A 72089-nucleotide genomic window follows, 5' to 3' on the forward strand; every position below is an offset into this window, starting at 1 on the left:
ATTTCTTAATCTTCACTTTCATCGATGTGTTAGATGCTCTCTATCTAACAAATTTTCTAAAACTACAATCTAGTCGGTGAAGTTCCAAGTCAAGCTAATGAGAGAAGTCACCTCACTCTCTAAGTGTTTCAACCTGTTAGCCCATGCCTCATCCTTAAATTGCACAATCCCATCTACAACTCCCTAGACTTCTACAATGGCTTGATTAAAGGCCACCCTCATAATTTTCATACCTCATCTAAAATAGTTTGACTCCACATCATGTTGTTGCATAACATCAATCATCTATCCCACACACTCCTCAACAACAATGACCATGTCCACTAACTTGGGACCCCTTTGGTCAATACTACTACCTCCCTACTAAGAATTTACCATCTCAATCGGTCACCACATCTATTGAAAAACCTATGTTGCTATCTTTCCTTCCCATATATCAATGTACCACCTCATACCAAACTCTCACACTCTACCTGCTTTGTTAGAGATCCCACTAAACCTGATCACAAGAAGGATGGTTTACTCAAAATCTCTCTTCAATCTCAACTCCCGCTAAATGATAAAGGGCTCCTAATATCATTGCCCTGATATAACACCTATGTGATGAAGAGCATGCTATGATACCACCTGTCACGACTCTAGAGCATTCCCCATTAGGTACTTTGAGTGATCCCTAGGCACATGGCGTCAATGTATTTCTCATTGATGGCAAGGCCAACTTGATTTTACTTCACTCAGACTACACTTCACTTGAATAATGTTTTGATTAAGTTATATAGCAACACAAACTTTTCTTTGTGTTAATCCAAAACCTAAGTACACCTTCACAATTTCGTCATCAACAATTCTTCACATCATTATCATCAACACATTAACTTGCATCAATAATCAGACACGGGAATAGAGTGCAATCTTCTGTTTTCACGAGACGATTCATAACCTAATACCCCACAAATATTTCATATCTATCAAATATACAAAGTATTGTATAGCAACCCTCACCTTCTCAAGTCACACCCATACCTAGCTACAATAATGCAACACATATTTCATATCTATCAAATATACAAAGTATTGTATAGCAACCCTCACCTTCTCAAGTCACACCCATACCTAGCTACAATAATGCAACACCCCTTGGGGTTACTCAAGTCAGAAAACAACCCTCACCCGAGAACCTTAAATTCCAACATCCATTGAGTCACCTGGTCCACTTGTTGGGTTGTATCACTCCACTTCCCTCGTCAACTCTCTACATTGGTTCTGCCCTTGGATCACTCGTGCACCCGATTGGAACATGGGTGCGAGGCCCTGACACTACCACTACATATTTTTATTTTGCCACCATCACATGAAAAACTAAAAATGATAAAGATCTCGCACGGCCTCTGTGTCGTTGAAAAAAAAATAGGAGTGCACCATTGTCTTATTGAAAGGATGCATGCAAGGACATTCAAAATTAATTCAAAAAGTTTTAAGGAACGCAAAAGACGAAAGAGCCTCACAGTGGTGTCAGAATCTTTGACAGTGCTGGAAAAGATTTATCGTGGGTTGCGAGGTGAGTTGCACTTGTGGCTGGAAATAATAAATCATTATCACGACGAAATCCACCATTGATATGTAAATTAGTGTTGCTTAAAGTTAGTGGGACCTGTAAATATGTCTACATATTTAAGACACTCGTAATTTGGCTTTTGTTACTTCACAAAAAAATCATAAATTTCGCTTTCAGCGTGACTGGGATTCCATTCAAAACGACAGCGTGACAAAATTGCACACATCATTAATGTCGTAGGATATCTTTGGGCTAAGAATCAATGGAATGATGTATGTGTTGAATGTAATGATGTCTGTGTTGAATGCTCTTGTATATATATTATAAAATTACGTTGAATAATTTACCTTCAATGAGATGTTATTGGTGCGATTGTGGAAGTTTAGTTTTATTTGGACACTCTTTCCGATTAAATTTAATTCTTTCAAAAGTTCCATCTTTATGTGAAGTTTAGTTTTATTTGGACACTTTTTCCAATTAAATTTAATTGTTTTAAAAGTTCCATCTTTAATCTCTTTTTTTTCAGAGAGAAATCCTTATATATGGCCGAAGCCTTCAGATTACAATATGGCCTTCAGATTACAATATGGCCGAAGCCAGTCAGAATACGGCCGAAGCCAGACAGAGTACGGCCGAAGCCAGCTGATTTTTATGGCAAAGCCGTCACAATATCGCCGAAGCGAGGGGTCCTCCGGAGGGATCGAATCATGCACGCTCTGCACATGAGGTTTGAACTTAAAACTTGATAGAAACTGAACCCTACTCAAATGAACTGGTCTACACCTCATAGATTCATACTATTTATAATATTATACTTTTGTAGATAATTTCCTCACCTATACTCTCCTATTAAAAGGACACAGAGATTCATTAATAACTTGATTAGAGGAGTTATCTTCTTAACTACTACAAAACTCATAGTATCTTTCATAAATTGATCAATTCCAAATGCAATATATACTATATACTATTTAATTCACCTATACCGGTTTAAATCAAGTCAATTAAATGTGTCTCTATTTAACAAAAAGTAACATAATTTTTATTGGCACATTCTATATTTGACAATGTGTAATTTCCTCTATGTTCAAAATAGAGTTGCCACATGTCTTTTTAAATTAAAATTAATAAAATATTTAATCAATAAAACATTTTTATTTATGTGAAATGAAAAAATACATTTTATAATATATATAAATAATTAACTTACAATGGCTTTATTTTTATTTATATTCTAAGTTAATAAGTAAAAACACACACATTTTTATAATATATAAATACAAATAATTAAGTTGCAAATAATTATTTATACCGTCATCATTAACCTATTTAAATGCTTTATTTATATTTATATTCTTTGTTAATAAGTAAAGAAATACATATTTTTATAGTAAATAAATACAAATAATTAGCTTGCAAATAATTATTTATAGAGTCATGATTAACTTATTTAGATGCTCTATTTTTATTTGTATGTTGATAAGAATTTTTTAATCTAAATTTTTTTAATAGAAAACATTTAAGTATAAAATGATTAAAGATAATTTTAAAAAGAAGCTAACATGATATTTAATTGATTTAATTGTTTTTTATATTTCACAAATTTAGAGTTAGATGGATTTAAGTTAATTGATTTAATTGTTTTTTATACTTCACAAATTTAGAGTTAGATAAATTTAAGTTGGTAAAGTTCAGTGGTATAATAAAGATATCATTCTTACCAGCTATCTGTCCTTACACTGTACATAATCTGAAGTCATTCTAACAGTGTAGATAAATCTGAAGTCATTCTTATTAAAATGAGACTCTGTCATTACACAGAGTAGATAAATCTGAAGTTAAATGGATCTGGATTGGATCTAGGTTAGTAAAACTCAGCCTCACATATTCTTCAACAGTGTCTATCCTTAGACTTTGCTTTCTTTGTCTAGATAAATCTAGACTGGTAAAATTCATCCTCAGAATGAGAACATTTCTTCAAAACTGTGTCCTCTTTTCGAATCTGGATTATTTGAGGCCGGTGTTTTCTGGGAAACGTGTTTTTGTACGTAGACAAGCTATTTTGATAAGTACTGGTCTCCACCTGTGTTTATTTATCTATATGGCTCTGCCACTTATTTTCCTCATGATTCAAGAGGAGTATCATTAAGCATGGGCTAATCATCAGGGCCACAACTATTGTCATAAAATAAGTAGGAAACAATTTACATTGTGTGCACAGGCTCTAATATAAAATTTTGAACCTGAAACAGTTTCGGATTATTTCAAGTTCATATTCCTACGTTGGTAGAGCATATTTCATGGAAAGTGGCATGGAGAAACCTGGTTTAACTCAGGTTCATGGCAATGACACAGATGCGTTGAGGGAACCGCTTATCGAAACGCGGTTGCTTTCCGCGTCTGGGGACGAACACAAGTCTGGTATTTATGTAGTAGAGCCTTCTGATGATGTGAAAGTCACTGCAAGGGTTGTATGGCAAGAAGTCAAAAAGCTGTGCTGGATAGCAGGACCTATGATTGCGGTGAATCTGCTTCAGTATTGCTTGAGCATGATATCTGTTATAATGGTGGGGCATCTGGGAGAGCTTGCACTTTCCAGTGCTTCTATGGCCACTTCTTTTACAAATGTTACCGGGTTACATGTGTTGGTATGATTACAAACTTTTGCTATTGTTGTCTACTTTGCTAGCATTTGGTGTTCTACAGTGCACTAATCTATGAGGTTTAGTTTGTTCAAAAACCCAAAACACAGGAGGGATTGTAATGAACGGTAAAGTAAACCATTGTCTTATTTTTGTGGTTTTTGCTCTTTCATTAGTGTAACTGTAAGCACACCAAGGTATAGGAAAGATTGTAATGAACAGTAAAGCAAACCATTTTTAGATAAGGCCGGTCCGTTATCGCTGGTGGTCAGGGCAACTGTGACACTGCTGGGTTATCAAGGATTTTGGGAATTAGATAATATCGCACAAAACACTCTGTTTGGGCTACACCAGCCCTTAGCATGGCTCGATTTTTGCCCACCAAGTTTCGAACAGTGACCTTTTCACCACATGGAAATCACCAGAGGATCATACCCTGCCTGGGCCACCCTGAGCATGGCTGAATTTTAACCCACCAGAATTTCTAACCAGTGACATTTTCACTACATAACACCTTAACAAAACACCCTGTTACTGCCAGTTCACCTTATGCTCTACGCATATGGACATAAATTTACAACACCTTATCACTGTCTACTCTACGCCCCAATGAGCTTAGATTTACAGCTTATGATAACAAAAAGCTAAGCCAATTAATCCATTATCATCTTCCTCTGTAGATTTGCAGCGCATGATACCAAGGCGCTCAGCCAACAGTCTTTCTCACAGCAGCAAATGCAACAGTTGAAATCTCGAATGGTCGGTTAGATTAGTCGTTATCTAGACGTGGAAAGCTGACCCGTGGAGACATCTAGGGACTTTGTGTTAGAGTCGTTACTCAGCGTTCACTGACCCGAGAAGAGCAGAACTTGCTCTGCACCCTCGATCCCCCGGCAATCAGCAGAATTTATTAAGGAATCTCTACAATCCCTTCCCACCAGGCCTCTGGCACTAATGCAGGAAGCCAAAACAGACCAACTCCTTATCAGCATAGAGAATGGAGCGAGAATGTTAACAGGAGCATAACCTCGAAGACAGGAAGCAGCTCGTAATCATGAATTATAAAAAACAACCTGCTGTCGCTGACAGGACACAGATGAATAACTTAACTGATAAGAATTTTATATTGAAATAAGTCTCTTATATATATAATCTGTAGAAATGGTTTAGGTCCCCAAAATTAATCGATTAGGTCCAGAGAGATATACTCTCTACTTATTTAAATGATATGATTTTGAGGGGCGGTATAGTTCTGGCTTCTTTATATATGCTTTATTACAACATACATTGGGTTACCAAAACAGTAGGCCCATAGCAAAATTAGATCAAGAACTTTTTAAATCCATTAGTGGAAATAGTTATAATATTGGGACACTCTTTCTTAATTAATACCTCTAAGAATTTACAATACTCTCATTTAATGTTTATCTTCATGTCCAATCTTCTACTTGTTGATTTGTCGTCTTAATGTAAGTCATGTTCTCATTTTTAAGTTTTCCATCCTTCGGCTTGATTGCTCTTTCCTTTTGTACCTACAAAATCTAATCATTGATGTGCATATGAAAAGAAATCACTTTACCCTATATCGTGCCAAACGGTTGTACTTACTAGTGCTCTAATTCTTTAAGAAATCATTTCACCCATATTGTTGATTAACATGTTAGATTCTTCCTTAACCATAACTTGGTCCCAACCACCTCACATTCTAGAATTACTTTGTACATTCCCCTTGCTCTAGTTCTCTAAGAAATCATTTCATGCACATGGTTGATTAACATGTTAGATTCTTCCTTAACCATAACTTGGTCCCAACCATCTCACATTCTAGAATTACTTCGTACATTCCCCCCTTAATTGAAGATTCGAAATCTTTGACACCATCAATGTCACGACCCTATACTTGTGGTACTCTCTCAACCACGTATAGCGGCTGCGGCACCACTACACTTTTTTTTCACCAATACTAGAGTGCATGGACTACGCCTAACTCCAACACTTAGCCAATTTTCCAATTCTTCTAGTGTTAACAATGCAGCGTGCAATGCAGCGGAATAACATTTACTTCAATTACAATTCATCATCATTATTATACAACGAAAATCATAAACCATACAAGTATAATGCACATATACTTGGGAGGAGCAATTCTCGTAAAGTCTACCCAAATATATATACAATTGTACTGTACAATATCTTACAATTACAAGTTTACAACAGTCATATGCTACCAACTTCCTTGGCCTGCACAAATATACCAAGTATCGTGTCACAATCTTGCAACTACCCTGTTGCCTCTTGCCCACACAAGTTATGAGGAAACCCCAAGTTTCATTGCCTTAGAACAATTTCTGCAATTCAACCGTCACACCGACACTTCCGTCATTTCGCTGCCTGGTCGCACGCCCTGTTGTGCCCGAACCTCACGTCGCGTTGTCTGCATCGTTCACTGCACACGAGTTCATGTCGCCCTTGATTCGGGCCACCCACCCAACTCTGTGCCTGCACCCTCGGGTCGAGTCGCCCACGCCCTGCGATGCCCTTGGGTCGTGTCACCCATGCCCCGCGATGCCCTCGGGTTGGGTCGCCCACCAGGTCAAGTCTACACGCCTGCTCGCACCCTGCGACGCCCTCCGGTTGGGTCACCCGCCCATGCCCTGCAAATCCGCCCATAGTTTTGTCTGCGCCCTGCAACACTGTCCATTATGTGCCCATCGATCTTCCTGCAACTTGTCCAGAAATCTCAACCTCCTTATGCCTCCCTTGCTCGTCCCACATTGTGATGAAGTTCAGAGCAAGTTCATTGATTTCCTTATGCCTCCAAGTGCTCGCACACTTCTCCAATATATATGGGTTGGGTGCCACCCAATCGTTGCGTCTGTTCGACCTTCTCCATGGTTGGCCCAACCTTTTGCACGTCGACCTACACACCTCAACATGTTGACCCATCCATTCAACACGTCGGCCCACACTCTTTATTATGTTGGCCTACCCATCGTCGCATGCCTAGCCAGTCTATAAACTCGGCCTCCATTGCACTTCGGCCAACTCGTCACACATCTGAGTCGTGGGTTGCTTGCGTCACCCTCCACCGTCACACGACCTCCGCATGTCCCACCGGACACTCGTCAATCTCACTCACCACTATGGGCGTGCGCCCGCCTGTCACCTTTAACTGACGCGCTCTCGTCGCACATCTGCCCAAGTCATGTAGTACGGATGTCCGTCGCACATGAGCACGCTTGACTTAACTCGGTCGCATTTAATTGAATATCCACCCGTCGTCGCACAATGTGCCCAAGTCGGTCCGCACAAACGCTCATTGCACTTGAGCACACCCGCTTCAACTCGTGGACCTGACATCCTCCCCCACTCTATATAAGTTTTTCGTCCTCGACAAATCCATCGCATCATTACAAAGTGTTGCTAGCTCCAACATCTCCAGAATGTCCATGTTGTCCACCTCTGCTCCATCATCGCACAAACCATCAAGGCTCATGACTCCATGAACGGGATAGTCTCCTCAATCTATGATCGTCAACCACATCCATCGCAATCTTCACATGCTATCACTGCAACATATATTGTGTCGACTCATCATATATCGTCATCATGTGAACTGTTGCCATGATACTCCAACCCAACTCAAACATATCTCAGTACACTATTATAGCCCCCATGACTCGAACTAGTCGAATGACCAGTCCAACTGTAACGCTCAAACCATGAGAATGCACCTCTTCATGCCATCGTTAGTCATTTCTCCAACATCCTGTCACAACATCAACTCGATCAAGAATCCATCCCATCTCTATCCAAATGTAATGTAAGTCATGCCCAAGTCCATGAAGTAGTCTCCATCATATATGTAACATGTTGTCCATGATGTTGGTGTCGATGTGTTGTATCTTAATTAGTGGCATCTATCCAAGCATTATTATCCATATGTGAGGCTCCTCTCTTCACACCAATGAAGAGCTCCTCCATCAAACCAACTCTCAATGTGCCATATCGGGGTCCATGAAGCAAACTCCATCTCATCTGTGGTATGACATCCATCAATAATGTCAAAGGGGCAAGTCTACACCTACCTCATCATCCATATGCTACCTATGGTCATAAACCAATCAACCACCATGTCTATCAAAAGAGGTTAAGTCTCATCAACTCAACCCATGCCCATGCGCTACCACCAAGGCATCGTCACCATTGCAACTCCATCAACTCCAAAGTGTCTCGAGTCATCATGAGCTCCCATGAATCATCTCCATCCAACATCTCGGCAAGCATACATGTCTCGGTCTTAAGTGCCACTGCAAGATCCCTCTACACTCCATGTGGTATGAATACTCTCATAGGTTGCTCACAAAACCAACTAGTCCATGGCCTTGTTGTACAAATTTGCACAACATCCCCATCAGCTCATATACAAAAAGTCTCCATGTCGCATCAGCAAGTCCACCTGCACAACATCCCTACCTTGGCACTCCTCCCAGGATGCCCATAACTGACATCTCTATATAAGTGCTCCTGCATAATGTTCTTGTAAGAAGTCTGCCATGCTCCATCCATCCAACTCGATGTCCATGACTCTAGGTACCCATGTTGTCTATCTGAGTAGACTCATCACAACATCGATCATCCCATCCTAGTCCTCAATCATGTTTAGTGCCCTCAGTCATTCAAACCACATATCATATTACATCACATGTTCCTTCCATCATCGTTGCCTCCCTCACTAAAGGTCCACCAAGACTACCTCTTGGTCTCAGCCATGAAGAATTCCACCCAAGTATCATATCATCATAACTCTGATGTGCCCTTTCTCCAATCTGTCCATGAGTCATGCTGGGGCACTTAGCCGGGCTAAAGCACGACTCATCCTCCACAATGATCATCATGTTCCTCTCTTGTCACGGGCATTTGCACCTTCTGCCATAAGGTCACAAATTGCCCCAACAAGTCTTGCAACAATCCATGTTCCTTGCCTCAACGCACAAGGTCTCATCATAGCCATCGATGGCAAGGTTGTCCATCACACCGGCAAACTCCCTTTGCTCATCCCTGCATATGGCACATCCTCCAAAAGCTCTAATGAAACATAAGTAACAACAATACTTACTTCATCATGAGGCTCCTCCATGTGAGTGCCTTCATCCATCAATGTATGCAATATGTACGATCCTGGTCCAACTTGGTCAAGTGTCATCACACCAAGTTCTTCTTCCATCGTTGTCACATCTACAACATCCTCTTCTTCATATACCCCGACTTCTTCTTCTTCATCACAATCTAAAAATTGCATCCTGCTTCATTGCCCAACCAAGTCGAAGAAGCTTTTCTATAACATTCCCTTCCAAGACTTCAAGCTCATCTCGAATCTGTGGGTTCTCTTCTTTCATATGCCTCAACTTGTATAAGGTCAGCAAGAGCCTCCCATGGAATTCTTCCCAACTTGCCATGTCTTGTCGTTCAGCGTGGCCCAAGCACAATGCTTCACCCCTACTCAACTATGTCGTAACAAGCTTCAATACCAACTGCAACCTTACCATTGTATCTCTGCTTCACAATCTTCAATCTCAATTAGCTCGACTCGCCCTGAATCAGCTCTAATACCATCTGTCATGGCCCTATACCTGTGGTACTCTTTCAACCACATATAGCAGGTGCAACACCACTACACTTTTTCTTTTCACCAATACTAGAGTGTATGGACTACGCCTAACTCCAACACTTAGCCAATTTTCCAATTCTTCAAGTGTTAACAATGCAGCGGAATAATATTTACTTCAATTACAATTCATCATCAATATTATGCAGTGGAAATCATAAACCATACAAGTATAATGCACATATACTTGGGAGGGGCAACTCCCGTAAAGTCTACCCAAATATATATACAACTGTAATGTGCAAGGCAAGGAAGTTGGTAGCACATGACTGTTGTAAACTTGTAATTGTAAGATTTTGGTCGCACACCCTGTCGTGCCCAAACCTCACGTCACTCCGTTCGCACCATTCACTGCGCACGAGTTCATGTCACCCTTGGGTCTGGACGCCCTCGGGTCAGGCTGCCTGCCCAACTCTACGCCTACGCCCTCAAGTTGGGGACCCAACGGGTCCAGTCCCCCACGCCCTACGATGCACTCGTGTCGGCTCTGCACACCCGCCCGCGTCGTGCAACACCCTCGGGTCGGGTCGCCCAACCACTCCCTGCAACTCCGCCCGTAGTTCTGTTCGTGCCCTGTAACACTGTCCGTTCTGCGCCCGTTGGTCTGCCTGCAACTTGTCCAGAAATATCGACCTCCTTATGCCTCCTTTGCTCTTACCATATCCTTATGAAGTTCAAAGCAAGTTCGTTGATCTCCTTATGCCTCCAAGTGCTCGCACACTTCTCAAATATATATGGGTCGAGGGCCACCCAACCGTCATGTCTGTTCGACCTTCTCCATGGTCGGCCTAACCTTCAGCACGTTGGCCTACACACCTCAACATGTAACCCCATGCTCTTTATTACGTCGACCTACCCATCATCGCACACCCAGCCAGTCTATAAACTCAGCCTTTGTCGCACTTCGTCCAACTCATCGCATGTCTTGGTCACGGGTCACCCGTGTCGCCCTCCACCGTCGAACGACCTCTGCACGTCTCACTGGGCGCTCGCCCGTCGCCTTTAACGGACACGCTCTCATCAGACATTTGCCCGAGTCATGTAGTAAGGGCGTCCGTCGCACATTGGCACGCCCGACTTAACTTGGTCGCGTTTAACCGAATGTCCACTTGTCATCGCACAATGTGCCCAAGTCGATCTGCACAGGCGCTCATCACATGTGAGCATGCCCGCTTCAACTCGTGGGCCTGAAAATCAAGGTAGCATATAATTACACTTGCCACCCTCGTACCTATTCAAGTGGTTCATGACTCTATGGGTAATTGCTCTACAACATGTATGCCTAAATAATAGAGCTCACAACAAACTTGGGAAACTAAACTTACCTAAAAGTAAGTTTTACAACTTGGACCAAAAACTTTGAAATATAAATAGAAATGATCATAAACGCCCTACAATATTACATCATTTCAACTCAAGTACAATAAATATTTAAATGTTTTATAACAACATCAATATTTAAATGTTTTACAACAACATCAATATTAACCTTTGAATACTTTACCACAACATCAATATTAACCTTACCATGTACCCAATACACGAGCGAATAGGAAAAAAATATAATTGTTAACAAGGTTACTCCCCAATGTTGATAGATTTCATTCCTTTCAGCTTCCACACTAACTCTGAATAATAATACAATTTGATCCTGTCTATTAGATCACATTCCTTTCAGCGTCCACACTAACTCTGAATAATGATACAATTTTGGATATAATGCCTATGGTCCAGATCTTGCTTAAGACGCTTCCAATTAGATCGTACGTGTCCATTACAATATCTTCCAAAAATCCATTTATATTTCTCCAAACCCCACAAAATTGAGCTCAAGAAAAATTCAGAGAATGAACATTGAAACCGACACCGGAACCAAACCACCACTGATTTGTCTGGTGCTAATTTCCAATGTTCCACCAAGGTTCCGGGACGAGGGGGCGAGGGAGCGAGGGGGCGCTGGAGCGGCCTATGCAAAAGCTCCCTACCATTTTTTAGGAAACATGGGGGAGCGTCAGGGTCTTAAAAATTTATAAATATAAAATATAATTTATTAATTGAGTCCACTATGACAATTTAGTTTGAATTGAAAAGCTGCAAAGCATGATCATTGATATGAATATCATTTGACATTATCCAAATTTATAATATCATATAAAATAATAAATTTAAAATTCTAATTCAGCTTGGTCAAATTCTAATTTAGATTTTGGTCAGACAGAGGGAGAGCTTCAGCTTGATAAGGTAGCCACTGAATTCTGTGAAAAGGTAAATGAACAGATCAGGAACACTGCATTGGTAGTAGAAGGGGAAACTACAATGGGTTGTCCAACTGTATTGGATCCAACAGCTAGAAAGTTTGTTATATTATATATAATATAGACAGTACACCATATGCTGAAAGAAGAGTTTTAGTTCCAGGAGAGATGAGAAGATCACATGAAAGAGTTTCTGACAGTTTACTATCAAATGACATTGACTGCAAGATGACCATCTGCGAACCAACTTGGGTGACCAACGATGGCATGGATAATTTGTCTACCTTATTAGAGCAATGCCATGCAGTTCAAACTTCAAACTAGCAGTGTATTTCAGGGGTGAAAATAATTTTCAGACCTGAGAATTCAAGCTGAGCCACTGTGCTCTGTGTAAATTTTGTAACTGTATAAATTCATATATAACGACAGTTCCTGAGATTTCTTGTTGCCCATAGTATTTTGTCATGCTTGCAGTAAACGCATGTTAGTCTATAGTCCACCCAATTATTTCCCACATGACATAGGTGCTGCTTCCATAGTTTGTATGTCAAATGTCATGCAAATTAAAAACACAAACTGAATGTCTCATATTCTTTGCCTGTCACTCCAGTTATCTCCCCACTGTAATCCAGCCATCACTTGAGAAAAAAAGGAGAAGTTTTAAAAGGGAAAATTCATGTACGTGCTATATGGTCCAACAAATTTCCATGATACTGACCCTCTAAAATAACGCTTGTTGAAACCAAAAGACAGCACAAGACGTTATCCCCATACAGAACATGAGTAGCTTTGTACCACTTTAGGTCTATTAAATCATAAACTATAAGCAAGGCCATTTTTTTGGGAGCGTGGGGAAACGTCCCCTCAGGGAAGGGAAACGTTTCCCTGGCACGTCCCCCCGAGTTTCCTCCATTTTGGGAGCGTGGGGAAACGTCCCCTACTCGTCCCCAAGTCCCCGGAGCGCGGGGGAGTGAGGAAACTAGACCCCTAGGGGGGGGGCGAGTCCCCGTGGAACACTGCTAATTTCAAGCTGCTTTGATCTACCTTCAAATCCTTGCGGCGGAGGTTAACTTTTGAGGCACCTTTAGCCAATGGTGCTTCCTTTGATCTGTGGCTTCAACCTTGGATATGCGGCTACCTTTACCACACAATGAATAGCTCACTCCACGACCTCTGTGATCTCCTCTTCATTCAGAATCCCCTACTACATTTCACGGATCAATTTCTTGTGCTCTATGGATCTAAAGCCACACACTCACAAGTGAACTCTCTATTCTCGGCTAGGGTTTATGGCAATAATAAACGCAAGTCCAAATGATAATTTCTAGCTACACCACTTCTTTAATGATAATGACACGACTTATTGTCATGATCTAAGAGTCGACCCTTTAATCTCTTCTGAATTTTGAATAGCTCAGATCATGATCTTGTGAATTTGTTTCGAGCTGAGATTTCTCCAGCAAGTTTGCAAACATCTCCAGATATTTATACTGTTAGTCTCTGGACTGGATTTTAGCCAAATGGGAAACTCCAACAATTAAACAAAGCACTACATTTTGGCTGGATATTGCTTCTGTATATAAACGGTGTGTGAGCAAAAGTGGTGTCCTACTTGGGTGTACACTCCACACATCATCAGAGACAAAGAAGCCAAAAGAAAGATGTGCTAAATGTAAGGTTTAGAAAAGCTCCTTTTTGGTGCCTCTACAAATGATTTTTCACCCATATAGGGGCATCTAATTTGTGAAAAAAATATTAATTTTATTATTAGTTGTGCATGTAGAATCTAGCATCTCCACACTTGTTTCTCACAATCATAGATCTGATCTCTATTGAAGCAGACCTGAACAGAAACTTCTGCAACACCTTCATGATCTTAGCACCACCTGTAAACCACAACAATATGCAGCTTTCTTCTAAGATCTGAACTATCTGCAACTAGCAACAATATATTCCTCCTGCACAGACAACAATATATTCCTCCTGCACAGACACAACGGGAAAACAACTTCTCTATCTCAAAATTTTTGCAATCTCTCTCTCAAAACATCCTACACTCTAATACCAGTTGTTAGGATTAAAAATGATGCAAGATAGAAATATTATTATTAACCAATAACAATAAAACAACCACATGGATGAGCTACAGCTAATCACAACTTCATCGTTTTATACTCGGCCATTCAAGCTGAGCCTGGCCGTTTGAAGCCATTGAAAATAGAGTTCACAAGTCTTTATATAAGTTTCATCACAACAAATATCATGGGTTATTAAAACTATGAATCCATGAGGAAACTAGATCTAGAGCTTCTAGATTCATTAACAGAAATAATTATAATATTCCAATATTTCCTTTGTTTCTTAACTACATAGAAGAAAAATCTAAAATTTGTATTATAATTACAAAAGAAGTACAAGGCCATGTATATAAAATCCTTATTGATAAGATTCTCTTAACATTTTTTCTACTTCATAAAACTAACATGGAGGTGTTCCCTTATGCACTAGCAATCCCATCTATTCCACATCCTTGAGATAAGCTCTCAAACAAATTCTTTCGTTTTTTTACCACTAGTGGTACATACAGGAACTTGCACTTGGATTACTCATTTATTATTCCTTATCTATGAGGATAGGTTAACAATGCTTTTATATTTTACATGCGCAACTAGTAATAACGTTAATATTTCTTTCACAAATTAGATGCCCCTGCATCGTTGAAAAATCATTTATAGAGGCATAAAAAAGGAGTTTTTCTAAACATTACGTTTAGCACATAGCCGTATGCTTGACAGGCTCCTAAGGTAACCTGCATAAAAGTGTGTATGAAATCCATCTCAATTCACTTGTCAGTTAAAAGTGGTTCTTAATACAGTTTTAACTCTATGGTTGCTTTAAATACAAGCTTATCAGGTTCAATATTTTGTTTGGAGAATGATATGTAAGTTAATACACTTCATTAGGTTGGAAGTGAGAAACGGATCTTTCAAATTTCAATAGTCCTCAACGTTAGACTGATCAGTTATCCTTTTGTTACTCGTGTCTATGAACAGATGGGGATGGCAGGTGCATTGGAGACACTTTGTGGACAGGCATACGGAGCAAAGCAATATCATTTGCTTGGGATTCAACTGCAGAGAGGAATTTTTGTTCTCTTTTGCGTGAGCATACCACTTGCTGTGTTATGGGCATATATGGGACACCTTCTTGTAGCCCTTGACCAAGACCCTTTAATATCTTTTGAAGCAGGGAAATTTGCAAGATGGTTGATTCCTAGCTTGTTTGCTTCTGCGGTTTTTCAACCCCTTGTGAAATTTCTTCAATCACAAGGTGTTGTCTTACCGATGATGTTAAGCAGTTCAATAACTCTTTGTTTTCATGTCCCTGTTTGTTGGGCATTGGTATTCAAAGTTGGATTAGGTAATAAAGGAGCTGCACTGGCAAACAGCATTTCCAATTGGCTGAATGTGGCAATTCTATCACTTTATGTTATATTTTCCCCTGCATGCAAGACGACATGGACATCCTTCTCAAGGGAAGCTTTATATGATATTACACACTTTCTTAAGCTTGCTATCCCGTCTGCAGTAATGCTTTGGTATATTATGGACCTTTTCTCTTTGGCTGCAGAATTTGGTTGATTAAAAGAAATTAGACATTTTTTCAATCTCATGTACCATTTTTCTTGTTCTTCTTCTTCAGCATGTTCAAATTTTTGAAATAACCTCCATTAGGAATCAATTTATGTATTATACTACACTCGATATTGTTAATTATGATATTATATTCTGTTCCTAAATTAATATTTCTATGTTTGTCAATAGCTTGGAGTTCTGGTCTTTTGAAATACTTGTTCTCCTCTCCGGTTTGTTGCCTAAGCCTGAACTTGAGATGTCCATTCTCTCCATCTGGTATGTCATTTGACAAATTTCCTAAACATTAAGCAGATAACGACAACTGCTTTTCTAGAGCCAGTAGTTACTTTATTTTCTCACAGCTCGCTTTTAATTCTTTGCAGTCTTAGCACTGTTGCACTTGCATATATGATCCCCTTTGGCCTGGGTGCTGCTATAAGGTTGGTACAACTGATTCAAAATCCTCTTTAAAATAAAGAAATCTTCAAGGATATTAAGCTGCCAATATTGTATTCTAGTCTATTTTCCATATTAATATTTTTGCAATGCAGTACACGAGTTTCCAATGAACTAGGAGCTGGACGCTCACGCACTGCCCAGTTATCAGTGTGTGTCGGGGTTTGTATGGCAGCCATGGAGGCCCTCATGATAGGGTCTATTTTATTGGCTGTTAGAAATGTATGGGGCTATGTTTATAGCAATGAAGTAGAGGTAGTTGACTACATTTCAGGGATGATGCCGCTGCTTGCACCCTCAACACTTTTGGATGCCATCCAAGGTGTTCTATCAGGTAGATAACCTTTCTCATAGATTTCATCAGAGCTCGAAATGATGTTTGAATCGTTTAGATAGAAAAGTAATCTCTCTAAAAACAGAAACACACCTTCAGAAGTCATGTTTTCAACTTTTCTGAAACTTCAGTACTTCCCCAGGTATTGCTAGAGGATGCGGATGGCAAGAGTTGGGTGCCTATGCAAATCTTGGGGCATACTATGTGGTTGGAATTCCTGTAGCTGTCATTTTAGCCTTTGTGCTACATGTTGGTGCCAGGGTCAGTTATCTCTCTCCTTGATTTTAAGATACTGAATTTGTCCTTTAAATATGGAGTAGGGTATGGATGGCAAGTTGCAACTTTTAATCAAATTTTCAACTCTTTTCAGATGAGCAAAATCATTCTTTAGAAGAATGGGAGAATAAATGAAACATTAGTTTTATACTGTGGTTCTTGCAATGTTTATCAAATTTCCATTTTCTCATAGCCCATAGATATAATATATTACACATTTGTTGATATTTCACCTCCCGCCTAAAACCATTGCTCCTCATCATTGAGAAGGGTCTCTGAAATAGATGCTTAAGATCCCACATAGAATTGAGAACTAATATGCCTGGATGCTTTGATCTTTTCTTGTTTGAAAAGGGAAATAACAAAAAATCTAGGAGATGAGATGGATATATATCAAATGCTGACCCTCTAGTAGCAGTCAAAATATTAATATCTGACTCCACTAGTACGATCATTCAGAGCTATGAGTAATAACAGTACAAAGATAGGAGAAAAACTATTATCTGACTCCACTAGTACGATCATTCAGAGCTATGAGTAATAACAGTACAAAGATCTCAAAACAGGTTACAGAACTAGAAGTTATTTTGAGTAACAATTCTAATAGCTAGCAGAATCAACCATGTCATCAACATTAAAAGACTCATGACATCAACATTACAAAGTCCATGTACAGAAACCGAACAAAAAATCCAACCCAGGGGGCTGTTATACAACAAATGTCATTCCATTATAACAGTCTTGAAATAGAATATCTAAAGGAGAAACTCCAAGTTCAAATATTCAAATTATTTTTCTGGATAAAAAATGTGAGTCTCGTTTCCAACCCCTGGATTCTATGGTATATATCTGCTCCAATGGGTTCTTTGTCTAGGTTCTATTGACAATAAGGGGCGGATCCACAATCTGATTCAGGTTGTTTCGCTTCCAAATTGACTATTCAGAATGCACCCTGAAATTGGCCATTGTCATCTGTTAACTCATTTTAATTTTCTTCAACATCCTAATCTAGCTTCAATTGATCTTGATGCCAGAGTGTTAAAACCATCCCAAACTGGTCTTCTGAGGAGTCTTGAAATGCCAGTCCTTGAACAACCAAGGCCTAACAAAAGATTTCTAGTCCATCTTCATCCATGTCCTTACTGTCCCATGAAGGATAATCATTTCCTTTTTTCCATGATGTGCAACTTCATAGTAAACATAAACTGAAGGTTTGAAAGAAATGGAGAATGAACAATTTTTGCTTTAGTTGTCCAATACCACACCGGTAGATGCCACTTCCAATTTTAAGATGCCAATTTGAAGAAATGAACCAGATAATATCTTTCTCAAAATTTTTGCAGCAAGCAAAAGCACAATCATAAAAGACATGGTGGAGGTTCGGAGAGATTCAAAATTCTCATTAATATTACTTCCTCAGTAAGCAGATTTAATTCCCACTAAGATTCTCACTAAGCAGATTTAATTCCTCTTTACCCCAGGACTTAATGGATATGCCCTTTCTATTTCATAGTTAATTAAAAGGGGAAGCAACAGTTTTAGGCATACTTGTCTTTAGTTTTTTATGAAAATTTTTCCTTTAAACTTCATTAAAAAAACAGACATCCACAGGCACAAGCAAGCTATCAACAGGTATCCCTAGAGGAGCAAGCAACAAAACCAAAGAAATTGTTCTTTTACAAAGCACCAACCACATGCAAGGGAACAGCATGCATCTGAAGATAATCAATACCCTAATAACAATGGATAGAGGGTATGGGAATGGCATATTCCTAAAGCCATATACAAAGAGCTAGATACAAAACCTAGGATCCCATGCAAGGGCTAGGGCATAGACAAAGGACACCAAAATCTAACTAGGGCCAAAGCTGGAGGAGAACCAGCAAAACCAACCACCAATCCACACAGAAAAGCTGGATGTACAGTTAGCAACAACCGATCCTAAATGAGGCAATGCTTTTGAGTCACCACAAGAGAACAATACACTAATAGATCCAATCTTGTGAGTATGCTAGCCATTGTGGTCCACCGCTCAACCTTTAGCTTCCAGTACCCCCATCAGTGTTGGTAAACACAGGGTGCAACTAGTGTTGAAGCCTTACCATGATCAATGTCAATAAACAAGTAGATAATTATCATAATCGAAATATACAAGCAAATAATGATTGTCGTCGAAATATACAAGGAGATAATGATCATAGTCGAAATAGATATAGCACATTCTCTCTTGCAATAGTAGATCTAGCAAAAACACTCTTGCACTATAGCGATGCGATCCTAGGGAACAAAATCACCACAGAGCTGATACACCACAAATTTAGCCACCATTGACAAAAAAAACAAAAACAAGCTAAGAGTACACAATTCTCTAGAGATGCATCACCTCCACTACACCACTAAATGCTAGTGCCTTCCCCCACATTCTAGTCACCCATAGGACACTCCTGATTTCTTGAGGATTAAAACCCTAATAGGGTGGCCACTCCTAAACTCTTGAGGAAGCAAATGTTAATATTGTAGCTTGAAAGGTGATTCTGCATGGATCAGGTGCCATGACATGCAACGAGTCCCCTTAATTATCCCCCACGACAATTAATTAATGGATTTCCTAAGTCAAGACTTTAGATGACAATTTAATTTAAATGTTGGTTACCTTTTTATTAAAAAAGAAAAGTCAATGATAGATGAAGTCATAGTCGTTGATCTCAGTAAAGTGAGATCTAATCTCAACCGTTGAGATCAAGGATTTCGCTTGAGTAGGGTTTGATCTCTTTAATAGGAGGTTTGAGCCAAAGGAGAGATACAATTTTGATTGGCACAAGTTGGGATTCAATGGAGCACAATATTTGGCAGTGAGAGCAAGAAAATGCTACATCAGGCCAACTAAAGCGAGACCAGCAAAGAGGCCAAGTTATCTTGGATTGAGTAGGCCATAATATACCAAGTTATAAATTTGTTGATTACTATGGATATTGCTTCAAAAATTTACACCATAAATTTGACAAACAATTTACGCAGATTGAACCATAAGACTTAACAACCAGAATTGGAAAATATAATTTGCGACCGAAGAATAAACAAGATAAACACGTAGAGAATCTCAACCTTATTTTATTTAATATGGAAATATGTTGGTACAAGAAACAAGAATATGGCTGAGGTGATGGCCCCAAAAGGATCTACAATAATGCCGCATCGACCCTTATAACAATTGATCTGATGAATGCACCTGTGAATTTTGAATGAATTCACTAAGGGAAGAGATGGGCTCTTGCCCACTCTCACTAAATCACCCGAGGGTTTCCGTCCTAGGGCTACCTAAATCCTGAGAACCAAGTTCTCAAAATATCTCACAAATAGAGATACATAAATCCAAGATGTCCCAAATGAATTTTTCGTTCTCCTTCAAAAGGCCTGATAGATAGATCTCAATTTTCTAAAAGTATTTTATTTTATTATTTTATTATTATTCTAGAATCTCCTCTTTAACTTCATCTTAAGTGACTTTTAATTTATTTCTAATTTACTTAAGTCACTTTTGGCCCTTTCCCCTTAATTAATCTTTTCTCTTTTCTTTTATTTAATTAAGTGACTAATTAAAGTCACTTTTTAATTTGGGAAAATGATCAATTGCCCACCATACTTCCTCTGGCCGCTGGAAGTCACTTCTCAACATCCCATCCTGTATATCTTCTTGTTCCAGTTCCAACGAGTTATTATACTAAGGTGTTCCATCAAATATTCCTCTAGGAATGCCACCTTAAGCGTAATTAGTTATGCTCTATAATAAACTCATTTTACAAGAATTATCGGAATGCAACGAAACCAAAACAAGTTGTGCGGAAATGATCCTAATGATGGAATATGCCAAGTGATGTGAAAATTTAAAAACTAAAATCCTATTGCTGCAACTGGAATTTATTTTTTGAATTGTTAATTATTTTAACAACTTATCTGCTATGGCAAATATCAAATAAATCACACTGCAACCTTCACAAATAAAACTGCGGAAGAAAATAGCATTGGAAATTGAGAAAATCTAGACACACACATAATAAAAAATGACACTGTTATTTTTGGAAAAATGTCCTTGGAAAAACCCAACTTGGGAAAATCGATGCAGCAGTGAGGGTTTTTATTATTAAGCAGCAATGGAATTTTGAATACAATTTGGATGCTTGAAACTGGCAATCCACAGCAAGAAAATTTGGCCAAATTTATCTAAGGAAATTTCCCTTCTTCCACAAGCAACCCTGACACAACTTCCCTTCTGAAAATTCGTCCTCTTGGACCCTTTGCGTTAGACTCTGCGCAGACCCTTGGATGTCTAAGCCCATAAATGCCTCTAATGAAGTCGCTTTTATTGTCTCTGCTGAGGAAACTGATTCTCTAGCCCTCTGGAAGACTTTCCTAGCCTTTGGAAGCTGAATCGATTTTTTCTCCAACCAAATTGAATTGCTTTTCTGAAACAACTACACAGTCCTCTGTGCTACCTCACTAGGAATAACTCAGCCTCCTTGTTGATGCCTCTCCAAATCTAGAAAACTTCCTCAGGATCACTGTCTCTACCCCTCACTGTCTCTGCTTCCTCATTGAAAATTGAACTCTCCGACAACTAACTATTGCTACTTTGGGAAATCGAACTCTCCAAGTGACTTTGGTGTGTTCTCCATCACCACACCGATCCCTTCTTTTATCTTCATGTTGGGACTCCAACGACCAAGATTAAAATTTAATCGATGGCTCAGATCATTTCTGGATCGATCCATGTGAGTTTCTAGAGAATTCTCACCTTGACTTAATTAATTTTGATTAATTAACCAATTTTCCTAAGTTTAGACTTAGGAAACATTAAAAAAATTGGTTAATAATCTAATTAAGTCATCTTTAGGTGGAATTTCCAGAAACACTGTATGGGTTTTGGAGATCTTATGTATTCTAGACTCTCCACCAAATTCTGTGGCTAGAACACATCTGATGCTACAAAAAATAATAAGCGAACATCATCAGACCCCATAAAACTCCTAAAAACCCCCTCTGGGACCCTTGAGGATAGAATCCTGCTCCTGTGACATAGCCATCATGTACCATGGAAATCCATCTATACTATAGAGAAAACTGAAAAATGGGGACATTACAAGTCCTCCCACCCCAAGATTGCTTGCCCTCCATTGTAGCGGCATCTACACACTGATACGAGGATCCCATACAAACCACTGGGTCACCTCATGCCTGCGTGCTAGACAAAAATGAATGGTTCCTTGTGCCATTTGTTGTTTCCCTTCTGCCATCTGTTGGGCTATTTGTTGTCCTCTTCCTAGCTCCCCCAAGATGTCAATGGGGTTAATTTATGGTGGCTACTCTTCTCTATCTTCTATGACTAAATTGTGGGTGCCCTTCTTTTTCTTGACTATAACATTTTCCTATTCTCCAAGAGCATCCAAAGATCCTATGCTGACAAGCTAGCAAGATGCATAGCTCTGATACCACTGTAACGATCCTCTTTGGGAGATTGCCTTTGGGATGCAATTTTGAGCTAGGGTTTTCAATGAATACAAGAAAGAATTGTATTTCATAACAACATTACAGTACTCATTAATCTATGAAACATCGATGCTCTTAATTGGATACACAATAGTGTAAAGACTTTAAGCAATTAGTTGATTCCACAAACAATCGTTTATAAACTAGGGTTGAATCAACAAGCAATTATAAACTTACAAAGATCCACAAATAACAACATAAACATAGCTTACTAGATTGTAGTTGAACATCACAGATTAGGGTCTTGTCTCAGCCTGTTATCACAAATTACACCAGATGGCCTCGCTAGCTGCACCGCAATATTGATTTCCCTAGTTGCTTCATATCCTAGTTAGCCGACACCCCTTAAACCCTTGCAACGTCATGTTTGTAACCCCTTCTGTTACTTGTGGCCTCAAAGATAGCCTCTTGATCATCCACTACCACAAGAAATTGATCCTCAACTGTCCACTACCTTAGGTTGGTCAGTATTGGCCTCTCACTACCTCAACAAGCTAGATACAACCCCCCGCTATCTTAGAAAGAAGGGGAATAACAACCTCCGTTATCTCAGAGGATTCTCCAACCTCTCTGCCACAAAGAATTGATTTCCAACCTCCTCGTTGCCTCAGAACAATGGTTCGATGCCTTATAGGGTTGATTCTAGCCCTCACGACCATAGAGAATTGAGAGTTTAGCCTTTGCTTGCCACAAAATATGACTCGCTGCCTCATAATGATTAGTCCAAACCTTGTTTCCTCAAAAACTAAGATTTCAGCCTCTTCCTTGCCTCAGAAAGATGATCCTCCAATCATAATTCAGTCCTATAGCAAAGAATGGTGGAGAGATTGGCAAGGATGGAATATTTCACAACCGAAACCAATTAGAAAAAGGGGTCTTAAAACCCTCCAAGAGCCTCAACCCAAAATCAAAAGGTATAACAATCCATGATGATCATAACGAATCTTCTCTCTCTTTTTCATAGATTCCCTTTGGGGTTTTCCCCTCCTAATTTCAATTTTGAGTGGCTAACAAGTTTCCCTCCATTTGCCTCAAATTAGCTATTATTATCTAAAGTTACCTAAGTAACATCAAATAATGATTTCCCCCTTTCTAGATGACTATAGCCTATGGGGTTAAATTTGCTACTACGTACTTCCTTGGGAAATTTAATTTGAAGAGCACATTACACTCCCCCGTACAAGAGTAAAGACATAACCTAAAGTTGACCTCTTGTTCAAATCACCTACAAAATCTGAATCAACATAGCTATGGACATAATCATTACAACCATTAAATTTAATGCAATAATTATTGGTGCCTCTACAATACTGAAGCACCCATTTCACTACATTCCAATGTTCTTTTCTTGGATTTTCCACTTGTTAAAAACACCCACTACACGTGAAATATCTAGTCTGGTACATCCCATCACATACATCAAACTTCCTATTGCATTAGCATAAGGTACATGAAACATATAATCATTTTATTCCTTACTACTAGGACACAAACCTAAATAAAGCTTAAAATGTGAAGCCAAAGGGATATTTATAGGTTTCACATATTCATTCCGAATTTTACAAGTACTTTATCAACATACTTCTATTGTGAAAACTTGAGCTTACTATTTTTTCTGTTGCTATGTATTTCAATGTCCAAGATTTGCTTTGTTGCTCCTACATATTTCATATCAAAGGTTGTAGCTATCAAAACCTTCAATTTATTGACCCTGTCAATGCTTTTGCTTATAACAGGAATATTGTTAACGTGTAATATTAAGATAATGAATACACCATTCAAACTTTTGAAGTACATACAATGGTCATACTCATTTCTAGTATAGGTTTGGCTCATCATGAAGGAATCAAACTTCTCATACCACTTCTTGGGTGACTACTTCAGGCCATACACTGATTTCTTGAGCTTGCAAACTAATCTTTTTTTGCGATGTTGCACAAAACCTTCTAGTTTTTCCATGTATATCTCCTTGCCCAAATATCCATATGTAGAAATGTTGCTTTCACATATAATTGCTCTAACTCAAAATCAAGCAAAGCAACTAGTGCCAACACAAAATTAACATATACAAGCTTAATGACTGGCGAAAAGGTTTCATGGAAATTTATACCTTTCATTTGAGAGTAACCTTTTGTAACCAACCTAACTTTATACCTTTCAACATTACTATCAACTCCTTTCTTCAATTTGTACACTCATTTACATCCAAGAATCTTTCTATCTTTAAGAAGTTTTGCCAGGTCCCAAGTTCTATTCTTCTCTAAAGTATTCATTTCTTCTTTCATTGTCACCTTTCATTTGGCATTATTGATATCACCTATTGCTTCCTAATAACAAGAAGGTCCCCTCTCGTCAATATCCAAATCAATAGAGGAAGTAAAATCAGTATACCTTTTAGGAGGATTTTTTTGCCATGTAGATCTTCTCGGTGTTGGCCATGGAATTTCCACATTTTCCTAAATGTTTTCCACACGTGCAACTTCTTTATCATCAGAAGACTCCTCTTGCTTCCTTGTGTCTATAGATGGTTGGGTTTCCAACTGAATTTGTTGATTTAATAATACTTGTTTCTATACCCATTCACATTTCAAAACATCTTCTACATTATTTGAATTAATGAGAGGAGATGCATCAAATATCACGTCTTTGTTGATGATGATTTTGTGCATAGTAGGATCCCACAATTTATATCCCTTAGCAACATCATCATCAGCAACAAAGATATATTTCTTTGATCTAGGGTCTAATTTAGAACACAGATTCTTAGGAGTAAGTGTGTAAACTTCACAACCAGAAGTTTTTAAATTTGAATAATCACATGGATGAACCATCCAAACCTCTTCATTGATTTTATAATTTATTGTGATGGATGGCAATTGATTCACAAGATAACAAACAGTAATGGTTGTTTCTGCCCACAACTCTTGTTGCAAATCGGCAATGCTTAGCATGCTTCTTTCTCTTTCTAGAAGAATCTTGTTCATACATTCTGCTATGCCATTTCACTAGGGAGTACATATAGGGGGTTTTGTTTTATGATCCCAGCTTCTTTGCAATACTTTTCGAATTCTAAAGTGAACTTTCCTTTGTTATCCATTCTTATACTCGATTGTTTTGCTAGTTTTCTTTTCTACCATTACTCTAAATTGTTTAAATGCATTAAACATATCAAATTTTCTTTTCAAAACATAAACCCACACTTTTCTAGAGTAATCATCTACAAATGTTACAAAATATGACAATCCTCCAAAAGAAATAGTAGGGATGGTCCCCAAACATCAATATGAATATAATCAAGAATTCCTTTACTAACATGATTGTCTGCTTTAAATTTTTGTCTACAATGCTTTCCAAATATACAATGTTTGCAGAAATTCAAATTCATAGATTTCAAATTTGGCAGTTATTTGCGGTTCATCAATACTCAGTTGTTGATGCCATAAACGAGTGGATTCAGCCAACTCCTCAGATGGCACCCCTTCTTCGTTGATCTGAGTACATTCATCCAACTTGTAAATGTTTGTTGTCTTAGTAGCCTTCATGACCACTAAAGTGCCCTTGGACACTTTCAATACTCTTTTGACTTGTAAAATTATGGCCTCTAGAATCCAAAGCTCCCAAATAAATTAAATTCTTCTTTAGTTTAGGCACATGTCTAACATATGTTAATGTTCTTATAATACCATCAAACATTTTAATTTTGATACTTCCCACCCCAACAATCTTACAAGAAATGTTATTTTCCGTAAGAACAATTCCACCATCAAAAATTTCATATGAAGAAAACAAATTTTTGTGTGGACATAAATGACGAGAAACACCATAATCTAACAACCAATCTTTATAGTATTGAGGAACATTATTAATAGATAAAACTTCGTTAATTATACTTGAGCTTGATTTAACCGGATTTGCCTCATTTTTGGAGTCATGCATGGATTCTTGTCTCTTCCAACAATCCTTCTTGAGATACCCAATCTTGTTATAGTATCAACGTCTTATTTTACTTTTTTTGCCTTTGGAATTTGATCTTGATGTATCTTGCGACTTTTCTCCTCTTTCCTTGGACCAACCTCTAGCCACCATTGCTTCTGGTGTGGAGGTTTCAATACTTGATTTCCTCCTCGTCTCCTCAAACAATAACGCTCCAACAACATAATCGAATTCAAGAGTTGTAGTTGTGCTAAAGCTAATGGAGGTTACTAGATGATCCCATGATTCAAGCAATGAACACAACAATGTAACTGCCTTATCTTCACCATTGATTTTAACATCCATACTATTCAATTGGCAAATAAGAGTATTAAACACATTCAAGTGATCTACAATTTCCGTACCTTATTTCATTTTCAGCTTGTATAGCCACTTCTTCAAGTAGATCTGATTTGTTATGACGTCATCATATGAATGCCTTCTAAGTTGATCCACAAGCCTGCTACTGTTATTTCTTCAATGATGTTAAAGAAGATATCATCAGCGAGACATAACCGAATTGTACTGAAGACTCTGGTATCTAGGTCTCCCACTCTTCATCGGTTATTGTTGCAGGTTTGTTCGAGCTGCCTTCGAATGCCTTTTGGAACCCTTCTTGTACTAGCAAATCCCTTATTTTAAGTTTCCACAATTCAAAGTTGTTTTTCCATAAAAAATTTCTAACTTCTAATTTAATATTTGTCACCTTTGCCATTATCCTCAACACAATTAAAAGAAATACATACACACCCAACCTCACAAACCTTAAATCTGGTTTTGAAATCCTGTTAGAAACTACATTTTTCAAAGCCCCAAAATTCTCGTTTCAGGCTTGGTTTATATATATATTTTAGAAATTAGGGTTAATTTTTTTTATTTTTTTTAACAAACTCCAGAGTTTCATTGACTTAAAAAAAATTAAGTGTACCTAGTTTCTTGCTTGCAGCTTCTCAATAGGACTCAGACACGATTTCATTCTGGCTGTGGTATGTTTCCACTACACAAATCGCCTTTGTTATGCAATAGGAAAAAAATTCTCTTCGGTGCAACTTGAAGTTAGCAGCCTGCACTCAAATCTCCTCTAAGATCTGCGGCTCCCAACTTGGTCTCACTCGATGGCTTCTACTTGAGTATGTGTTCGACCCAGCGGCCCCATTCGAAGGTTGGCTTTACTGTTCGAGTCTCTGCTCGACGTAACTTTCTCCAGTGGGTGTGGCTTGGAAACTTGTCACGGGCTCCTCCACGTTTGCGGCTTCTGGCCCTTCCACCCAACGACCACTTTCATACATAGGCTGGCCTTCACAACAGCAGAAAAACTACTACTCTGCTGCCACAGATTTTGCTCAGGCTCTCCCTCTGCGCGCCTGAGGACTCGTGCACAGTTGCTTTCTTCCTCACATAGTTGAATCTGTGCTCTGTGCAGCTGTGTGCAACCTCTTTCTACGTGGCTAGATCTCTTCAAGCTGGCTCTGATACCAATTATTGGTTTTCAACATAATGACTGAAAGAAATAAGACACCCAAGATTTTGCGGTAAAATCTTGACAATTTGTCGAGAAATATCCACAGGCAAGAATTTTATTATTAGGAGAATGTTTTACAATCATGCTTACTGCCTCTTCATTCTCACGGGGCTTCATAAATGAAGTAGTCAAATCGGATAGAGTATGCATGCTTTGGTGGACTTTAGCAGTCAAATAGTTGTGCATAGAGTGTCTGATTTAACCATAACATTAACATTAGATTATATTTATATTATTATAATAACCATCTTGTTGTTTCCTAAACCAACACATTTAAATTAGAAAAACAAAATTTAATTGTGTAAATTCGATTGTTACATTTCCTTTTAATTATTGTCATTCTCTTAACACATGAAATCCAAACATCTGTTTATGTTAGCTTACTACTGCACCTGAAGCTTTACGAATGTTACAAGGTAATCAATGGTTCCTTTAACCGACTTTGGAATTAATTGAATTGAAAAAAGGGAGTTTTCTGCGAAGTGATTATGAGTTATCTCACACCCTCATGAGCAAATCCTGACTGCGTTTCATTTCCAGTATTTGCTAATCATTCTCTACGTCACATAGCTAGGCCTTTCTGACTTTAGACCTTACAGACTGAGAACCTTTTTCCTGTTATGAGGGCTGCATTGACTCGCTCATACCTAAATATGATAATGCTGATCTGTTTATTTGAATGTTCGTTTGAAGTAGGGTATCGAAAACTGAAAACTTTGAATATTCATTTTTCTATCTAGCCACTAACAGCATAAACTGCACATTATTTTTCAATATTTGAGGATAATTGCTACACAGATGCAAACAATTGCAACATCACATTAGTTGTCACTAACCCCTTTTCGACTACTACATATTTGCGAGCCATTCTCCAACCTCTAATTATTTCTCATCATCTGGCATTATTGCGACATAGAAGGAAACTCTTCTCTAACCCATATTTAAGGCTGCTGAATTTTAAAATCTCAAATTCAAAACAGTTTCGACTTTCCTTATGTGGAATTTCTAAAATTGATATACATACGACTAAGTAATGGCCTCTGAAATTGAAGGGCTGGTTTAACAATTTCAGGGCTTGCCAGTGACTGTAGCAAAAGCACTTGTCTCTCAGTAGGTTGAAAAGCTAGAACGCTGATCTATAAATAGAAGAAAATTCTTGTTTCTGTGTGTGCGTTATATCTGATTCCCGATTTGTTGGATGTTTCAGGGACTTTGGGCAGGAGCTATTTGTGGGCTATTTACACAAACAATTTTATTGTCTATAATAACGTTTTGTACAAATTGGGAAGAGCAGGTAAATTGCTCCAATATCCTTGCACCTCCAAAAACTGAAGAGATACGAACTAAACACACAACTTATATGATAAAAGCATACATAAGCCAATGGAATTTAATCTTGTAGCTCGCAGGAACGATTGGAGACGATTAAAAGCAGAAAGTTAAAAATGAATAGAATTTTTTTATATATTTAATATATCTGTCTATGAGAATGAATTCTTAAGACTCTGTTGTCTTATGACCAGGCAAAAAAGGCAAGTGCTAGAATTTATGCATCAGCATTGCCAACTGTTACTGATAATATAATAAAGGTATGTATCTTTTAGGTATCAAGTTTGAGCATTTGAAAATCAATCTCTTTCCTAGGTTTCAAGACTAACTAATCGAGTATTATTGAGGCCAAGAATGGGTGCAGTGCACTACTTGGATTAAGAATGAACACATATTCCTTAACCCAAAAAAAAAAGTAAAACAATATGCCATACAAAACTGTCCATCTAAATCTGAAGGCGGATTGAATGTTACAATTTGCAATGACATACACCAAATATACTGTTTTAGCATCCTGGTTTCTGTTAAGGCCTTAGAGTTGTCCAATACAAGAATTTCAGGACTACGGTTTTCTCTTCTTATCATTTTCTCTTTTATGGGTATCTGTAGTAGGACAGAGCAGAAACAGTGAAGGCTATATTAAAGAGGACTATTATGAATCTAGTAATTGGGTGCATCAAAATATGCAGTATTTAACATCTTGTGCTGTGACAAATGTGTTCAATCAAGCAGGATGAGCAATAAAGTTTTCGGCCTAGATGGCTGGAGTCAATTTTCAAACTATCCTGCCATACAAGGTAATCTTTTGCTGCCTTCACATATCGTAAAATGTGTCTCACCTGCTTCACATCTTTAAGGGTAAAGGCATTGGTCGGTGTTTTATTCAACCAGATATTGCATGGAAGATTTCCTTGTGACGTTTTCTATGAATCCTGCGGCAAAAGAATCATGGTGCATAAATGCAAAATTGATTTGTTAAATGGAGAGTATCCTTGCAGATCGGCACCATTGCAAATAAGAGTAGAAAGTCCTTTTGTGGGTGGATAAAGACAGCTCTTTGACTCTCTTCACAAACCTTCCTATATCTATATACCGTTGTTATTTACAGTCCTTGAAAATAATGCTCTGAGAAAGTCCTTTTGTGGGTGGATAAATACAGCTCTTTGACTCGCTTCACAAACCTTCCTATATCTATATACCGTTGTTATTTACAGTCCTTGAAACTAATGCTATGAGACTTTCCGTTTCTTCAAGTGGTTGCTGGAAGTGGTCTTAAACAACTGGAATGACAAGTTTGGGAACGGCAAAATTCATATATAAAAGCTATAAATTTACAACACATTTACCTGATATAACCTTGCATGGAAAGTGAAACCCTTTTATGACAAAGTTTTGACTGTTCAAATACACAAAGCTCGCGTAAAGACTTGAATTCCTTGGAGTCCAAATGAGAAGCATCAATCTAGTGGGGAGAATTCAGAACGATGAAGTTCCCAAAACCAGGGTGTGATGCTTCATTTTGTTTTGATGTAACCAAAATCAAGTTGCCACGTGTAAAAAACCATTTGAACTCTGCATCAAAAATTAATATCTTTCTCAACTTTACTTTTAAAATTAGTTTTTAAAAAGTATTATAATTTTTTTAATAATAAAATATTAAAATTTGTGAAATATGTTGCCACAGAAATGTTTATCTTTTTTTGATCTAGTAAGAGTGGTACCCTCCATTAATCGAGAAAATTACATAATATACAAAAAGTACGAGGTTATGAACAGCAACACAACCCCTTACCGAACTCAATAAAACCTACCCAAGGATTAACTCACTTAACTAGCAAGCAAAGCAACATTGAAGAACCTACCTTCTTAACCCAAAATAAAAGAAATAAGGGGTTTTAAAGTCTTTTTGGACCGCTGAAAGACAAAAGTTTTGGGTCACGAAGAACCTGACAGCCTTTGAAGTTGAGGGTCCACAAATCCTATGGCCCATAGTACAACAATAAAAGACTTAAAACAAGCCTTAAACTTAGGTTTACAACGCAGCGCGAAAACCGATCGATCCGGCCTTCACAGATCTAACGGTTAAGCACTGATTTTGGGTTACCAACTAGCCCGTTCCTTATAAGTTCTTACGGACCCGATGAAAAGCCTAAACCACCAATCTAAACAATTTCGGGTCCGGATTAGGGTTAACCGTCAGTCAACTTAATGGCCCGAAAACCGTGCGATCTATCTATCGTAGATCCGACAGTCCTGAGCCAATTTCGGGCCGGTAACATGCCCTCTCGATACTTAACCATTCGGACCCGATGAGTGGCATTCACTGTTGCTTTGAGATATTTCGGGTCCGTTGGAGGTTTATCTTCCGAGTATTTAACCGCCCGAAATCCGTTGGATGCCAGAGATCACTGCGATCGATGCCAGTTGTTTACAATTATATATAATTTATAAAAAGTTTCACAGTTTTTTCTTTTCTGGTTAATTTTAACCAAAATCTATCAAAAAAAATTTAAAAACTTGAATTTGAGTTTAATTTATAGAATTTGAGTTCCATAGGTTTTTGAGTGTTAAATCTATCTATGCATTCATAAATATATTTTAAACAACAAAAAATTACAATATTGTTTAAAATTGTATTATCACGTTTTCAATGATAAAACTATTTCATTTCTAAATTAAATTAGGCATTTAAAAAAAAAATTATATCTTCTTATTATGAATATTATAAGTATGTTGAGAATTTAATTAAAATATATATATATATATAATTAATTATTTAATGAAAAATTATAATTAAATTTATATTATTATTCTAAATATAAACATTTCTAGTTTAATCATTTTGATTTTTTTTCTTCCTACATATTTTATAAGTTTTGATTTTTTTTTAAATAAATAGGACTATCCATGAATTTTAAATCAGTGATTTTAACATTAACAATGCTTTAACAATATATTCAATCATCATTTATTTAAAATTTTATAAATCACTGATTTTAACCTAAATTTTAATCCCATGTCACTTTAGGTAAAGTTTCTTTATGTGATATATTTTACAAATTTTGAACTTTATTATAAAACAAAGTTACATTTTTTGAAAAGTGAACCATATTTATTAATTTAAAAAAAAAGTTAATAATTTGTTTATTAATTTATAAAAAAAATAAAAAATAAAAATAAAAAAAATTATAATTTTTTTTGTTAATTTAAAAAAAAATTAGTAAATTATAATTTTTTTTCAAAATTAAATAAATTTATTATAGAAAAAATTTTATAAAAAAATTATATTATTTTTCAAAGTCAAATAAATTTATAAATTAAAAAAATTCATGAACTATACATTACCATTATAAAAAAATTTAATCTGAAATTAAAAAATTCTCCTATTGTTCTAGTAAAATGTGAAGAGAATGGAATTTAAGTGAGCTTTGGGTTAGTGATAACTTCATTAAAGTTTACCATAATTATACTAGGTGTAGTGTTCTATCTAGGGTACTAGACTAGACCATATTTATTATCGACCAGGATGCGTAAGCTTAGAGGCATGCGTCTAAAGTATATAGACATAAAGGATTATTAGCTAAGTGGTTATGATGTAGGTCACAGAACTTCTTTACGGAAGATTGGGGTATGTTACCTATCATCCAAACACTTAGGTCACTCTGCTAATATACCTGATTACAACACTGTCATTAAATTCATTTACCAAATTAAACACTGTGTATCACTGCAAACCAAGATTTCAATCTCCTTACAGAGACATTATACATAAAACCCTTGTTTAGCAAATACTCAGCATTCACTAATATTCATACAAGATAAAAATATACAGAGATCATAAACAGATTTTGAAATGAAAACAAAGTTCATGACATTGCTTTAAAAGACAACAAAGGGATCGAATCCCTTACAGGATACGATTCACGATCTCAGTGATGGACTGTTCAAGCATTATCACAAACACAAACCATATGCATTCGATTGAAATCAACAACCAATCTTAACTATTGAAATCGGAAACCAATCTTAATTACTGTGCATGTCATGTAATACCCTAAGTTGCGAATAAAAAGGAAATGACAGTATACCAGTTTAACGCAGGGCCCGTCCGCGTTCCAGAGGTATACTGGACTGTGTTCAACCGGTTATCAAATCAATGCAACAAGACAAGGATCGTGACTATAACTGTGTTCTTGATATTAAGTTCAAACTTTGTTTCAAATGATACAACGATTACCCCTACATTGATTACACAGGACTGTATTTACATATGTTTTTTTACAACCCTTACATTTCGAAAACGAATGTACATTCATGATATGGCTGTTGCCGCTTTTACCATGTCGAGATTTTTAAAATGTTTCCATCCTAAACTGATTTCAAAAAGGAACAAAAACTAAATCAATTTAGAATGCTCTGTTGTTGCTGCCTTTGTCGCCAGTATGCCATACTTGGACCTGTGTTGACCGCGCATGTAGGAGAGTCGATTCTGCTGTAGGATAGGTATTCATCCATGCTTGGACATTCTACTTTTCATCCCTACCTTTCGCTCTAGCCTAGCTGTTGTGCCACATGTCAAACAATGAGCCAATTACAAGATGTTGGAACTTCCTGTAACCATTTTACCAAAAAACTTCTAATTCTTTAACATAAAACTCCTAAATCAATTTCAATGCATTTTAATAACTATAGGACTATTAACTAATCAATTTTCAAGGAATCTAAGAGATATATGATGAAAAGAAGTAGGCAAATGATATGTTTTAGGAGGAAAAAGGAGGTCATGGGATGGTACCAACATCTCTCCCCGACTTAAGGAATTAGCATGTCCTCATGCTAACCCCGAAGTGCTTCCCTTGAACTCTGTCCCTGCCTGGATCTCTGCTACCTTTAGCAATGTGTCCACATTCTTTTTCACCTGGGTATCTTTCTGACCCTTGAGCTCCTGCTTTAATCTTTTGTATTTTTCTTTGAGGGTCTTCTTCTGATTGTACCACTTAGTGGCCCAATTACAAATATCCGTTTGCTCAGCCTCCAGTTCACTGATTCTCTCCCTTAACTTTTCATTCTTCTTTTGAGTTTCTTTACTCTGCGCTCGGAGCATTTCATTTTCTTTCTTGATAACTTTTTCTAGCATATTAGCCTCCATGAGCTCTTCCTTTAATTCTTCAATTTGTTTCTCCAATTTCTTCTGTCTCTTAATGGGAGGTGGTGAACCTTTTTCCTGCCTGTTATTGCTTTCTACCTCTATATCAACTCCTGGCCCTGGTGGTGAGTGGTCACCACTCTCAACATCCATTGGTATAGGTGCATTGGATTCAAGCTGGTCTTCTTGTAACTGGGCTTTTGGTGTCCTCCTTGTTCTTCGTGAGTAAGTGGTGAAAATTTTATCTTGTTCTGCCCTCTTAGCATCTTCCTTTCTCATTTTCCTAGTCCTTATGCTGCTCACAGGTAGAGGTGCCTTGCTGGCTTTGGATACTGGGATTTCTTCATCAATATTCTTCATGAACCCTGAGTCCTCCTGCAATTCTTCTTTGTCTTCCTCATCTCTAATTTGGTTAGCAGCTAAGAACTCCTTCCACATTTCCCTCTTCTCTGCAATTCATGCTCAATAAGAATTTTAATTAAGCCAAAGTGGTATAGGCTCTTGTCTTCATTTCCCTTCTGCTTTTGAATGGTCTTCGACATCTTAGTTAGGCTTTGTAATAGAAAATATGGTAGACTGATAACACATTGTCTTTTCAAGTGGAGCAGTAATTTAATATGGTATAGATAGACAATACTGTAACGGCCTTCGCAGGTTATGAATTTTTGAAGGATATAGACCATCTCATCCCAGGGATGCATCAACCGACTTCTTGGAACACCTTTCTTCCAGTTAACTGATGAGACTCTGGATCTAGACATAAACTGCGTCCACGATTTCTCTTTAAATTGCTTTGTTTTAAAGTACTTCTCCCCTTCTGGGCTAATCCCTATTGACTGGGCTATAGTGTCCTCTGAAACCCTGAATGAGAAGTTACCTATCAGGGCTTTCTCTCCATTGAATGTGAAAGCAAATTGTTTGGTAACCTCTTCATTACTTCCATGAAATTTTTCTAAAAAGGGTAACCACTGTATCTCTCTGAGAATGGAAATGCAATCTTCATGATATTGAGAGCTGTCAAACATGCTCGGTTCGACCCTATTAGTCATCTTGGCAGAGGGTCGTGCCCTAACTCTTCTCTGTTTATGTCTTGCAATTTCAACAAAGAAATTTCAATTTGTTACCTGGTGGTGTCGCTCCAATATGATGCTCGGTTGACTGTCTTGTGACTTTGGTGGGAGTCGAAACCGAATGGTTATATTTCCCTTTTTGTGGCGCTCACTGCTTTCAATCCTCACTGTGTAAGTCGAACCCAAATGGCTATATTTCTCTCTTGTGGCGCTTACTGCTTTCAATCCTTACTGTGGAAGTCACGGGAGTTAACTGCCAGCGTGAAATAACTGAGAATGATGGTGGAATAACCACTGCACTTACTTCATAGCGTATTCATTCTTTTAGAACAGAGGAGTGTTGTACCGCTTGTATAGATGTCATCATAGGAGCGTTGAAGGCGTATATGCAATACTGGGGTATGATTTCAGGGAGTCCTCTGAATCATTTGGCTACGTCGGGTGGTGGAGTCATAATTCGGCCGTGTGGAATACAATGAATAGGCCGCTTTACATTTGTTTCTTTCCCCTTTATTTTTTTAAAAACACAATCCACCACGTGTCCTGTTTCGGTTGGCATTCGGTCAAATGGAAGATGTTGGTATGGCTGTAGGATGCATTTAGCATAACAAGGTTGATGTGTTGGTAATGGGTTTAGAGGTATGAATAGGTTGAAGTATGAAAAATGATAAGAATCAGTGGGATAAGGGATGATGGAAAATGTAGGTGTCCTTGAAATCGATCATAACAGTCACAGTCATTAAATTTACATTAAAAATTAATCTAAGAAATTAAATGTTAAGAATAAGAAACATATTACTCTTTTGTTGGTTGTTGTTGTATTGACATGCTGAGTAGGACTAGTCTCTTTTGACTATTCTTTTGCTTGTTGTAACAGGTCCCCTGAGAAAGATTGAATGCAACAGGTCCCTTGAGAAAGATTGAATGCAACAGGTCCCTTGAGAAAGATTTGAAGATGTTCATGCAGCTCCTTATATGTATACAGGTTCCTTGAGCCTGGGTATTTGATGGAGTCTTAGTGCCCAGCAACCTGTGAATGAAGCTTTGTTGAAGTAACCCTGAAGTAACAGTTTCTTAACAGGTCCCTTTGATGTGTCTTAAACAGGTCCCATTACTGCTGGTGTTGATAGCATGGTCTTCTGGACAGAACAGGTCCCCCTGCATAATGTTTATAACCAGGTCCCTCTGAGATAAAACAATGACAAAACAACTTATTTATTGAAGTCTGGAATGCTGGAACAAGCTGCTTTGGAAATTTACAGTGAAGAGATAGGATAAGAAATCTTTAAGAATTTACAATGGAGAGATAAAAGAACAAAATGCTGATGCTGCTCTCCCCCACTAAAGTTTTGACTTGTCCTCAAGTCATTATTGAGTTGATAAATCAAACAGTGAACAAAAGAAAGAGAATTCTTACCCACCAATGAATTGGTTTTCAAGTAAGAGTTCGGGGTTAGAGTGTGCCAGAGGCTAGTTTTCACATCTAACCCATTAGTTTTTATATGTTTTTTTTTTTTTTTTTATATATATTTTTTTATAGTTTTTGTTTTATATTATTTTTTTTTATTTCTTTTTTACTCTGAAATTGAAAGGAAATGAACTAAGGCAGTGATACTGCAGCTGAGGGCTGCAGTATCTCAACCTCTCTTTGTTGAGATATTGTTTGGAGAAAATCTTGCTTGCTGATGGGCTTAGTGTATAGTTTCAGGCGATGACCATTGACAGTAAAGGAATGGCTTTCTCCATCAATAGTTTTGAGCTTGACTGAACCATTGTCGTAAGCCTGAACAATTTGGTATGGGCCCATCCAATGGGTGGTAAACTTGGCTTTATGATCTCTGAATTTAGAGTCAAAAAGTAAAGCCCAGTCACCTTCCTTGAACTGCTTCTTCTTAATATGTGCATCATGCCACTGCTTCCTTTGTTTTTGCATGAGGATTGTGGTTTCCTCTGCTTGCTGCCTCATTTCATCCAGCTGGTTCAACTGCTGAATTCTTTCTTGTTGTGCTTGGTCCAAGTCAATTTGCAAATCTGCAGCCAGTTTAAAAGTATGTATTTGAAACTCAATAGGAAGCATTACCTCTTTGTCGTACACCAATTGATATGGTGTAAATCCTGTAGTATCTTTCCACGTAATTCTGTAAGCCCAGAGTGCATCTTTGAGCTTCTCTTCCCAATTCTTCCTGTTCATTGCAACAGTTTTAGTAATGATCCCTTCCAAGGTTTTGTTTGTGGATTCCACCTGCCCATTGGCCTATGGATGGTAAGGGGTACTTTTCCTATGCTTGATTTGGTATTTGTCTGTGATGTCCTTCACTAGCTTTGAGGTGAATTGAGTACCTTGATCAGTCACAATTTCCCTTGGTACTCCATACCTCACAAAAATCTCTTCAAAAAGGAAATTTACTACTGTGTGTTCAGTGGCTCTAACCAGTGCTTTTGCTTCAGCCCACTTTGTGACGTAATCAGTACATACTAAGATGTACTTCTTACCATTGGAGGTTGGGTTAATGGGTCCTATAAAGTCTAGAGCCCATTTGTCAAATGGCTCTAGGTGAACTTGGGGCTGAAGGGGCATCTCATCTGTAGCTGTTGGCCTGCCCATTCTTTGGCAGCTGTCACAACTCTTTACATACTTCTTGGCATCCTTGAAAATGGATGGCCAGTAGTATCCAAGAGTAAGAACTTTGAATGCTGTCCGCTTAGCTGCAAAATGCCCACCACACGGTTCATCATGGCAAGATTTTAGAATATCAATTACCTCATCATTTCTTACACATCTTCTAATGATCATATCATAACCAGTGTAAAATAACTCGCCATTAAGCCATGAATATCTAGCACTTTGTTTGACTAGTCTCTTCTTTTCCTTTGCAGTAAAGTGTGGAGGTGTCCTTCCTGTAGACAAATAATTGGCCAAATCAGCATACCAAGGAGTTACTATGGAAATTGCAAATAGATTTTCATCTGGAAAAGAATCTTCAACCGGAACAACCTCACCTGGATTTTGCAGTCTAGAAAGAAAATCTGCCACCTGGTTCTCTTTGCCTGGTCTATCTAACACTGTGATGTTAAATTCCTGTAACAATAATAACCATCTGGTAACTCTGCCACTAGTTATTGGTTTATTCATTAAATGTCTAATGGCAGAATGATCAGTATGTACAAAGACTTCATAACCAGTTATGTAATGTCGGAATTTATTCACAGCATATATGATAGCAAGTGTTTCCTTTTCTGTGACTGTGTAGTTTAACTCTGCAGGTGTTAGATTTTTGCTAATGAAATAAATGGCATAATTACAAGATTCCTCTTTTTGGCCTAATGAGGCACCCACTGCGGTGTCAGATGCATCTGTGAAGATATGAAATGGAAGGCTCCAATTAGGCCCTCTCAAAACTGGTGCGGTTGATAACTTCTTTTTGAGTTGTTCGAATGCTTGTTGACAGTTCTCATTCCAGTTGAAAAGTACATCTTTGGTTAGAAGTTTAAACAAATGTAAAGCTATTTTACTAAAATGTTCAATAAATCTTCTGTAATAGCTTGCATACCCAAGGAAACTTCTTACCTCTCTCTGATTCTGTGGAATTGGCAAATCAGCAATGATCTGGATCTTTGCTGGGTCAACCTTGATGCCTTGAAAAGAAATATAGTGGCCTAACACTATCCCTTCGTTTAACATCATAAAGCACTTTTCATTGCTGAGGGACAGATTAGCTTCAATACATCTTTTCAAAACTCTCTCAAGGTTTTCTAATGCATGTTCAAATGAATTGCCATATACTGAAAAATCATCCATGTAAACTTCAACACAATCATGAATTAAATCAGCGAAAATAGCTAACACAGCTCTCTGAAATGTAGCTGGAGCGTTGCAAAGTCCAAATGGCAAAACATTGTAAGCATAAGTGCCCCAAGGACAGGTGAATGTGGTTTTGTCCTGGTCTTCGGAGGCTATCCTGATCTGGTTGTAGCCACTAAAACCATCAAGAAAAGAAAATGATGATTTGCCAGCTAGGGTGTCTAACACTTGGTCAATAAATGGTAGTGGGAAATAATCTTTGAGCGTTGCTTTGTTCAGCTGTCTGTAATCAACACAAATGCGCCACTTACCATTTTTCTTGGGCACTATAACTAATGGGGATACCCACTGACTGTCAGAAATAGGATATATAAAATTAACTCTCAAAAGTTTTTGCAATTCTTCTCTGACAATATCTTGGAGCATGGGGTTCATTCTTCTCTGTGGTTGCCTCACTGGTTTAATGGTGCTATCTGTATAGATATGGTGAGTGCATGTGTCAGGGTGAATCCCATGCATATCGGTGTAGTCCCAAGCAAAGGCTTTTTGGTATTTTCTCAAGAGTCGAATCAATTTCTCTTGCTGAGATGAGTCTATGTGATTGCCTATGTTCAGAGTTTTCCCTGGACTAATCTCTATGATCTGACTCTGTGTGTTGGTGATGGATTGAACTGGAAAAATGTCGTGAAATGTGGTTTGCAAAGATTGAATGGTGCATGTTTCCTGAAAGTTTTGGGCCAAAAGTACATCTGCAGCATGATATTGTTCATTTCTCAAATTTTCGGACATATCAGGTTGAGAAAGGAATAATTCTACCAAATCATTATTGTCTTGTTCTTGGAAATCATAGATTTGGTCAATGCTAAAAACAGATTGTACTTCTTCTTTATCATTAAATTTATCATCAAGCCACAAATTGTGTGTTACTGCTGGTGATTGTGCCGATGGATAAAGGGTGAGTTGTTTTCTTTCGGTCCCTCTTGAAATGATCATGTTGCCCGATCGACATCCTATGAATGCATCAGCAGTCGCTAACCATGGTCTACCAAGGATGATAGGGTGCCCTCCTAAATTGGATTTGGGTTGAAGAACTAAGAAATCCACTGGATACTCCCAAGAGTCCAGTGAGACAATTATGTCCTCCAAAATCCCTTCAGGAATCACTTTATACCTATTAGCTAGTTCTAGAACAATCGTTGTATGTTGCAAATTTATGAGCTGGAGTGTTCTCATGGTTTCAAGAGTCATGAAATTGATTGCGGCCCCAAGATCTATCAAAGTGTTTGGAATTTGTATGTTGTTAATGATGGTGGTCACTTTGGGAATGCCAGGATCAACATACTTTTCCATGGAGACGGTATTGGTCATAAGGCCTGCTAAATGTCCTATGACATGAATGGTTTGAGGATCAATCCTTTTTCTAGCAGGCTTCTTGAGACATATGTCTTTGATGGCCTTAGTATAGATGGGAATGTCTTTTATAGCTTGCAGCAGTGGAATTTTTATGTAGACATTCTTGAGTTCATCTAAGACATCAAACTGTGGTATAGACAGTGGAGGTTTTATTTGGACCAATCGGTCTGGAAAAGGTGGATGCAGTGGTTGCATCTGTTTATCTTTGGTATCATTGTTTGGTTTTCTTTGATTTGTCATTTCATTTTCATTTTCTGTGTTTTCTTCTTGCTTATCTGTTATTGGAGAATCTTTGTGGAGTACCCTACCAGACCTCAAGTTAATATTTTGCAAAGGCAGTGTGGAATATGAGGTTCCCTCTTCTACATTGTAGGCTAGCCTCTCTGCTCTATTATTTGGATTTGGGACAGTTTGAGCAGGAATTTGAGTGGGTCTGGGAGGTTGTGAGTTAGCTGGAAATCACAGTTGTGGTGGATTTATTGGTGGAGGAGCAGGCAGTGCTTGTTGAGGAGGTTGGGGCTGATAAACAACTTGTTGAGGATACTGCTGATATGGTTGAGAATGTGATGAATACGGTTGTTGGTATTGTTGATATGGTTGTGAGTATGGTGGGTATGATTGAGGATATGTATGATAAGATTGAGAGTACTGTTGAGACGGTCTCCATTGGTGTTGTGGTTGGTTTTGGTGCTGCCATGGCATGGGTACATTCCATGAGTTTTGTGCATACATTTGATCATTTATAGGAAATTGCAAATTTTGATTTGGAAACATACCTTGAGGTGCTGGCCTTGGCTGCCATGGTCGCTTTGTGCCCATGTAATACACGTTTTCCATCTCTGTATTGGCTGCCATATTACAGTTCTGCAAAACCTTAACTTTAGGACAGTTAAACATATCATGATGTTCAGTATAGAAAGCACAAACTTGGATGTTTTCTAGAGGGCAGTCTTTTAATGCATGTTTCTTCCGGCATTTTGGGCAGAAGATAGCCATTATCTGATCTTCATCTTCTTGTTTCTTCTTAGCTTTTAAAGTGTCAATTTGATTCCCTAGGGTGCTTAACAGATCTGTTTTAAACTCTTCTAAAAGATTCCCTATTTCAGCCCTTGTGACACTTGCAGAGGCAGATTTTGTGACTTTGGATGACAGGGTTCTCTTTCCCATTTTAGCTTTACTCCTTGAATACTTTTCGCACAACTCAACGATTTCTTCAAAGGGTAAGGCAGAAATGTCACCTTTGCCCATCAAGTTAAGATCATCCATGTATTCCTCTCGGATACCTTTCAAGAATATTGTGCGGATCAGATCAAGAGGCATAGTTCGGTGTTTAGATTTTTGTAAGTTGTAGACAAACCGTTCTAAATATTCCTCTAAGGTTTCATCCTCTTGCTGGCTCATTCTAAAGATATCATCTTTAGAATCTTTGGATCTGCAATAAGGCTGATATTTCCTTAGAAATATTCTCCTCATGCCATCCCAATCAACTATAGCATGCTCACCAAGCCTCATGAACCATCTTAAGGCTGATGCCTTTAATGTCGCTGGGAATAGTCTAAGCCTATGAGCATCATCTGTATAGCCATATGTTTGACATACAATGTCAAACTCGAACAAGAATGAGTCTGGATCTTCTGAAGCCATACCATAGAAGTTTGGTAGCACGGATGGGGGTATGTTTTTCATTTTGATCTCATCATCTTCCTGTGGTTCATGTATAGGAAACTTAAAAGTTGACTCCTCTTCATCTCCCTGTCCTTGATGTGGTACTGATCCAGCTCCTTCCTCAGCCATTCTAATAGGTCTCTCTGTGTCAGTGTCACTTGTTTGATAGAGGAGATTAAAGAAAGATTGTTCGGTCACTGTGCTACTTTCTCCTTGTGTGGAAGATCTAGGAAAGTGCTTCTTCTGCGATTTATGTGTGAATAAAGTTTGCCTTTCAATGAGGGTAAGTCTCTGTCCTGACTTTTGTTTTTCTTCTAATGCTTGGATGACTTCCTCAGCTGGTGTTGTATTCCCTAGAGAGTCTGCTCCTGATGATGATGGGTTAGCTTTTAGATGGTGGGGGGTTTTTACAAATCTACCCTGACTGTCTCTAAATCTAGGCATAAATGAACATGATTTCTAACTGTGTTTTTGTTTATTTTTGTGTATTGAAATTTTTTTTTTTTGAATCCTTTAAGTACGCCTCCCCGGCAACGGCGCCAAAATGTAGTGTTCTATCTAGGGTACTAGACTAGACCATATTTATTATCGACCAGGATGCGTAAGCTTAGAGGCATGCGTCTAAAGTATATAGACATAAAGGATTATTAGCTAAGTGGTTATGATGTAGGTCACAGAACTTCTTTACGGAAGATTGGGGTATGTTACCTATCATCCAAACACTTAGGTCACTCTGCTAATATACCTTATTACAACACTGTCATTAAATTCATTTACCAAATTAAACACTGTGTATCACTGCAAACCAAGATTTCAATCTCCTTACAGAGACATTATACATAAAACCCTTGTTTAGCAAATACTCAGCATTCACTAATATTCATACAAGATAAAAATATACAGAGATCATAAACAGATTTTGAAATGAAAACAAAGTTCATGACATTGCTTTAAAAGACAACAAAGGGATCGAATCCCTTACAGGATATGATTCGCGATCTCAGTGATGGACTATTCAAGCATTATCACAAACACAAACCATATGCATTCGATTGAAATCAACAACCAATCTTAACTATTGAAATCGGAAACCAATCTTAATTATTGTGCATGTCATGTAATACCCTAAGTTGCGAATAAAAAGGAAATGACAGTATACCAGTTTAACGCAGGGCCTGTCCGTGTTCCAGAGGTATACTGGACTGTGTTCAACCGGTTATCAAATCAACGCAACAAGACAAGGATCGTGACTGTAACTGTGTTCTTGATATTAAGTTCAAACTCTGTTTCAAATGATACAACGATTACCCCTACATTGATTACACAGGACTGTATTTACATATGTTTTTTTACAACCCTTACATTTCGAAAACGAATGTACATTCATGATATGGTTGTTGCCGCTTTTACCATGTCGATATTTTTAAAATGTTTCCATCCTAAACTGATTTCAAAAAGGAACAAAAACTAAATCAATTTAGAATGCTCTGCTGTTGCTGCCTTTGTCGCCAGTATGCCATACTTTGACCTGTGTTGACCGCGCATGTAGGAGGGTCGATTCTGCTGTAGGATAGGTATTCATCCATGCTTGGACATTCTACTTTTCATCCCTACCTTTCGCTCTAGCCTAGCTGTTGTGCCACATGTCAAACAATGAGCCAATTACAGGATGTTGGAACTTCCTGTAACCATTTTACCAAAAACTTCTAATTCTTTAACATAAAACTCCTAAATCAATTTCAATGCATTTTAATAACTATAGGACTATTAACTAATCAATTTTCAAGGAATCTAAGAGATATATGATGAAAAGAAGTAGGGAAATGATATGTTTTAGGAGGAAAAAGGAGGTCATGGGATGGTACCAACACTAGGTTTTAATCTCAATACATTAGATATATATATGAACTTACATTATATATATATATATATATATATATATATAAGTTTTAATCTCAGTACATTATATATACATATGAACTTAGGTAAGAATCCATTATACAATATATTTTAATCTTTTGAGTAAAAAATTAGAATTTTAGGGCAGCGCAATTACCATATATACATCTAAACATTGGTAAAAAAAAATATCTTCTTAATAAAGAGTCAATTTTATAAAAGATGATGTTTTCCTTAAAGATTTTTATGTTTTAATCATAATCTAGCAAATACACTCTTTAGTAGAAATAAAATATTAGTTAGCCCAAAACACCTTTAAGGAATATTAAGCTATGCAATAATTTATACCATTATATATTTATTTTAACTTTTAGCCAATTAAGCACTAAGAGATATAAAAAAGAAATTAAGATGAAATGTGTTTGTAGTTAAAAGATACGTAATTAAGATGGATCTAGATGATGTGAATATGAACATTAATTAGTGCTTTATATTCTTTTTTTTTCATTACATTATGCATCTTTTTTGAAGGCTTCTTATTTCAACTTAAGGTGGATGAGGATATGTTGATTTTTTTTTTTAATTAAGGGTCTAGATTGATTCTCAAGGGAATATGATCAACATATGCTTGGTTTGAATGCTTATAAGTGTTACAGAGTTTGTTAGGTTGCATTCACTTTGAATATATTTAAAAAATTATATTCATGCCATGTGTTTAAACAATTATATTCATCTCATGCCACATGGCTCCCGTCCACTAATTCTAGGGATTTGAGATTATTCCAATTCTAATAAGTTCCTCCATGATAAATTCATCATTATTATTTATAACTTTCATTTATATATAAGCAATAAAAAAATTGATTATATTTATAAAGTCTATCAAACACATTAATATTTTTAATGTGGTTTACTAGTTATTTTGATTAATAAAACATATCTAAAGTATTATTTATTTATTTATTTTAAATATTATATTGGGTTAATTATATCACATATGACTTCAAAATTAGACACAAACATTACACATCCCTACAAAAAATTTATTTGTCACATCTTATCTATAGTGGAGTATTATTTATTTATTTATTAAGTATTATATTAGGGCCATTTATAGAACGTCACTTCAAATTAAGGCACAAAAATTACATATGAAGCACTTTTTTCATATGTAATTTAAACTCTTGGTGCAATTGATAATGAAGATGATATTTAATTTTAATTTTTTAAAATTACATAAAATGTTATTTATTATGTAAGCTACCATGGGTGTGTTAGTTAGTTCTATAAAGATTTATCTTAATTTCTCATTGATTAAGCATTAAGAAGGATAAAAATGAAATGGAGGCTCAAAAATTTTAATGTTTAAAAGATCAAGTTACAATCTTTCATCTTTACAGTTTGGATCTAAATTTTTATTCATAATTAACATTATAGGTATCAGGTTACCATCTCATCCCTTGTGAGCTCTAGTTTTCACTTCATTTCTCTTCTTACAAATATAAGATAAAGGTTAAGATGGATCTTTGTTAATTTTTTAAATTTAATTTTAATTTTTTTAATCATTAATGCCAATTTTATTTTTTAGAATTTATGAACATTACGTGACATTTATTTTTCCAACATTTTAGCTTATCAAATGGAGGAAATATGTGGTAGGTTAGTTTCTCATTCTCTAGGTTTTGAACCCTAAAGCAAGTCCATCATTATGAGACGCTTAGAAAGATTTAGGGTTCTTTGCGACAAATGGCTTAAAAATATCAATAACCAATCAAACATATAATGCATCAATAATTCTATCAATGAAGTGGGTCAATCTAAGGATTAAAAAATTCTCAACAATTCATAGAAGTAGGTTGATTCTTGAAATATTATTTGTGAGGAGGCTAGCATTCAATATGAAGAAACCAAGCGTGGATCATCTTCGATTTTTTGGTTGTCCTGTCTATATTCATATACCAAAGGACAAGAGAAAGAAATTGGATCCATCAAGCAGGAAGGGGAAATTTGTTGGCTACAATAATTCTTCCAAGACCTATAGGATTGTTATAAAAGAAGGACACCGAGTAGAAGTTAGTTAAGATGTGATATTTGACGAAAGTATTGCATTCAAGAAATCAAAGGATCTTCCTATGGACTCTTGATGAAGAACTTCAAGTATTTGAAGAGGAAGTTACTAGGGAGGAAGAAGAATCAAATCATGAAGATGAAGGTCCCAATGTGTAGGGACCAACCCTATAATTTTTTTTTTTTAAATACTAAAAATACAACCATAAGAAAACAACATTAGGAACTCAAAACTTATTAAGCATTATATAAAACTTTCTTGAATTTCAATTCATTGAACATATCATCTAATTACATGTTATTAACTAAAACCATAATGAAGTCATACAAAAGAATATTATAACAACATAGGTATCGTTCACTAGGAGATGAGATTCAAACTTGACTTGCCACTATTTGCCCTCCTTTGTTGTCAGTTGCCTTCAAGTGCTGAATGTCATCGTGCTTAATCTGAATGCAATGACCCGCCGGTTGACCTCCTAGCCTACTCCTTGGGTACTCTCCTTCCCTGCAGACCCCCAAGCTGCAATGGGGTTGTACAATGGAGGAATGTATTAGCTGGTAGAGAAGAGCACTCCTTGGCTCAAGAGTCCCCTCTCTAAAGTCCTCTACCTCACCAAACTCACTATAGCTCATAGTCACTACTCTGACATAGTCTCATCCATCCAACAATAGGATAGAAAAAAGTCCCTTCTCCCATGGTCTGCCCCTTCTTTTATAAGAGTCCTCATAGGTGACACTTGGCATTTCATGCATAATTAATTATTTTTGATAATCCAATAGTTTGATTATTCACCCACCCATGTGTCATTATCTCATCAAGGGTCTCCAAAATTATTTACTTAAATTTTAATTTAAAACTAATATTTTTCCTCACCTAAACAAGATTCCTATTTCTTCTCCAAGTTGTCTCTTGATCCCCCCTTTTACTCCTTAATTTGTGTTCATTACTAAAGTCAGTTGATAAGTCAAGATTTGATCCCCTATCTACTCCCTAATTTAACTCAAGTTATCTCTTAGATGGATATTCTTATATTGGTGGTTGCCACATGGGGGTTCTCTAAATTTCTCTACAATTTAATTTATTAATATTATTTTAATTCACCATCATCTTCTCTTAATTAGGTTTAACTATTTTAGGATTAATATGTATCCTTACATTTATGTCCTTCTTTCCCCTTTTTACCTAATTAAACTACATTATCTACCTAATATGTTCCAACATGGGAAAGGTAGAGTTTTTAAGGTAAAATATTTTATTTCTTCCTGTGATCCTCTTAACCCAAGTTTTATTCTTGATTTAATTACCTTGGTTTCTAACATCATTTACCCTTGATGTGAATTTACCTGGTTTTCATATCTTGATTATATTTATTTATTTATTTATAATGATTCCAAGGGTACCAAGTTTGGTTGTGCCCTTCAAGAACTTCCCTTGAAGTTCCAAGAGTGTCACGCCTAACAGTTTATTTGTGATGCCAAGGGTGCCAAGTTGGTTGTGCCCTTTAAGAAATTCCCTTGAAGTTCCAAGGGTGCCATGCCACTTGCCCTTCAAGCATTCAGTGGCTATGAGGGGAAAGTATAGGTGCAATGACAAAGACCACTATCATCTCTTATGTTGTCTACTATAGTGGGACTAATGGTGTCGAGGATCAAGGAATATGCCTTGATGTGCACCCCCTAGTAAAATCCTCATGAGCGACGCAACTTTGCGACCTATCCCCATGACATCGTGATCTTCAAGGCGATGGTGTTTCAATCTTTCCAGCCCAAGTCACGGCGGGAGTGCTAGTAGGTGAGATTAGGGACACTGTCCCACCCCTCCCATGCAGTTCCATCCAATTGTACAACCCCATTACCCATATGTGAGTCATTCGACCAAGCAACTAATATGTGCCTGCAACCACTGACATATCATCATAATATAGATAAACATATATAGTAGGTTTCAAAAATTGACTTAGAATTTCAAAGACAAATATAAATTTTCATCAAACCAGGTGTCATCAACTTGTCATATGCGAGTGCCTTTGGTGGTTTCTTGCCATACTCAATAATCATCAGTAACAAGGTTTCTCTGTGTTAATCATTGTCATAATAACATCATCAATATCACCTAGTCATTTGCATCATTGTTCATTGTGAACTAGAACTAATGCAAGTAGGTAACATAGGAGACACATCCATCATGGCTATCATCATCATAACATCAAAGGAAACATACATATCGATCAAAGCTATCAACATCGTAACATAAATAGAAATCATACCTTCCATCAAAGTTGTCATCATCATGATTTGAATAGAGAGCATACATATCCTTTACTGCTATCATCATCATAAATTCAATAGAGACCAAACATAACCATTTAGGCTACAATCATCATAATATCAATAGAGAACATGCATAACCATTAATGCTTCGATCATCATAATACCAATAGATAACATACATGACCATTAATGTTATCTTCATCATAATATCAATGGAGAACATACATAAACATCACAACCACTAATAATAGAGTCATGTGTCTGGATCCTCAACCTGAAGTCCTCAAAGAATAAAATGTGGGCCTTAGGGCTAAATAAATGTTAATGTCATATCACTGTCAGTAAATTAGAGTGGGGCCACTACACAATGAACCTATACAACCTGTGGTAATCCTCGAGACTAGAAAGAGACCCAACTGGTTGAAATCTACTCTATTAGATGTAGAAGGTCATGGAGTAGCTAAAGGCACATCTAGAGAAAGCAAAAAGCCCAAAAGATATTTAGGGTATGCAACATACATGACAAAGTTAATAGAAACAAAACCATCCACTTTTGAAGAAGTTATCAATCATCAAGAATGGAAAGATGCCATGAATGAAGAATACCAATCGATAATGAAGAATGGGGTACGAGAGATTGTACCTAGGCCCAAAGATAAGTTTGGGGTAACTTCCAAGTGGCTTTATAGATTAAACACGTTGTGGATGGAAGTATTGACAAGTATACGATAAGATTTGTGGCTAGGGGTTTCTCTCAATGAGAAGGCGTCGATTATGAAGAGACATTTCCTCCAACAACAAGGTATACAACTATACGCTCATTGGTCTCTTTGGCAGCATCGATGGGATGAAATCTACATCAAATGGATGTCAAGACTGCATTCCTGAATGGCACAATTAATGAAGAAGTCTATATAGAGCAACCCTTGAGATTTGAAGTCAAAGATAGAGAGGCTTATGTTTGCAAGTTGAAGGCATTATATGGTCTTAAGCAAGCACCAAGGGCATGGTATGCTAGGATGGATGTATACCTACAAACATTTGGCTTTACAAAGAATTATGTTGATCTGAATCTCTATATCAAGGTCATGAAGAATGAGCCTATAATCTGTAACACCCTCCTCCCACATCTACCCATCTAACCGGCCAACCAGGGTAAACATGTGACAAGAGGCTACTATGATGAGATTCAACCTTCTAGGTGACCTTAAGGAAGTGAAATTGATGGAAACACACTACAAAGACCTTCCACATCAGCAACAAGACTCCTAGGAACCATTCCAACCTCTCAGGTAACCAACCCCTGCGTCCCACTGATTTTTTAGACCAATTAATCCCCAGATGCTCCCATGATATGGGCATGCATGTGTCTGAAAGGCTCTGGACGCTCCCACAACATGGTATGCCAGTGTCCATGGACTATTTTTCTCAGTGTTGTGACAGTGTCCCTGGGATTTGAGCCACTTTTTCAGGCGCAGAGCCTAGGTCACTGCCCAGAATTAAATGACACCTTTATAATAGAAATATAACAAGGGAATGATGATACAAATGCAATCACTTGAACAAGCCCTTAACCGGACCCCTACTAGCCATGACAAGCATTTCATCAAACTTATCACAAATATGTAATCTACAAGTGTAAACCACTGATTTAAGCATAGGGGTCTCATAGTTATCTGAGAATCGCTAAGAAGCATTGTTCTCTTATATCATTAACTGCATTATCATCTATTAGGTCATAGATACATTGTTCATTCATTTACAAATAAAAACATGAGGAGAGCCACACATCATCAGTGTCATAAAACATGCTTATAACCAACATAATAACAACAAAATATCAAGGATACATCAGCCATAGAATCCACATATAAACGAATACATTTACACATAAGATGTCAAGGAAAGAACCTCTTATTAATGAATGCAAAACCCAACCCGGGGTGGGACTACCACGTTCCACCCAACTATAGAATGGCTGAGCCAAATCTCTCTTCAGCCATTCACCCCCATGCCATATTCCAAGCATGAATGTGGGATTCAAACCAAAATAACCAACTGGGGCATCTTGTAGTGACCCATCATTAATATAGAGAGCTCGAGAATATTAGCATGCATACGATGCATGCATACGATAGCTACATATGCATGTATCACATGCACTGCACTAGTAACTATATTCTAAATTACCTAAAATATTAAATATCCTGACACTCCTTCAAATAGAAAAGTCACATTCACCCATCAGCACATATTACTTAATGCCTCATGATTAATGAGCGATTACCAATGATATTAAGTTTAAAAGTATAAAGTAGAAGGGTTATAAAGAAAATAAATGTAAAGAATTATGTAAATTCTTAAAAATCAGGTTATATAATTATCTATCTCAGAATTTTAATAAAGTATGTCAATAAATTATTAAAGGGATAAATTAAATCAAAGTAAAGTTCCTATGTATGAACTTAGGACATATTAATTAAATAAATAAAATTTTAATCAAAATAAAATCACACATGTCAAATTATCCTTAAAAGAAAGATTCGACTGAGCATGTTGAGGAGGTGTCGCTGGGAAAGGAAGCGGTGGGTTCGTAGGTGGAGAGAGAGCAACCACCGCTGATGAACAGTACATAAGGAGATGGCGAGGAGGAGTTTGAAAAGGGGGGGGGTGTTCTTTGCCTGTGGATGGGGAAGATTGTATTTGCTGTAAGGGAAAAACTGAACCGGGCGCTGTTGAAGGAAGAAGGAGAGGAAATTTATCCATACTGCTTATAATTCGGAACTATTGAGCCTTACTTGTTTTGAAGTCTCTGGGCACGGGGGAACGGTATGCATCGGTTGAGAAGCATACTGGATTGAGTATCTAGGTATACTCAGTTTGGCTGGGTGGTTTTTGGTCATTCGGTAACGAGAGCGCTGGAGAAATTCTGCAGCATCCTCATCGCAACAGCCGTAGCAAACCAGGTAAGTACTTCATCAAATCTATTGATACCATTTCAGACAGTTTCAGCAATCTTTATAGTTTCACAGTTCAGTAATGGCTCTTAATTTAGTACGGCCATTACATATGGTATCAGAGGGTCGTTCAAACCCTGCGACCTCACAGGCCCTACGCTCGTGTAAATTTGTGGTTCAAACCCCCGCCCTTGTGACCAGGGAAATTTTATTAAATAAATTATTGCTTTACTCCTGCATTCGCTCCTACGCCCGTGACAGTTCAATTGTTTATCGGAATTCAATTCTATTCGTCGGGGTTTTCTTTCTTTCTTTCAATGATTCTTCTCTGACATTTATCTGGTTTATGAGGTTTTGAGACAAGCGGCGGCAAACAATTCTTCGAAGTAGGTATCTCAATATTCTCCTCATTTGGCATACGCATCGGCCCAATTAATGAATCCGAAAGAAAATTTGTCGCAGTGCTTGTTATAAAAGTTCTGTGGATACAATATTCCTAGTTTAATCGCGTGATATTCCTGGAGAGCAATTATTCATTCCGGTAGTCCAGGCAATAAGATCGACGAATTTCCCTTAGGAACCGCGAGATTGTTCTGCCATAATATATGCAATCCTTCATCCGTGCGTGTTCGGCGGACTGGAGTAAATGAAATTCATCGAGATTACATTAATTGACACATAAATTTGAATTTTGATAGGCCGAAACAACCCAACAACTGGAAGAAATCTCCGGGCTAGAAACACACCACACCAGAATAACCAGTTCGAAATTTCATCTTTCTTGGCTGGCAACGGAAAAACCCTTGGGAATCATTATGGGAGACTTACAGAACACACAGCTTCGAACAATGGATCAAGATGAGTCGCCTGAAGTTGATATCGGGGTGGTCTCGACGATTTTATCCGCAATTTCACATGATAAAGATTGCACTGAGCTTTTCAGCTTGTTTCAGAAATATGCTTATGTTAATCTATTTTGCGGGCGGATGCGCGCCGAATGCTTCCAAAGAGATCTTTCTGCATGTGATTTACGAAAAAAAAACGATTCACAGCAGTTGAGTTCATAGCTTTCAAAGACTATTATTGAATGCGTAAAGTTTCATCCTCATCTTCGCAATATTGTGCCGGTGAACAATCAATTTTGTCAGGAATAGAACTGGAATATGAAATGAGTTGAAGTGCTTATGCTTTGTATGCGAGGTACATTTTTGTAGGTGATGACATTTAGTGCACAATCCGTTGTGCTTTGCAATGTACCTTTATCTCGACAAAAACATTTTGTGCGCAATCCATTGCATTTTCTAAAGTTGCAGGCGCATTTATCTTAAAGAAGCAGTTTCGATTAAAGCCATCGATTTGGTCTTATCAGCAGCCTGCTCGGGAAATGGAAAGGCTTATAATACATTTCAGTGTAATCATTTTATTGCTTCAGGGTTCATCAAATGTTGCCCACATAGCGCTGTCTGCAGAGGAGTTATCTTTGAATGAAATTAGACTACACTTCTCCAATGGTTCTCAACTCAACAGGCTTTGGGTTGGAAGTAGTCCTTGCCTTGATGAATGGCGTGGTGTCATATGTGACAATGAAACTGCGAGTATTGTGATTGGCCTACATTTATCACATATGCAACTTCAAGGTCATATTCCAAAAGGATTTTCTCAGCTTCGTCATCTTCAAGAACTATGGCTAGATCACAATCAATTACGTGGCACAATCCCAATAGATATGGGTAATCTTGCCAATTTGAAATCTCTAAGACTTCATGGGAATAGGTTAAAAGGATATTTGCCAGAAAATTTGAGGGCAATCCCTGACCTCAGCTATGATCCCAAGTTAATATGCAATGCCCCAGATGACTCTGCATACAGAACACTTAATCCAAACTCCACATCAAGGAAAATGTCTGTTTTCCAAAATTCTCTTGTAAATTCATCTCCTGTGCAGATTGGGTCACTGTCCCTACAAAATTTGGTTCAGAATTCTAAAGTTATGGAGCACACGGCGGTGTTTTCTGAGGTTTCTAAGCGGATTCTACTCATCCAATTGGGTGCACCTTCTCCTTTGATTGCGCTGCATAACGATGAGGACAAAGAAATTGGACTTGCTTATGTGACCCTGGGGGAATACTTGGAAAACAAAACTATAGCAGGATTAGTGATTCTTTTACAGATTGCAACTGCACATCTGCTTGCCCGATGTGTGTTACTGGTCAAGTCTTGGACCCACTGGTATCTGATGCTGGACATTGTAGCTGTGTTACTCCGCTGCTTGCCGTTGTGGAAATATTCAATGTGCAGCTATCCAATTATACTTTGAGCATGGAAAGAAGCTTTACAAGGAATTTTTCTAGGACTCTGCAAGTGTCCCCTTCACAGGTGGTTCCCATTGCGAGGCATGGTGTAAATGTCATTCTAGATATCTATATTTTACCATTTTCAGGATCAACAAACTATGCTGATATGAAGACCACAAAAACAATCTTGATTCAGAAGAATAGCAGCGGAGAAGGCATCTTGCAGGATCCAATTCTTGGGCCTTTCTAAATCCTTAGAATAGAGAATCCCCTTGAATCAATTTGTTACCTATTATCAAGCCAGCTTAATTCCAATTGCAATGGACGGGGTTTTTGTTGCCAGAGCCAACATCTATGTGAGAGTCATCCTCAAGAGCAAGGACAGTTGATTGTTCATCAAAACATTGTTCAAGCCTGCCAAAGCAGCAACCCTCTACTGGGGATTGAAACTTCCAGTTTATCTTGTTAGTCATACAAATCTTTCAAGGATCCAGTAGATGAAATCCAGGAGAGATTACAGCTTCTGAGTCTTAACGAGATGCATAAGTGTAGTGTAAGTGAGAGACAGGAGATAAGCCCTTTTGAAACAAAGGACAAAAATGTCCCAGGTGAAGAATGCCGTGATTTGTTCCTATACGAAGGCTCTTTTGATCCATTGAAAAAGAGGAAGATTCGGCCAAGAGTGGTTTTGGATTCAGAAACAATGAGAGTTTGGAATTTGTTGATGGGAAAGAGAGTGATTGAAGCAAACAATACAGATGATCCAGAAGACAAAGAAAGACACTGGGAAATGGAAAGGCACATTTTTAAAGAACGGGCTCAAAATTTCATAATTTGCATGCGTCAAGTACAAGGAGATCGTCAATTTTCACAGTGGAAAGAATCAGTCGTGGACTCTGTTGTTGGGGCATTCCTAACTCAAAATGTATCTGATCATCTTTCAAGTTCAGCATTATATCGCTTGCTTTACGGTTCCCTCATATTGAAAACACTGAAGTTGCTCCATATGATGGCAAGGAATTGGAGAGATTCAAGCCAAAGGACGCATTTTGCTGGACTGCAAATGAAATGATATCAATTGGCGATGAAGTAAACCATGAACACTGTTCTACCTATTATGATGTAAGCCATGACATGGATTGCCACATCAGGGCCTTGTCATATCCAAAAGCAGGGCCTTTGGATGGAGCCAAAATTAGCGTTGGTTTTCTTGACAAATACTGTGTTGATTATGGTGGATATAATGATTCTTCAGAATCCATTATATATGATTTCCTTGAGAATTTTTCTCAAGAGGGGTGTCATACTGGTAATGTCTTGCCCAGTGAAGGTGAAATCTCAATCCCAGAAGATAATCAAGAGCTAGAGGAGTTGAAATTGAATTTGACCCTAAACTCCACCTTGGAGGATTGTTCTGCACCTGATAATTTGAGCTTGAAGGTGACAAAAGATGAGATAAAGAACAGGAAAATTGGTCACAAGAAAGTTTCTGTCAGTAAAATAAGTGGTATTGCTAGGGAAAATATTGAAATGGGCCAGGGAAAGAGCAAGAACAAATTTGATTGGGAAACTATATCGAAGAATACAAATGTAGAAGATTGTAGATTAAAAAGAGAAAGGGACTCAAATACCAAGGATGCTGTGAATTGGGATGCAGTCAGATATGCTGATCTTGAAGATATTGCAGATGCCATCAAGGAACGAGGGATGAACAATGTTCTTGCAGGGAGAATAAAACGGTTTCTTGAGATGCTTCACACAGACATTGGCAGCATTGACCTAGAGTGGTTGAAGGATATTCCACCTGATGATGCAAACTGGCCTTTCCTGCCGATAATGATATGGACTCCTTGATGCTGTGAATTCCTTGATGATATGGACTTCCTGGTGATGATAATATGGACGAGATTAACTCCTTGAAGAGTTGAACGAAAAGGAGTTGACGTATTCTCTAGAGATAAGTACTTTCTTGAATATTTTGATATTATGCTTTTAATTATTATTAGTCTCTTGTAATTGTAAATTTTGCTTGGATGGATTCGTTTTTATTATTATTTATGCTCCAATAACAAACAATTGGTAATGATGTTTATATTCTTACAATCTTCTAGATATTCATTTTAAATGTTTAGTCATCCTCCTTTATAATTACTAGGGGACTCACTCCTCTGTACCTGTCAACCACGTAGATATTCCTCTTTGATAATTGAGTTTGTATAAAGTTCTTCTATGAGACCTTTCTTCAAGTTTGTATGAAAACTTCTGTAGGTGTTTTCTTAATAGTTTTTACTTCAGAAAATATATATATACAGTGGACAAATAACATTCAAATGAGACCTCTAAAGAGTCACATATAATATCTTCCTTACTCAAAATTACCCCAGCTGTTATACATAATTTAGCCATATTATTATCACAATACCACAGTAAAAGATGTAGGATTCCCTCCTGTATATTCTCTTAATTTCTGATAAATTTCTAAGTTTGTGTGAAGGTTACAGTGATCCCCTTTTGCACATTAGTTGTTATCTGTTAGCTGTAGGTGAACAGTTTTTCCACTATACTTCCAGTTAAATGATAACAGAACCAGACAATTGAGCTCAAGCGGTTATATATACCATTCACAATTATTCAACAAGGAATACACTGCTATTAAACACCATGTGATGAGGAACTAACTTAGAATTGCAAACAACCATTAACTCATTCATATAGAGGCATATAAATAACTGGTATAATGCATAGAACTTAAGTTCGGACCCTGGAATGTGCGCTGGAAAAAGATCTGGAAACAGTAGTTCACTTGGCATGAATATCAACTCCTTGGTAGTGAAATAGTCAATAGGAACGGATACTACGCAACATTCAGACCTAATTTAGCAATTCTTATAAGTGATGAATACAACCTGAGCAAAGGTTCCATGAGCATAAATTCAACCCATAGGGCCAAGGTATTGAAAGAGTACTACCATTTAAACATAGAGCAATGTTCGGTGTATTATTGTTAAAGGAAATGTTGAGTTCAAAATATGTTCTCCAAATGTGTTGCATACCATACTTTGAGCTAGGTATTTCAAACAATTTAAATATAAAAGAACACAACAAATAACAGTATTGTTAAAAAGAAGGAATTGAGATTTGTCTTTCCTAATGACTGTCCATATGATGCATTTTGTTACCAAGTAAGACAATAACCCAGTTAGTTGTTACTGAAGCAAACACATACAGATCAATGAATGTTGGAACATAACGATATGTGCTCGTAAGATCAAATATCAAGTGTCAGTTAGCAATCTAAAGTCATGAGTTTTATGCACAAACAATACACGAAAGAATGATTATATTGTAATATGAAAGCTAATGACATGAATAGATTATGGCAAGGTATGTTATACTTTAGATGACATGTATGAAATATACATAAGCTATGTGTTTTTTAATGCACATGCTATAAATGCATGGACAAGTGTTTATGATTGCAGATAAAATCTGTTACCAAAATGACCACGTGATGACAGAAACTTCAGAACAATTAAGGCTCAAAGAGATTCCATGATAGGGTATTAACCCTGATTCTACTGGGAGGGGTGGAGGTGTTGCCCACCGTTTATCCTTCGAACCCTGGAGTCATGGAGGACTGTGCGAGTCACGCTCCCCTAGACGTGTGATGATGACGGCCATATGCCTACTAGGGATCAGGTCGGTATAGCCAACGCTGTCACCCTTGGAGTTTATGAATGGTTAGGTCAGTATAACTGATGCCATGGCATACTCCAGTAGAGGACGGATAGGATGGGAGCGGAAGAGATTAGGAAGGATAGGATGATGTAGTGATAGCCTGGGAAGCCTGATGAAGTAAAACATGATCATTAAATTTATAGACCTAAAAGTATTCAAAACACCAATTTTATAGCGTCCTCACATTAAGTAAGAATTTAACCTCAATACACAATCCGAACAAGAATGTATTAATCACTATTATAAGTATTGATAAAAACTCTAACTTCGGGACGAAGTTTTCTGAAGGAGGGGTGTATGTAGTGACCCATCATTAATATAGAGAGCTCGAGAATATTAGCATGCATACGATAGCTACATATGCATGTATCGCATGCACTGCACTAGTAACTATATTCTAAATTACCTAAAATATTAAATATCCTGACACTCCTTCAAATAGAAAAGTCGCATTCACCCATCAGCACATATTACTTAATGCCTCATGATTAATGAGCGATTACCAATGATATTAAGTTTAAAAGTATAAAGTAGAAGGGTTATAAAGAAAATAAATGTAAAGAATTATGTAAATTCTTAAAAATCAGGTTATATAATTATCTATCTCAGAATTTTAATAAAGTATGTCAATAAATTATTAAAGGGATAAATTAAATCAAAGTAAAGTTCCTATGTATGAACTTAGGACATATTAATTAAATAAATAAAATTTTAATCAAAATAAAATCACACATGTCAAATTATCCTTAAAAGAAAGATTCGACTGAGCATGTTGAGGAGGTGTCGCTGGGAAAGGAAGCGGTGGGCTTGTAGGTGGAGAGAGAGCAACCACTGCTGATGAACAGTACATAAGGAGATGGTGAGGAGGAGTTTGAAAAGGGGGGGGGGGGGGTGTTCTTTGCCTGTGGATGGGGAAGATTGTATTTGCTGTAAGGAAAAAACTGAACCAGGTGCTGTTGAAGGAAGAAGGAGAGGAAATTTATCCATACTGCTTATAATTCGGAACTATTGAGCCTTACTTGTTTTGAAGTCTCTGGGCACGGGGGAACGGTATGCATCGGTTGAGAAGCATACTGGATTGAGTATCTAGGTATACTCGGTTTGGCTGGGTGGTTTTTGGTCATTCAGTAACGAGAGCACTGGAGAAATTCTGCAGCATCCTCATCGCAACAGCCGTAGCAGACCAGGTAAGTACTTCATCAAATCTATTAATACCATTTCAGACAGTTTCAGCAATCTTTACAGTTTCACAGTTCAGTAATGGCTCTTAATTTAGTACGGCCATTACACATCTCGAGGCTAAACCACCTCACCCTCATCAATAGAAACCATCCTTTACCACAATCCATCTTGAATCATTAGGCCAAACAATAAACATGTAATAACAGGCTTTAAGATGATCTCCACTAGATCACTAGGCCCAAACAAGCATGGATGCTAGTAGATTTCGCCACCTACACCGTGAGGAATTTTCTTGTCTCCTAGTCTCTCAGGCTTTACCGTAATCCACAGTCCGATCCAGGGATCACTAGGCCCTAAACAGAGACATTATCCTCTAAGATTTACAGTTTATCCTGCCATTCACCGACAAGGATTCCTAGGCCTAATCAAGGGAAACCAACTCTAGGATTTACCGTATATCTCGCCATTCACCAGTCGAGGATTCCTAGGCCCACCGAGGCACACAATACCTGGCTTTACCACAACCCATAGTCCGGTTTAGGGGTCACTAGGCCAGTGGCTTTACCGCAATCCATGATCTGGTTCAGGGATCACTAGGCCATGTGTAATTTCTTTCGCATATCCACCTCACCAAGCTTCGAATCCATCTGGAAATCCAACTCAACCAAAACATGAGAACCCCATCACACCATGGCTATATGAAAATGGCAAGGCTAGGCTGAAAACACTGTCACACCTTACAAAACCCATGCCATAATAGGAAAGAACCACATGCAATACCATGCATGCCAAATCTAGCAAGGAAATCACACATGCAAATTGATACCTGCAAAGAACCCTGCTATAGTTGTTTGATCCTTCTCTTCCTTGCTTGATCTTTGCTTCCTCTTTGCCTTTTTTTCCTTTCTTGATCCAACGCTGAGCAAAAAAATTGAGCAAAAGCCTGCCATTGATCCTCATAAACTTTTTTTTATTAATGAGGCCTCTATTTTCTTCATTTTCCATTATTTTCCTTCAGTTTCCTCCTCACATGCAACCTGTGGCCTTTCACCTTCCTTTTCTCCTAATTTCCATTATTTTCATAAATAAATGCCAAATAATGTCTCTTTGCCTTTCTAAAGCCTTTGCCATTTTTCTTTAGCCATAATAACTGAATGAACACCCACTAGAATGTTTTGCCCACCATTCAGCTTGGAATACGTGTCCCATGACCGTGGTCTTATATTTTATATTTATATGGATTTTTAACGAGGGGTGTTACATAATCATTCTTCTATATGTGGATGATCTTGTCTTAACAAGTGTAGAAGGTAAAAATGCAAGAAGTAGCTAGCAACATAATTCGATATGAAGGATCTTGGGCTGATGCACTACTACCTGGGACTAGAAGTTTGGCAGGGAATTGACGAGATCTATCTAGGCCAAGGGAAGTATGTGATCAAGATGTTGAAGAGGTTTGATATGATGGATTACAAACCAATAACAACCCCGATGATCACAAACTTGAAAATACTAAGGAGTTCTGAATCGAGCCCAGTGGATCCAACCAGGTGTAGATAATTGATTAACTCATTAATGTACTTGGTGAATACTGAACCAGACATACATTTTGTAGTAAATATTCTTAGTCAATTCCAAGTTGAGTTGAAGCATGATCATTGGATAAAAACCAAGCACTTTATGAGATATTTGCAATGAACAATTCACTAGTGCCTGAAATATGATAGGAGGAATGATGTCCACTTGATTGGATATACAAATTCTGAATGGGGAGGAAGTGAATAGGATGGAAGAAGCATGATAGGAGGATTCTCTAGTTTTGGATCATCCATGGTCTCATGGATGAGTAGGAATCAAGAATCAGTTGCTTTAAGTAGTGTTGAGGCTGAATATATTGCAACCTGTGAAGTAAGTAGAGAAGCGGTTTGGTTGAGGAAGTTGTTGTTTGACTTATTTGAAGGGCCAATGGGCCCTACACTGATACAATGTGATAACTCCAGTTGTATAAGATTGTCTGAAGACCGGTTTTTCATGGAAATACAAAGCATATAAATAACAAGTATCACTACATTCAGAAGCTACTACAAGATGGTGTGTTGCAGCTACAATATATCTCCACCGATGAGAAGGTAACTTACATATTGACAAAATATCTTCCTAATAAGAAGCTTGTGTATTTGAGAGACAAGCTTGGTCTGGTTGATATATCCTCTCTAAGTTGAGAGGGAGAGATATACACATCATTCTTGTCTTCACTTGGGAAGACAAAATGGAGGATTGGGTAAACCTCTGACATTCGAGACTATTTGAGGATGAGGTAGGGAATCCAAGATAAGAGTAGTGGAGGATTGATATTCTTTGATGACTCACTATCCAAGATAAGAATAGTCCAAAAAGGACATACTCTGTGAACACCTGGGTGAGGTATGTGCCTTGAGAGGCAATGATGATAGTGTCTATAAATCATTGGTCTGGCCAACATTATGCTTTGACCTTGTGGAGAGATAGAGATATTAGTCAAGGCCTTGCTATGTGACAATGATGGTTGTTATGATGCTAAAGAGATGGGTTACTAATCTGACCCTTCTTATGAGATCTCTTCAGATTGAGAATTTCCATATACCAGTTATGAATATCTCCCTAGTTAAGAGGGAGTGTTGAAAAATGTGTAACTAGGTTCGATCTTCATAAATATGAAATGTACTTTTGATTTTTGTATTTTGTAAAATGAAAGAAAAATTATTATAGTTACTTTTGGAGCATGGGTTTCATGCTCAAGGTCTTGTATTTTATAGGTCAAGCACCCATTGCGTGCTTCTAGGGTTTGTCCTAGGTCAAGAAGTCAAAAGATTCATTGTCATAAGTTGAAGACTCCTTCGGGCACATTGTAACTTGTAAAGAAATTATTTCTGTAATTAGAAGTGTCGAAACACCCTTCAAGACCAAGTCGGCCCAACAACTGAGGAGTTGGCCTATTTTGAGGAGACATGTCCACCTTAAGAAGCCTATATAAAGGAGGGAACTGGACTTCCTTGAGACACATTCACTTCTCATCTCATTCAAGTGAAGGAGCAGAAAAAGGTTAGCAACGAAGGAAGAGGATGAAGGAAGAAGTTTCTAGGCTAATTCTATCTCACACGTGCGAAGAAGGAAGGTTAGGGTTTGCTGCATCAAGGTCGAAATTCTCTATTCGCTGAAAAAGGATCAAAGTTGCTGGAATAAGGGTCTACTAGGTCACCTTCTAGCCCTAGACAAGGAAGCAAAGCAAGCGAAGTTGCTGGGAGGCCTTGGAAGGCTAAAGAGGGCTATTATGAATCTAGTAATTGGGTGCATCAAAATATGTAGTGTTTAACATCTTGTGCTATGACAAATGTGTGCAATTAAAGCAAGATGATCAATAAAGTTTTCGACCTAGATGGATGGAGTCAATTTTCACACTATCCTGCCATACAAGTAATCTTTTGTGGCCTTCACATATGCTAAAATGTGTCTCACATGCTTCACATCTTTAAGGGAAAAGGCATTTGTGGGTGTTTTATTCAACCATATATTATATGGAAGATTTCCTTATGACATTTTCTAGAAGCCCACACCAAAAGAATCATCATGGTGCATAAATGCAATATCGATTTGTTAAATGGAGAATATCGTTGCAGATCGACACCATTGCAGATAAGAGTAAAAAGTCCTTTTGTGGGTGGATGAGGAGAACTCTTTGACTCTCTTCACAAACCTTCCTATGTCTATACACGGTAGTTATTCACGGTCCTTAAAAATATGCGATGAGATTTTCCATTTCAAAAAGTGGTCTTAAACCACTGGAATGACAAGTTTGGCAAAATTAACACAACACAATTACTTTACTTAATATAACAGTACAAGGAAAGTGAAATCCTTTTATTACAAAGTTTTAACTGTTCAAATACACAAAGCTCGCATAAATACTTGAATGCCTCGGAGTTCCAATGAGACGCATCAATTTGGTGGAGAGAATTCAGGACGATGAAGTTCCCAAAACCAAAATTGAGCTTCATCTTGTTTTGAAGTAACCAAAATCAAGCTGCCACGTGTAAAAAACTATTTGAATGCTGCATCAAAAATTAATATCTTTCTCAACTTTATTAATTTTTTATTTTAAAAATAGTTTTAAACTTATTATAATTTTTTTAATAATAAAATATCAAAATTTGTGAAATATGTTGCTCGGGAAATTCTTACCTACAATCATATGTAAAGAAAGTAAGTTGAGATTAAAAGAATAATGGTATAAATTAAGTTTTTAATTTTAATGTATAACTACGGAATTATTTAATTTATATATTTATGTTGAAATTTATTTTGTTTTTTACATAGTTTAATTAATAAATGAAATGGTATTTTTCATTATATTTTTTTAGTTATGTTTTAAAGTTTTTTCAAAGTGTTGAATTTATTTATGCATTCATAAATATATTTTAAACAACAAAAAATCACAATCTTATTTGAAATTGCATTACCTATAAAAAAGACTATTTAGTTTATAAGTTAGACTATGCCTTTTATTTTATTGAAAATGAGCTTTAAATTATATATATATATGTTCAAGATTTAATTAAAAAAATATTTATTATTATTATTATTATAATTAAATTTATCAAGTTATTTAAAATGGGTATTTGTGATTATATGTGTTATTAAAAGATTACTCTAAATTTGAATTTTTGTTAATTTTTTACAGTCACAATTGTCTTTCTTCTTTGCATCATTGTTGTTTTAAGTTTGAACATTTAACTTTTTTAGTTAGGCTAGTTTATCCATTTTGATTTTTTTTTCTTCTTACATATTTCATAAGTTTTGATTTTTTTTATTTGCCAGATAAATGAGATTACCCATAGATTTTGAATTGGTGATTTTAACATTAAGCACCGTGATGCTTTAACAATATATTCAATCATATTTTATTCAAAAATGTATAGATAACTAATTTTAATATTTTATTATAATTTAAATAAATAAATATATTTAAAATAAAAAATAAAAATTGTGTTTTTTATTATAAACCAACTTAGATCTATCTAATTTTGGGTCTACCATGCCTCGTCAGGCATCAAATATTTTAAGGTGCAAACATTCTTTTAGCACTGTAAAATTTGATGAAAGGCTTATAATTGTTATATGAATTGTTTTTTTATTTATATAATTATTCTCATTTTATTTATTTATGTAAGGTGACGTTAATTTATTTGTTGTATTTTTATTTTTTATTTATTTAAGTTGATATTAATTTATTTGTTAGGATGGACAAACTTACACATCTCTTTCATACTAGGTTGTAGAATGCTTCTCTAAACATAATAATAAAACTTATTAAATTATTAAATTAATTAAATTTAACTCAAAATAGATTGATAAGAAATTATTGTAATTAACCTAGATTTAAGTCTTAATACACTTTGCATATATGTCACTTTTGGTAAAAGTTTTTTATGTGATACATTCTACAAATTTTGAGGAAAGTTACCATTCTTTTCAAAATTAAACAAAATTTAGTAAAAAACTTTATTATGAATTATCATTATAAAGGTTTATATTTTTTATATTAATTTAAAATTTTTCTAAGTAACTTATAATTACACGTCAAATTATATATTTTTCAAATATAAAAAATCTATGGTAAACATTAAAAAATATATATTTTGTTATATAAAAAAATTATATATATATTTTTAACTTAAATAAATTCTATAAATTAAGAAAATTCATGAATCTATTATTATTATGAAAAATTTCACTGCTTTGGTAAAATGCGAAGAGAATGTAACTTAATTGGGTGATGGGTTAGTGATAATTTTATTAGGCTAGGTTTTAATCTCAATGCATTATATATATGAATTTAGGTAAGAATTCATTATACAATACATTATATAAATTTCAATTTTGTTTGAGTATTTATTTATTTTTGGAAAAAAAACGTATGTATGATAAGTTTATCTTATTTGCCATATATATTTAAATATTAGCAAAGAGGAAAATATTAACCAAGTTTATCTTATTTGCCATATATATTTAAAATTAGCAAAGAGGAAAATATTAACCTCTTAATAAACCAGTATAGATTCAGCGTGAGTGGGGAGGAATCAAAATTTTTTAAGTGCAACTTTTTTAGAGTGCAAAATATAATATGTAATTATTTATTGCATAAATTATATTTTTGAAAGCTATATAGCTTTATATAATTTACATATATAATTTTTATAAAACAATATATAATTGACATTAAAATATTTTACATAACATGTACATTTGACATATTTTTTTTTTTTCTTATTAATATATTTTTAAGTATACATAAATATTAATAGTTATTAAATATTTTATTGATTACCCACATCTTATTCACACTTTTTTTTTTCTTTTTTAATTACCATATATGAAATTATGTTATATTGCTTTTCAATTTTGAGAATATTTTATTTTTATTTTAAGAGGGAGAAATGTCAACTCCAAATTGAGCACAAACATAATTACACATCCCCTCATACTGGATTGTAGAATGAGCTTCTTAGTTCAACAATCATTTTTAATAAACAATCAATTTTATAAAAGATGAAATTTTTCCTTAAATATTTATTTAATAATTATTATGTTTTAATCATAATCTACCAAATACTCCGTCTAGTACCAAAAAAAAAGAAGAAGCCAAAAACACCTTTAAAGAATATTTAATTATGCATTAAATCATTATCATTCCATTATATATCTATTTTAACTTCTAATCAATTAAGTACTGTCACACCTCCATTATCATAACCACATCAAATAAAAAAAAAATTACCACTAATCACATAGTTCGATTACAACATGATTACATTTTAATTGCCATAGTCATTAGACTTATGTTAGTTTAATATTCAGGTGAAAGGCTTATCAGAACCGTAACAATACAACCATAGTTTTATTGATTTTCTGTCAGAGTTTAATTACACCTGTACTTTGGTATTACGCTTCTGGATTAGTCGTACTGCATATGGATTTACTCTTTAATTCGGCAATAATGAAATGTTCTACTAGGGAGACGTGGCATGAGCAGGCTCCGTACCTTCATCCAGCTTCCCACCAGCTGTTCAGCATCCCTCGTTCCTATCGCTGCATCTATGGTGTGGAGGCTTGGTCCATGATCCGACAGTTGTGCTTTGTCCTGGAATTCCTCTATGCATTACTTGCGGGTGAAGTGTCTCATTGCGCACCCCTGTTCCTCGGTGCTCGCTATTGCTGCCAAGATTTCGCTTCGGGCAAGCTCGGCTCTGCAACCAGGGTTTCATCTCACAAGGGTTTGCTAAGGGTTGAGGATGCCATGGAGGGTATAAGCGGTATCGTTTCACAGGTGCAACAAGGTCCAGGTGAGAGTAAGGTCACAGTCTCTACGATTTCATTCTTTTTAGAGTTCATTGCCATTGTTTCATTCTAACTTTCTGTTGTCCATTTCGGGTTGCAGGTATTGCAGGGGCAGGCATGAGTTGCACTGATTTTTCCACGGAGGGATTCACGATCCTTGCCTCGGCTCTATCGTCAATTGGTTATCCGGTAAGTTCTTGCTAACCGCACCTAAAGAATGTAGGTAGCAAAGGAAATTTCATGGTTGGATTGTTACTTGGCGCTTTCAGTTAGTTGGGTATACTGTCATGGGTTCCAGTTCTTTTTAAATGCTTATTAGATTTTTGGGCGAGGGTTTTCCAATTCCAAAGTCTATTTAGATTCTGGGCGAGGGTTTTATCTCTTGCTTATCATAGGGATTTCATATGTAGACAGAAGAACACCTCTGTCTGAGTAGTGCATGATCTTAACAGAACTTACATGTTTGTGAATCCTTCGGTGACAACCTTAAAGCATTGGCATTTTTACTCGTTCTATTCTTCTGCAAACATTTCAGGGTTTGTTCGTTTATGTTTTGGAAAGTCTGAAAGAAGATCTGAGTTCTCTCTGTGGCACCTCCAAGTGTACCATTAACTGGGCTTAAAAGGCTGGTAGCTACGACTACTTCATTTACCTCTAGTCCTTTGTTAATTAAAGGAGTTCTGTTTGTAGATTTGTTACTCCATTTCTGTCTGCTCGACTTTGGGTAGTGATGCCCTCACAAAGCCGGGTAGTCTGCAGGTGTGGGAATGTTATTGAAAACAACTAAGACTCTGTTTCAAACGCTTGTTTTGTTCTAGACTATCATCTGCATAGTATTTGAGTTACGAGTTCTTTGTTTTGAACTGGGTCGTTAGTTTATATATAATATATATGAAAAACACTCATTTCGATGAATTTATCGACTTAATTTGTAGGTCTCTGTGGTTGGTTTCTTTTATTGTTATTTCACATTAGGTTTTTGCCTCGCATGGTAATCGTGTTTTTCATGCTTTGGCTGTATGATGTAACAACATGCAAATTCTAGGTTTATAATACCGTTCTCAGGCAATGTTAAGAATAGGAAATTGCAAGGAATTTTTATTGAAATTAGAACAGTTAATATTTAAATGTTTTCTATAGTATTCTCATATAGTTTTACTCTATTTTTCCCTTTTGTTGTGTGAGAAGTATTACAGTCTCGATTTTTCATTTAAATTATAAACTATGCAGCTTTACGCCTTACTTCATTATGCTATACACATTTGGATCTACTGTATGACATGCAGTGCTTGTTTTAGTTCTCTTTTCCTATACTTGTAACAGAATATCATAATCAAATTAACCTACCAGGACTGCATCTAGGTGTTCCATGCTCTTACGTAGGATTAGCTACCTACATGCCCCGAATGTTCTTGTTCAATTTAATCTTAGTAATTAACAGTATCAATACAAGTTACAAATTATATACAATATCATTACAAGTGACAAATTATACACAGTATCATACAAGATACAAATTATTCCTGTACAGTACTAAATACAGTTATTCATTACCAGAATCTAACATTCAACAACAGTTTATGTCAACAGATTATTCTAGGCTTGTTACTTACCTGAATGTGATAACGAATAAAAATTCAATGAAGATTTTACTTTTATTACTTGCAATATTTCAATCCTCCCAACCATGAGACTTGCCACTAGGTCCAAAGTCTCCCCCCAAGTTTTCTCACAAGACTAATGTCTTCTGCAAGTTTTGCACCAAGTGTTGTTGCTATCTGGTCACCACTAGACTTAGCTAATCTCCCGTCTGACCTCTCAACATGGTTCCCTCCTCCCCGCTCCCTACCTCCCCTCAGGATTTTCTTTGGAGCATTCATAATTAGGGAGGTAGTTAGGGTTTCTAGCAACTGCCTTTCCTAACTTCCTTGTATGAGAAGTTACAAGGTCTATTAATATTCAAACCATTTCCTTTCTTTAATAATTAACAACATTAACACTTAATTCAAAAATAAGAATAATAATATCTAGTTTTGTTTCTTACTGTGGTAAAATAAATTATTTATAGTTTTTTGGGGACATTACATCTCCCCTCCCTGAAATCAAACATCGTCCCGATGTTTTCCGGCTGCAAAAAACCTTGGAAATGCTTCTTTCATGAGTTGTTCATCCTCCTAGGTGGCCTCATCCGGCCCAAAGTGCTGCCATTTCACTTTAACCTGGGTGATAGCTCGTTTCTGTAGCATTACTTCTCTCCGATCGAGTATAATCAATGACTCGACCAAGAATTCTCCTTTTGGTTCGACCTAAAATAAAACAGTAATTTGAATCAGTTTTTCATCATAAAAATTTATTTGGCTTACCTAAGAAACTTTCTTACCTGTATATCTTGCCAACTGATTATGTGCTTAGGATCATAAACATATCTTTTCAATGCTGACACATGGAAAACATTGTGGACCCAAATATGGCTTGGTAAGGCGAGTTGGTATGCCACTGGCCCGACTCTTGCCAAAATTTGAAATGGACCACAAAACCGAGGTTCCAACTTAGCACACCCACTCCATTGTAACGTACTATTTTGAGCTCGTACTCTCACATATACATGGTCTCCTACTTGGAATTCTCTTAAATTACTTTTTCGATTGGCGAAATTCTTTTGCCTATCTTGGTTCACCTTTAAGTTGGAACACACATTCTTAACCATCTCTTCCATTTCTTTTAACATTTCAGGTCCCAACATCAGCTTGTCCTTTGGTCCCCCCCCCAACTAGACAGTGTGCAGCACTTACGTCCGTACAACACTTCAAACGGGCTCATCTATAAGGAAGTATGGTAGCCATTATTATAAGAAAATTTGACCAGGTGCAAGTAGTCTTCCCATTTGGATGGTTGTTGCATTACATATGTTCTTAGCATATCTTCCACTACCTTATTCACCCGTTCTGTCTACCCATCTGTTTGAGGATGATAGGCGGTACTGAAATTTAATTGAGTACCTAACCCTTCAAATAGGGTTCTCTAGAAAGCTGATGTAAACTTTACATCGTGGTCATAAATTATAGTTTTTGGCAGCCCATGTAGCCTAAAAGTATTTCACATAAAGATATTGACAATCTGTACCGCCCTGAAGGTGGACTGTACTAATATAAAATGAGTTGATTTTCTTAATTTGTCTACCACCACCATGATTGAGTCATTTAGATTTTTGGATTTGGGTAGTCCTGTGATAAAATCCAGAGAGATGGTCTCCCACTTCCATTCCAGGATTGGTAGTGGTTGTAGTAACCCAGCAAGGTGCTAATGTTTTGTTTTAACTCGCTGACATTCTAGGCAACATGTCAAATATTTTGCCACATATTTTTTCATACCGGGCCAATAGTACTCCTTTCGGAGTGCTATAATTAGCTTTTGGTACCCAGGGTGTCCTACATAGGGACTTTTATGATATTCATCTAGAATCAGATTTTTAATATTATTTTTGTTGGGTACATATAGTCTTTTCTTATAATTCAGCATACCCACAGAATCCAACACATATCCTTGTTGATATTCATGACTGGTTGTGTTTTGAGCTTGTTGTCCTATTTGCTGATATTTCTGGTACTGCTCCACTGCTTTTTTAATTAATTCGTCGAAGGTAGTCTGCCCTTCGCTGTAAGAAATTTCATAGAGACAATGTATCTTTTGACTTAAAGCATTTGCTACCCAGTTCTCTTCCCCCTTCAGATGTTTGATCTTGAAATCAAATCCACTTAGAAAATCTACCCACCGAGCCTACCTAGCATTTAAAGTAGGCTGATTGAAGTAATTAGTCAAACTGTGATGGTCAGTCATTAACAGAAACTTCTTACCCATCAAATAGTGATGCCACATCTTTAAAGCGTGAATGATGACTGTCAATTCTAAGTCGTAAGCGAAATATTTCTACTCGTGTTCCTTTAATTTCCTGGACTCATAGGCGATTACCTTCCCATCTTGCATTAATACTCCACCTACCCCTTCATTGCTCGCATCTGTACACACCACATAGTCCTTACTTGGATTTGCTATGCTTAAAATGGGCGCGGTGGTGAGCAGATGCTTAAGCTGCCCAAAACTCTTTTGACATTCTGCTGTCCATTTAAAAAAAATTCCCTTTTTCTGTAGGGAGGTAATAGAATAGGCCACTGTAGAGAATCCTTCCACAAACCATCGATAGTATCCTGCCAATCCCATGAAAGATCTTATATCAGTTACGTCCTTTGGCATTGACCATTCCATTATGGTATTTATCTTCTCGGGATTCACCGCAATTCCATCCTTGGTAATAATGTGGCCTAAGTACTGAATTTGTTCCTTGAAAAAATCACACTTTCTGAATTTAGAATATAGTTGATGTTCCTGAAGAGTCTGCAACACTATCCTGAGGTGCTCCTTATGTTCTTCAATATTTCGGGAATAGATCAGTATATCATCAATAAATATTAACACAAATTTATCTAAATACTAGTGAAATATATTGTTCATTAGACACATAAAGGTCGCGGTGGCGTTGGTTAGCCCAAAGGGTAACACTACAAACTCGTAGTGCCCATAGCGGGTCCTAAAGGTGGTTTTAGCTATATCTTCCTCCTTGATTCTGATCTGGTGGTATCCGGATCGTAAATCAATTTTTGAAAATACCATTTCCCCTTTTACTTGGTCAAATAGTTCATCTATGCGAGGCAAAGGGTACTTGTTTTTTATAGTCAACTTATTGAGTTGACGATAGTCCATACACATACGTAGGGTTCCATCCTTCTTTTTGACGCATAGCACGGGGGCTCCCTAGGGTGACACACTGGGGTGGATGTAGTTTTTATCCAGCAGCTCCTGTAATTGCATTTTTAGTTTCATCAGTTCTAGCGTGCTCATCCAATAAGGGGCTTAGGACACCGGGGTTGCTCCTGGCACCAGTTCAATGGTGAAAGCTATGTCTCTCTTGGGTGGCAGTCCTGGTATTTCTTCAAGGAACACATTTGTGAAATTAAAAATCACTGGGATACTTTCCAGGGTGACAAACTTGTCCTTTGAATTGGCATAACCAACCTGAATAGCATAAATCTGACATCTTTTCTTAATGCACTTTGCCAGTTGAGAGGTGGTTATTGGCCGTAATTGTAATGGTCTCAAGATGCCTTGCAATTCCTATTTGTCTCCTTGTTCATTCTTATAATAGATAGTTTTTGTTTTACAGTTTATAATGGACTAGCGTCTTTCTAGCTAGTCCATGCCTATCAAAATGTCATACGATCCTAGGAGAAGTACGTTTAGATCTGCCACCAAAGGTTGACCTACGATTTCCAAAGGACAATTATTGATCTTGGCCAACACACGTCTCTTTGCCCCTGTTGCTAGCTGTACTAGCCAGGGGTTTTTAAAATTGACAGTTTGTAATTTACATTGCTCCACTATTTTAGGACTAACATAACTTAACGTAGCTCTAGGATCAATTAAAACAGATACAGTATGATCAAAGATTTTATCTTCAAACTCTACCATCGTCGACTGGTATTCTGCCTGATGATCTTCAAGGGCAGCATTAATTTTCGGGATACTCCGGGCTACGTCGCCTACCGTAGATGGTTCGTGAATCTGCGAAATTTGTTTAGTGTCTTTCTGGTTAAGACAGTTCTTAACATAATGTGGCCCTCCACATCCCCATCGTTGTACTGGAGGTCTGGCTGTCACTTCGATTTCAGTTCTGCCTGATTGCTCACTGGGTTTGGGTTCATGGGAAGGTCTAAATCTGGACTGATTTCTATGCATATTTCTGTTGATTTGTCCCTTGGGAGATCCTTTGTTGATATTGCCACGATTTCCCTTATTTCCCATAGCAAACTTATTGCCCTTCTTGTCAGTCCATTTCTTTCCCATAATTTCTCCTTTCTGCTTGCTTTACTGATAGCATATCCTGGCCTTTCGTATGACCTCATCCATCATTTTTGGGTTATCGAACTCAATTCTCTCTCTCATAGACAAGGGTAAACTACTGACAA

General features: G+C 37.0%; 1 protein-coding gene across 3 annotated transcripts; it reads left to right on the forward strand.

Annotated features, from left to right (window-relative positions):
* The first annotated feature begins 3430 nt into the window (after positions 1-3430).
* LOC149179346 (protein DETOXIFICATION 16-like) lies at positions 3431-30441 on the forward strand. 3 transcript variants are annotated; one of them, XR_016258282.1, is made up of 10 exons: positions 3431-4203; positions 15174-15718; positions 15945-16031; positions 16139-16195; positions 16307-16545; positions 16688-16806; positions 29067-29153; positions 29383-29448; positions 29921-29985; positions 30080-30441. XR_016258282.1 is itself a non-coding variant. In XM_089420609.1 (10 exons), exons 1-9 carry the CDS (start codon positions 3856-3858, stop codon positions 29930-29932), a joined length of 1560 nt encoding a protein of 519 aa, XP_089276735.1. In that variant the 5' UTR covers positions 3431-3855; the 3' UTR covers positions 29933-29981; positions 30077-30441. The 3 variants fall into 3 exon arrangements, 2 of the variants coding, with proteins under 2 accessions (XP_089276735.1, XP_089276734.1); XM_089420609.1 differs by having other exon boundaries at positions 29921-29981; positions 30077-30441; XM_089420608.1 differs by having other exon boundaries at positions 29921-30441.
* The last annotated feature ends 41648 nt before the right edge of the window (positions 30442-72089 follow it).

Source organism: Pinus tabuliformis, chromosome 4_1 (genome assembly GCF_031772625.1).
Source record: "Pinus tabuliformis cultivar Carrire ecotype Pingquan chromosome 4_1, CPIR1, whole genome shotgun sequence".
Lineage (NCBI taxonomy): Eukaryota > Viridiplantae > Streptophyta > Pinopsida > Pinales > Pinaceae > Pinus > Pinus tabuliformis.

Excerpts from the sequence above, each read along its gene's own strand:
- LOC149179346 (XM_089420608.1), top strand. The coding sequence starts at position 3,856 with ATGGAAAGTGGCATGGAGAAACCTGGTTTAACTCAGGTTCATGGCAAT. Across the intron at positions 4,204-15,173 it reads TTACCGGGTTACATGTGTTG|ATGGGGATGGCAGGTGCATT; the intron begins GTATGATTACAA and ends GTCTATGAACAG. Across the intron at positions 29,154-29,382 it reads GTACAAATTGGGAAGAGCAG|GCAAAAAAGGCAAGTGCTAG; the intron begins GTAAATTGCTCC and ends TCTTATGACCAG.